Here is a 72,089-nt window from a genome sequence, read left to right as displayed (position 1 = left end):
CTAATCAAACTTACAAGCTTTTGCACAACAAAGGAAACCATAAACAAAACAAAAAGACAACCTATGGACTGGGAGGAAATATTTGCAAATGATGCAACTGACGGGGTTAATTTCCAAAATATACAAACAGCTCATACAACTCAATGACAACAACAAAAAACCCAATTGAAAAGTGGACGGAAGACCTAAATAGACATTTCTCCAAAGAAGACATACAGATGGCCAAAAGGCACATGAAAAGATGTTCATCATCCCTAATTATCAGAGAAATGCAAATCAAAAGTAAAATGAGATACCACCTCACACCGCTCAGAATGGTCATCATTTAAAAAGTCTGCAAGTAACAAATGCTGGAGGGAGTGTGGAGAAAGTGCAACCCTCCTACACAGTGGGTGAAAATTGGTGCAGCCACTGTGGAAAACAGTACAGAGGTTCCTCAGAAAACTAAATATAGATTTGCCATATGAGCCAGCAATCCCACTACTGGGCATATATCAGGATGAAACTAATTTGAAAAGATACATGTACCCCTGTATTCATAGCAGCACTATTTATAATAGCTAGGACATGGAAACAACCTAAATATCCATCGACAGATGAATAGATAAAGAAGATGTAGTATATATATACTACACAATGAATACTACTCAGCCATAAAGAAGAATGAAATAATGCCATTTGCTACAACATAGATGGACCTGGAGATTATCATACTAAGTGAAGTCAGAAAGAGGAAGACAAATACCATATGATATCACTTCTATATGGAATGTAAAATACACATGAACATATCTACAAAAAAGACACTGACTCGCAGATATAGAGAACAGACATGTGGTTGCTGTGGGGGAGGGATGGATTGGGAGTTTGGGATTAGCAGATGCAAACTATTATCTATCGAATGGATAAACAACAAGGTCCTACTGTATAGCACAGGGAACTATATTCATTACCGTGTAATAAACCATAATGGAAAAGAATATGTGTATATATATGTATAACTGATATGTGTATATATATGTGTGTGAATATATGTGTGAATATGTGTATATATATGTATAACACTTCGCTATACACCAGAAACTAATACAACATTGTAAATCAACTATACTTGAATTAAAAAAAAAAAAGTTTAGATAGGGAATTTGACGACATCCAAGGAAAGACTTCACTGAAACAGAAGGAGCAACTCATAAGATTCGCGACCCCCTGGGTGTAACTACTATACCCTACTGGCAGGCTCCTTCAAATGAGACCACTGAACTCAGCAACTTGAAGGCACTTTGCTGGAGGACCGACTCCACCCAGCTGAGAGCTGTTCCCGACTGAGGCTGCTGGAGCCTCTGTGGGAGCAGAAGGCAGCTTCGCACTCATGCTTGTCTCAAGACCCGTTGCTGGACCAGAGAGATTGCTGCCGGTGCTGACACATTTCTTTCTTAGACTTCTTGGTGTGCTTCGTTATCCCCTTCGAACGTTAACTATTTTGACTAATCTGTGATGTGTGCTAATTTTGTGCAATGAACCAAGTGACTTGTTGAATATTGGCTAGTTTCATGTATCTTCAATCCTGTGATTCTTACCTGGCCTTACTGCTGGGCCCTGTAACAAAACAGTGGGTCCAATCCCTAACACAGTGTTGCAAAAAAAAAAAATTAATGGACAACTGTAAGTGTTCTGAACATCTTGTGCCCGTGCCTTCTGAAACTCCGGAGGAGATTCAGTAACTTCTCCATAAATGTAAAATCTCTATAGGAACTTCCTGGGCGTGGCTTGGTAGCACAGCAGGCCAGGGCTTTATTATTACTCTCCAGAGGCCTGGGGCCTTTTTCCGAAGACCCTGTGTGTAAGACACTAGTGGAGGCAGACCCTAATTCTTGGGTGCTTCACTGGGACACCCAGGAAGAGGAGGCAGCCACTTGCTAAGAGGGCTTAAAAGAAGTCCTCCACACAATTTCCAATACCAACACATAAGGTTCAGGTAACAGGAGAAAACTCAAAGTCAAACTGAGATCTGAAATTATCTCTTAAATTGAAAACTTAAAAATCTGGTGCAGCAGAGGGGAGAGACGGGAGCTGGTTGACTATTGCGGGGTTTTGGAATGGGCTCTGGATTGTTGCTCTCAGCTGCTGAAAGGTACCAACTAGCCAGTATCTCTTAAAGACCTTAAAGATCCATCTGGGCTGTGTGCTCATTTCCTCTGAGATACCACAACCTAAGCCCTCTTGGCTTTACCCGAATGAGGGCAGAACCAAAAAACACGCCTCATGAGATACCCCTGCCACCAGGGAAAAAGCAGATAAGGTTATTAAGGCCTCTGGTGACGAGGAGGGGAGGACGAGAGAAGGCAAGAACCTCTGATATTCCCACCAGAGCCCTCGCTCTCCTCACCTGGGTATTTATTGCCTGGCACCATGCCCACCTTTCATCATGGTGATTACTGCTAAGCTCAGTGAATGGAAAACATTAGATGAAGCCTGTCTCCTGCTACACAAAATTGGCATGACCGAATGGGTTTACCATTTCTATGACTACAGTGACTCAAATGAACGCCTCTCTATTTCTAACCCTGAAGAGGGCCCATTTGACCCTGAGTCCAGAGGAATTTTACAAGGCACTCCCCCTAATTACAGAGTGGCACTATTCCATTTTATTAGGACTGATAAAACCATTCAAAAGGCACTGGAGGACATGAACCTGGTTTTTAGACATAGAGGAGAGATTTGCACCCAGACACCCAAATACTTCAGGCTTATGCCCCTCTGCCCCTACTGTCCTGGAGGGGCCTTCCTCAAGCAAACTTCCCTCAATTGAAAAGGCTCCCCATTTCCTCCCCAATAAATTCCCATCGTAATTTTACCCCTCAAGGGAATACACAGCAAACCTTTACTGGGTGTTATGAAACCTCAGAAATCATGGCCACTTGATCTCTGAACAACCAGTCTCTAAATTTCAGTTTATAAAACTAGCATTCTCCCCCTGCAGCCCCTTTCTACCACCCATCCTCTTGCCACAAAGCCCCCTCAGTCCTTAATGCTCCCTCTGTGTTCTTCCCTAACCTCCAGGACTTCCAGCCCTCTAAGTCCCTATCCTGGAAAATTGGTGGCTCCTGAGGGCTTTTTCCACCTCCTGGGGACAATCACTCTTACACCACTCTGGTGGACAATTGGGCCAATAACAATATACAGGGGTTTCTTTTGGCCCTGTTAGAACCAATATCACTGTCATTCCAGGCAGTCCCTCTAAATTCCCAGTGTGGGAGCCCTACTACTTACAGGGAATTGCTGGTAAAACCGTCAAATCCATTCGGGTGTTACTGTTGGGACCACTCACCTCAAATGGCTTCCTCTTATGGTGGCCCCCTTGGTTCTTTATTTATTGGCATGGATGCATTTACATGAATCTATGCCACATGGAGGAAGCCCAGTTTCCTGGCCTTCCTGCTGGGAGTGGCCAGCTGTCTGCCAATGGCGCTTCTTCCTCAGGTCAAGATGGTGAGCACCCCCAGTACTGAAGTCCTGTGCCCTGTTATTACAGAAATGGGAGTCATTAAGCCCCCAACCTCCCCTTTCAATAGCAGTGTTTATCTGGTACTTAAGCCAGCCACTAAGGAGTGGTGCCTCACCATGAACTAGCTAAACCTCAGTTCTCAGTTTTCCCAATTTCTAGTATAGAAAGACAGGGCAGATACAAGGGACCCAAGGAGTGTCCTTTGCCATCACTGACCTAGCTAATATATCTGTTCCCATCTCAAAGGAATCCCAGATCCAATTTGCTTTCACTTTTGAGGGATTAGTTAAACATTCATTGATGTGCCTCCCAATGGCATATTTAAACAGCCCTGCAGTCCCACAGACCTCTGCTCCTGGGATTTAGATAAATTACAATTGGACAATTGTATTTTTGAGGCATTATTTTGATGGTATTATGCTGAGGTGTCCCTCTGAGGGAATGATATGGGCAGAGTTGCACACACTTACACACCACCTACACCAGTGTGACTGGGCAAATGCCCCTCAGGAGATCTAATGCCCAGTGTTATCTTTACGTTTCTGAGCATCACCTGGGACTTTAAGGGCTGAGAAATCCCCCCAAATGCCAAATATCCATTGCTTACTTGGATATTTGAATATCCAAGTATTCAAATACTTGGATATCCAAGTATCCAAATACTTGGAGTGTAGTTGAATCACCCACTACGCTCAGACAGGCACAACAAATAATAGACCTTTTCAGGTTCTGGCGGCAACACATCCCTCATCTCTCCACTAGTTATTTGCCCTATCTATGCAACCATGTGTAAATTTGCCACCTTCTATTAGGATGAGGCCCAATACTGTGTTTTGGAAACTGCCCAACAGAAAGTCCAACAAGCCTTACCTTCAGTGCCACCTACTCCACATTCTGAGTATAGTCCGTGGCTATGCCTGACTATTCCTCCTGGAGCCTCTGCACCAAACCTAAGTCTACCTGGTTTCTTCTGGGTTTTTGGCATAAAAGTTAAAACCTACTATATCAGTGGCATCCTGATACATTGCCCTTGAGTTCCAACTCTTGGCATTCTACTGGACTCTTTTAGAAACCGAGGCCCTAAACGACCCACACCCAGGATTACTCCATACCCAAGTTTCTATAATGCCGTGGGTTAGAGATGCCTGCCAGCAGAAGCTCAGCACAGCCACTGAGGCATCCTTGGCAAAATGGAAATGGTATCTTCAAGAAGGTCTAAGCTTGACATCAAAAGCCTTTCCAAATTACAGAAGAATGTGACTTTCCCATGCTACAAGAGGTAACCCAAGGCTTTCTTGTCAACTGTTAATCAATATTCAAGTAGCTCAGCCAGAAGGAACCCTATCGAAGCTCATCAAGTGTTGGTACTCTGTATGGCTATAGCTATTCTTACTGCTTTGTGCAGTCCTGATAATTGAGTTACTGGTAGATCCCCTTGGGCCTACCCATCACACAAAGGCAATGTTGGAATAATACTGCTCCGGCCCACAGCTGCACCACAAGGTGGAAAAATGGGAAATGTTGGAGAGCTGTGTTGGAAGGGCCTAGGCTAGCATGACACCAAATCTAGGAGCAAAGGGATTGAATCCCTTCACAGGAAATGGGCCCTCTGGAGGTGATGTCTAAGTGATACTCACCCACCAATTCTTTATATCAAGTATTGTCACAAACTAATTGGCCCTGTGAGTGACCATACACAAAACTCATCTGGTTACAGGGACTGTGCTCCCATGACTTGTCCATCACCCTCATGGGTCAGTCCCAAGAATGCCTAAATAACATCTGGATCTTCCTTAGCCTGGGATGTGAATGTGCCCAGAATCTTTATGTGCCTTGGATGAGCTCTGCTGGGGTTGAAAGGGCAGCCACCTGTTGTTTCCTAAATGTGTCCCTGATGATGCCAGGGAGGTGTTAATAATTTGTTCCACTAGCAGGAGGCACCAAATATGAAGGTCAGACATCAGGAAAGCCTCCTGTAACAGGCTAGTCTATCCCCAGCCCATGACCAAGCCCAACCGGATAGCCACATGGGAGGGTCAAAGATTTGGAGAGGACATCACCTCAGATGACTTTGCCCCAGCCCAAGAGTTCATTGCTGGAGATGACTATGCCCCATACAGTAGAGAGGACACACCAGGGGCATATCACCATGTCAGAGACCTTGACACTTGCCCAGATTGCTGCACTCCTGAGCTCACTCTAGTCTCTGAAACACTGCAATTGAATCTAAGTGTTTGTATTGCCTTAATAGAATCAGGGGACCCACCGGAATATTATTTTCCTGAATTTGCCTGGTGTTTGCCTGCTGACCCTTCCTAATACCAAGATGCCTGTCAGACTGTGAGTACATCCTCTGTCAACTGCAGGGCAGCCTTGCCTCCTATCTTCCCTATTGTGGTGGCTGAAACTGTGCATTCAGAAGCAGACAGTTTTCCTGCCAGGAAAAACTACCCATTTAGACTCCTTGCCTTCACCTGCTCCCATTGACCTTCCAGTTTCTGTGCTTACATGGGAATTCCCAGTCATGATGTCTGTGGGCCACCACCACCCGCTACCGCTGACACGCTCATAACCTTGTCCACTACACTTCCTCCTATACTTTGCACAACACTGGCAAGATGCTTAGCAAACACCACCAATATTTATATCCAATAGGCTGAGAGGGCTGCCCATACTTTGAAGTCAGAAATTGCTAGGCCTGTCGTTTGTCCTCCAATCACTTGTACTGTACCTTAAATGCTTACTCTGCTGACATATTCAATTTCAGTCAACTCCACTTAAAAAATGATGTCCTTTCCCTGGCCACCCTTCAGTTACATGCCTCACCCATTTTCTACTCCAGTAGCTCCTCAAAGGATCATTTTGAGGTAGGCTTTAAGCCTTGGTGATTCTGTGCCCTGACACAAACAAATCTTGGTCAACATACCCCTTTAACCACACCACTGGGACTCATATAGCACAGATAGACATGAATGGGCACAAGTTCCTGGTTTTCTCACTGAAGGCTCCAATGAATATTTTACAGTAAGAACGGCCACCTTTTGATTCCACTGTAGGCCCACAGTGTAAGAATCTCACCTAGTATATTACTCTCTTCCCCAGCCCTCTGATCAACTTCCCCTGGGCTACATACTAAGTGCACCATTGTCTCCCTTGTCCTGCCTCTGGAGGTATAAACCTTGGGATGCAAAATCCCTCAGTTTCCTAATCTGTTTGCCTACCACCGACAAAAAGCCATTTTCATTTCTTTAGTCCTGGGTATGTCCGTTCTGCTGGAACTGACTGAACTAGGCACCAGTGCAGTGGCCCTGGCCACCCAAAATTGGGTAATTGGGGCCAAAATACAACTATTGGCCGTCTTTACAAATACAAAGCCTCCATTAAACCCTATACCTTGTGCAACGGTCCCATGAGTCTCTTGCTCCAGTGGTTTCAGATAACCTCCTGGCCCTAGATTATCTTCTGGCCAAGGAAAGAGCAGTTTGTGCCCTCCCAGGGACCACGTGCTGCATGTTCATCACTAGCTCAGGACAAGTTCAAACTTACTTACATCACATGGCCCAAGATGTTAAAATGTTTTGTAATATTACCAAAATCTTTGAACAGATTCCCTAGGCCTCCAAGATCACTGATGTATTTTCATGGCTGGACATTTCAAGTTTGGGACAATGGCTACTGACTGTATTTCAGACCATTTTTTGTGTAATTATAGGATTTGTTATCATAACTGAAATCAAATACATACTTTCTTGGTACCTACCCCTGAGTTTTAATACATCTGCTACCCAGGCTGTTAATGTCCTCACCATTAAATCTGATGCCTTGGCATCATAGGGTGGATTGTAGTGTAAGTGCCTGACATTAAGCTTTTGATTGCCCTGGCATCAATTTCAAAGGCATACATCTCAAATAAAGGTATTGCCAACTATGTGACACAGCTATTAGCAAAAGTACTAAAGAAGGAACCAGACTGCCCCACTCATAAAATTTCCCTTCTAGAAAGTTCTGGGAAACCTTAGAACTGACCCCTTGGGTCACTTCTTCTTTTCCATACCCTAATTCTCACACCTATGCTTTAAATTCACCCAAAAATTGTGAACCCATGAAACCATAGACACCCCACCCATCTAATCCTAATAAACAGAGAGCCCCAGCCCAGGTGTGCACTCTCTCCCTCTGACCCTCCCTCCCTCTCTCCCCACAACTTCACTGAGTGGCCCCATGTGTGCCATGTACTCTCAAGGACCTGTGAGTAATAACTCTTGTTCTTCAAAATTCCCTGATGGTTTCTTGTTGAGTTGTGGCCTATAATCATAATAAGGACCACAAGGGCTGGCCCAGTCATAACATTTTCCCTAGTGGTGATGGTGGGAAATGTCTGTGGGGTTCACTTTGAGTCAATACCGTAAATGCGCTTGCCCAGGCATTCCTGGCAGAGAACAAAGGTATCAGTAGGCTGAGTCGACACAACATATTACAACAGAGATTATTTTTTAATGTAAGGAAGTTTTTTAATGTAATAAAGACATATTACACATTGGAAACAGCCATGTGGATGACATCCTTCTCATCACAAAAAGATAACCCAGAATTCTATATCAAGGGAATTATATTGCAAAAATGAGTTTGAAATAAAATAACATTTTTAGAAAAATGACAACTGAGATATTTTGTTACAGCAGGTATGCCAGATAAAAAATGAGAAAGATACTTGTTCAGGCTGTAGTAATGCCATAACAGATGCATACCTGTATCCACAAGAAGAAATTGAAGAGCAGCAGAGAGGGTAAATTTATCATCATATGTACAAGACTGATCTTTCTTTTTCTTCTCCGTGTGTGTGTGTTTTATGTTTTGTTTTTGATAGGTAACTGCACTAAATGTGTCATGTAACATGGGTTCAATTGCTAAAGAAGTTACACAGGACACACAATGACTATACTTACAAATCTACAGTGTATTGAAGGAAAAGTATACAATGTAGTGACACATCTAAGTAATGATATGAATCACATTGAAACCTGTGTCATAGCAAGGGGTTTGTAGAGGTCAAATTTTGGCTCTAATTATCCTACCTCTGTAAATGCTGTGGCAGAATATACTTTGTCTTAGATCAGAAACCACCAACATTTGCAAAGACCCCTTGAAATCAGGGAGCCCCAAATGGAATGTTGGCTGAGATATATTCTTTTAATATTTTGCTAATCATTCAGGCATATTACTGCTACATATTGAGCCTCAACAGCAGAGACCTTCAGGGGTCTCACCAAAACCAAGTGCAATTATCTGTCCTACTGTTTTTTTTGTTTTGTTTTTTTGCGGTACGTGGGCCTCACTGTTGTGGCCTCTCCCGTTGCGGATCACAGGCTCCGGACGTGCAGGCTTAGCAGCCATGGCTCACGGGCCCAGCCGCTCCGCGGCATGTGGGATCTTCCCGGACCAGGGCACGAACCCGTGTCCCCTGCATCGGCAGGTGGACTCTCAACCACTGCGCCACCAGGGAAGCCCCATTAACACAGTTTTATAATGACATTCATGCATTTTTCTTTTAAATCCTGTAGAAAATAAAAAGTAAAGTTATAAACAAAATTATAATTTTTAAAAATTTTCTCATGGGTATACCTTTACTGGAGATTGTTATATGTTCATATGGTTTCAAATTACCCCCTAGTGTCCTTTCATTATAATCTGGAGGAGTGCTGTCAGCATTTTTTAGGGTAGTCTAGTGATCATGAATTCCCTCAGCTTTTGTTTAACAGGGAATATGTTAATATCTTACACATTTATAAAGACATTTTTTTCTAGATATAAAACTCTCAATTAGATATAAAATTCTCAGTTGATAAGATTTTTTCCCCTTTCAATACTTTCTATATTTTTTTTGACTACAAAATATCCACCACCCATTGGAGTCTCTAATCCAATTAAAAATGATCAGATTTGTAAAGATTCAAGAAAATGGGATCCATGCAGAGCAAAATAAACCAATTAAAATTGTTCCTAATCATATACTGGTGTTAGAATTAGGAGAAGGGTTTTTTTTTTTTTTTTTTTCTTTTTGCGGTATGCGGGCCTCTCACTGTTGTGGCCTCTCCCGCTGCGGAGCACAGGCTCCGGACACGCAGGCCCAGCGGCCATGGCTCACGGGCCCAGCCGCTCCGCGGCATATGGGATCCTCCCAGACCGGGGCACGAACCCGTATCCCCTGCATCGGCAGGCGGACTCTCAACCACTGCGCCACCAGGGAGGCCCAGGAGAAGGGTTTTAAAACAGTTATTGTCACTGTATTCTGTACATTCAAAAAGTTAAGCAGAGGCATGGGAGATAAAAGATTCAAACTGAACTTCTAGATGTAGATGAAAACTACAATGCTTGATATAAAAAATACAATTGATGGGATCAACAGCACATTATGAATTTCTAGGGAAAAGACATAAGAAAAAAAAACAGAGAAAAAAATTAACAATGAACAGCAAATGGTAGAAAAACTTCAAGTGACCTGGTAAGTATGCAGCTGGAGTTCCTGTAGGAGTGTGAGGGATATGGGAGAGAAAATTTAGAGAAATAATGCTTGAAAACTTTTCAAACTGTAAATCCATACATCCATGAAGTTTATGTCAAGCATAAGAAACATAAAGCTACACCAAAGTATATCATAATCAAATTGCTCAAAACCAGTGATAAATATAAAATATTAAAAGCAGCTGGAGGCTTCCCTGGTGGCTCAGTGGTTAAGAATCCGCCTGCCAATGCAGAGGACATGGGCTTGATCCCCAGTCTGGGAAGATCCCACATGCCGCAGAGCAACTAAGCCTGTGTGCCACAGCTACTGAGCCTGTGCTCTAGAGCCCGTGAGCCACAACTACTGAGCCCACAGTGCTGCAGCTACCGAAGCCCACACACCTAGAGCCTGTGATCTGCAGCAAAAGAAGCCACCATAACAAGAAGCCTGTGCACCGCAATGAAGAGTAGCCCCTCCTCGCCACAGCTAGAGAAAGCCCATGCACAGCACCAAAGACCCAATGCAGCCAAAAATAAATAAAATAAAATAAATTATTTTTTTTAAAAAGCAGCTGGAGAAAAAAATAATTTGTACAAGGAAGCTAAGATAAAGATGACAAATTTCTTGTCAGAAACAAAGCAAGAAAAAAAAAGGAAAGAGACTAAAAAAAAAAACTGTCAACTTGGCAGTTGGGGAGAACAGCAAAATCTTTCAAAATGATGAAAAAATAAAGTTTTAAAAAAATACCTCTTGGGGCTTCCCTGGTGGCACAGTGGTTGAGAATCTGCCTGCCAATGCAGGGGACACGGGCTCGAGCCCTGGTCTGGGAGGATCCCACATGCCGCAGAGCAACTAGGCCCGTGAGCCACAACTACTGAGCCTGCGCGTCTGGAGCCTGTGTTCCGCAACAAGAGAGGCCGCAATAGTGAGAGGCCCGTGCACCACAATGAAGAGTGGCCCCCGCTTGCCACAACTATAGAAAGCCCTCACACAGAAACGAAGACCCAACACAGCCATAAATAAATAAATAAATAGATAGAATTAAAAAAAAAAAAAAACCTCTTGATTTTATTTTTTAAAGAATTTATGGGGCTTCCCTGGTGGCGCAGTGGTTGAGAGTCCGCCTGCCAATACAGGGGACACGGGTTCGTGCCCCGGCCTGGGAAGATTCCACATGCCGCGGAACGGCTAGGCCCGTGAGCCATGGCCGCCGAGCCTATGCCTCTGGAGCCTGTGCTCCACAGCGGGAGAGGCCACAACAGTGAGAGGCCTGTGTACCACACACACACACACACACACAGAATTTATGGTTCATTTGTATTTGCTTTTTGAATTTAATCACAGCTACTCTCAGGGGCCCTTTTTCCTGAGAATTATTAGTTAGAAAGTAGGGTGAAACCAAATCACATATTAGACATCCCTCTGTAAAAAATAACAATTAAAATAATCATTTTATCTGAGTATTCTGACTAACTTCAGGGAAAGAACCTGACATAGGATTTAGTCACCTCCATATATCTGTACAACGACTCAAGACTGTAACAGTGTTGCACCCTCAGGGAGCTTTCAAGGAGAAGAAGGGTGTAACCTAAACTAGAATTATCAGGGCAGAACCTAAATTTCAAAATAGGTCCATATAACCCCATATTCTTTTTATCCTGATCATTATGCAGGAGGTGCGTGGAGGAAATTAATCCTTCCTGAAGAGAGCTGAATTCAGTGACCAAACTGCTTTACCAAGGTTAATTTTTTAAGACCTGCAGATCTTAGATTTGCATTCTCTGGAGAACTAGATTATTGGTGGACCCATATAATAAATTACATAGCTTCAAGGAGAAGCTAGAGTGAGACTCGTTAAAAAATTAGTGATTTAAAACATCAAGTTATTTAAAACATCAAGTGTACTTATGTATGCATTATGTGAGTCCCAGATGAAGAAGAGAGAAAAGAGCAGAGAGATTACTTGAAGGATGAGGGCCAAAAATCTCCCAAATTAGAGAAAAGGAGGTATGTACAAATTCAGGAAACTCAATCATCTACCAAGAGAATAAACCCAAAGAGGCCCACACTGAGATACATTAAAATTAAACTGTTGAAAGACAAAGACAAAGAGAGAATCTTGAAAGTAGTAGGAAAAAAGTGACTTGTCACGAACAAGGTATCCATCCTCATTAAGATTATCAACCAATTTCTCAGCAGAAATCTTAGAGGCCAGAAGGCATTGGATGCTATACAGAAATATATATTCTTGAGCTTGGTTCTGAGATGTATTTATGTTATTTGTAAATGGTTTGATCTTTTTCTGTTTTGCCATTAAGATTTGTTAAGTGAGATGAGAGCAAGGCTCTTCTTTGGACTATCTTGTCCTGAACAAAGGGCCAGCCATGACCAAGCACCTCAGCCTAAGGGAGCAGCACCAATTTGGTCAGGACTTTCTCCCAGGTTAGTGCCATACTCTCTTGCTCTCTTGCTGTGACTCCAACATATAGACTCATTCTGAACAGAAAACCAAGAGCAGAGTAAAGGGGTTTTTATTTCTTTTTCCCTACCGTCAACACAGCATCTAGAATAATAGGTGTCACACAGCAGGTTTTATGAATACACAGAAAAGATATTTCATATATAATATGTATAATATATGAGATGAGATGTATATATACTTTATCTCCATTAATAATCTTTACTTAAATTCAATTATGACTTATTTAATAAAGCTCCACCAGCCTTTTTGTGCTTATTACTTTTAATTCATTAAAGAGGTGTATTAGTTTGCTAAGTCTGCCATAACAAAATTGTACAGACTGAGGGCTCAAGCAACAGAAATATATTTTCTTACAGTTCGAGAGTCTAGAAGTTCATAATCAAGGTGTCCTTAATTTTGGTGTCTTCTGTGGAATCTCTCCTTGGCTTGCAGGTGGTTGTCTCCTTTTTTAAATTGAAATATATTTGACATATAACATTATGTAAATTTAAGTTGTAAAACATGTTGATTTGATAGGTTTATGTATTGTAGTATGATTGTTGTTGTAGGGACAATTAGCACCTTGATCATGTCACATGATTATCTTTTTTTTTTTTTTTTTTTGGTGATTGGAATAATTAAGATCTAGTCTCTTAGCAAGTTTGACGATTATAATGCAACAATATTGTTGTTTGTATTCACTATATTGTGCTTTAGATCTCTGGGACTTTTTTAGTGTTGGCTTCTTATTGTGTCTTCATATGGTCTTTCTTCTGTAGGTATGCATTCCTTGTGTCTCCTTGTGTATCCAAAGCTTCTTATAAGAACACCAGTTGGATTGGATTAGAGCTTACTTTAACAGCCTCATTTTAACTTAATTACTTCTCTGAATCTGAATATAGTTACATAGTAGAGTACTCAGCCTTAGGGCTTCAACATATTAATTTGGAAGATGGGCACAACTCAGCCCGTAATAGAGGACAAATTATGATAAAATTGAAAATGGGTAACTTGTCATTATGTGCATGAAAATCCAAGACCATTAATATTAAAATTAGTTAAAAAATAAATTAGAGAATGAAGGAGAAAATATTGTTAATATATCAAAACAAGCATCTCTCCTATATGCAAATAAATACTTGTTATACCATATGTGAGAGTGTTTTATTTACTGTAATAGGATTCAAATTGAAAGAACTTAATAAATGTTTACCTATATGTAAGTCTCTATGAAGAAAAGCATTAACCTGCATAAGAGATTTAAAGAAGAGAGAGGATATATAGTGGCCAGGATTATATTAGAGGCAGACAGGATAATGTCACTATTTCACTTTTGTAAAGATATCTTTTCTTGCAGGCGTGCAGGGTGCAGCCCAGCAATGTAGTTCTAAATAGTTTGACCTGATGATATGATTACATTTTAGTTAAGGGTCAAAATAAGCTGTAAATAAGTAGAAAAAAGGAAAGCTTGTATTTGAAAAATGTATTTGTGTGGTGTGCTGCACTGAATAAAGTTGAGGCTAATTAACATTGGTTATGTTTGTGAAGGAGATGGAGAGTGGGAACTTCCTCCAATTATCCCATCAAGCACTACTCTTTTGATAAAACTGATCTTGTGTTTTTGCATAATTTAAAACAAAATGTTGAAATATATTTATATACATTAAAAAACACAGGAAATACTCCATAAAATGTTGAAAGAATAATGATTTTTCAACAGCCTTGCACCGGTCAGAATTGGTGGTGTATAAAAAAATACTTGCAAAGTATATTGAGTATTTTCCTAGGCCTATGTCATGAGGAGGGCCATCTAGTTTGCATAAAACAAACATGGTTGGGCTATCAGTGCATAATACTGTCATATTTAGATTTAGCGTTAGAAGGTCAGGCATTGTTACATAGAAAATCATTGCCAAATGCAAGTTCATGTACCTGATGCATAGTAAGGCCAAACAGACCAAAACACTGATGTTTGGAGCAGGTAAAGATTTACTGCAGTGGTCAAGCAAGGAGAATGAATGGGTGGCTCATGCTCAAAAGACCTGAACTCCTAGATGATTTTGAGGGAAGAGTTTTATAGGCATATTTGGGGGCGGAGCCTGCAAGGTATCTACTTTGGTTGGTGATGAGGTGACTGGGTGCTCTTCAGGAATATTGTGCTCAACCTGAAGTTACCATCCTCCTGCAGAGAGGGGGCTTTAGATCCTGCAACAAAACTCAAAGATATTTTATGTATAATCCCTTGAGGAGGAACCAGGTCCCTGTTTTATAGCTGCACTATTGTTTCTCGACTGCTCCTCTTTGCTTCTGCATTCCCTCCCTTCCCTGGTTAGTAACTGTTTGAATCTGTCCTTTGGAACTCAGCGATGGTCTAGGAGCTGAAACCTTTTTCCTACAAAGATGCAAGCGACAGGGAAAGGCTTTTGTATCCAGAAGAGCCCTGTAGCGTCCTGCTTGGTTTCAAAATTGCAGTAAATGAAAAAAAAGTCTGTCCCATTATGACTAAACCAGTGAACTCACTTTTGAGAAAATACGCTATTTGTTTATCACAAAGGACGCCCCCTTGATGCCAAGTAGGTTAATTAATACAGAGACGGAAAATTCTATTCCATTAGGAAGATATTTTCTCGGGACTATCAGGATCTAGCAATCTGGAGAATCTGATATCAGTCATGACCTTTACATGCTTGCCTTGGTACACCCACATAGGCCAGGAACCACAGTGCGGAGAAACACCCAATCCGGGGTCTCGGAGAACCCAGGACCACGGAACAAGCATTTCCCCCGTATTTCTACTCTGCTGCAATAAATTGATTGCTCTGTTCAAGACACCCCAGGGCGCGGGGAGCGACGGGAAATGTAGTCTTTCTCCCTCCACAGCCCTCCTGGTTTCTGGGGCCTCCTCTGCGCCTGTGCAACATAGGCCCCGCCTCATCCCTTCCGCCCTCACAGGCCTCGTGGTGTGAAGTACCTGGAGCTTCGGCCCTCGCAGGTGCGGGATCTGTACTTGGGGGACGGGGACTTCGTGTGGCCTGGAGCTTTGCTGAGAGCGGAGTTCTTGTGGCGGGGGCGGAAGTGGTACGTCTCGGGCCGCCTTCTGGTCCAGGCGGGACCGCAGTGCCCGGGTCTGGCCTGGATCTCGGCCCTGGGAAGGTGGGTGGGGCGATCCCGGTTCGGGCCTTGTGGTCTCGGGAGCAGGTGGAGCTGAGACCCGTTAGGAGCGGGGACGGTGCGTGTGGGGCTGGAATGCCCGGCCCGGCCTGCATCTGACGGGGGGACGCCGGGGCGGACAGTGGGAGGAAAAGCGCGGTGGTCACGCTGGCCGTGAGCGGGCCAGAAAGCGCGGGCGGAGGGTGTGCTAGGCAGCCCTGCTCTGGAGCGGGAGAGACCCGGTCAGTTACAGCCGTGTCACAGGTACTGTGGGCGGGAGAAGTAACCTGGGGACGAGTCAGGTCTGCAAAGGAGGCTATGCATAATGCCTGCTTCATGGCGTTGTTCTGAGAATTCGATGTGCTGTCTTTTGGAAAAAGAGCAAAGTGCCAGGTACTAACCGCCGAAAAAGTGATAATAGATGTTATTTAGAAGACACTTTGTTCTTTTCCTTGGGTGGTTTACATAAGCCTCCCAATTACCTCGTAATAGCGGTATGAGCATCTGCATTAAACACACGTTAAGCAGAAAGCAGATCTGAGTCTCAGGGTGGTGAGGTGGTCCTGAGTTTGAGAGCGCCGGTGACTTCTCCAGGCTCACCCGGATTGTGACAGAGCCAGGAGTCGAACAGTCATTCATACCGTTCAGTCATCAGAAGAAACTTATCAAGAGTCCCTTTTGAGAAACTGCAGCCCACTTCAATAATGTTTTTAAAAATTGTCTTAAAGCTTGCCATCCTTTTTACTGGGCTTCCTGTGGATTTTCTAACTCCAGGGGTAAACAATATTGCTAGGCAAACAAAGTAAGGATGCAGGCTGTGTCTTTTCTTCTACTGTTAATTTTAATGAAACATGTCGTCCTTTGGTGTATTTTAGTCTGTTAGTTTTTTGTTTGTATTGTTTAAATTAGTAAAAAAATTATTTTTACCAACTGAGAAGTGGTAGGTTTAAGCCCCATGATCATTTCAAACTGGAAAATGGACAAGTGGTGCTTCCACAGGGTACTTCCCTTGCCTTTTCAAGGGCCAAAGTGAGTCCTTAGGGAGGCTGCCCCTCAGCTGGGCTGCTGATGTGATTGGGAGGTGAATGTAGAAACTATAAGGCAGGCCAGGTGTCCTGACCTTTTCCTCTTTCTGTCCCCGCCCCAGCTGAATCTTCACCATCCTCTACACTCTCCCAAGACCTACTGAAAATGAACATATCTGAGGTGAGCTCTTTATTCATCCCCCTGTTACTGGTATGATGGATTCAGCTCTTGATTTCAGATTGCTCTCAGATTGTGTTACACATCTTTTATCAGTGTAAGTTATTTCCCTTTTATAATCAGTTTTACTTGGGTCATGAATATACCCTGAATTACATCGAATACCTTTTTGTATCTATTGGAGTAAAGCTATAACTTATTTTTTTTAATCTCCAAATATTAGAGGTAGCAGATAGCTTAAATGGATTTTAGAATGTTAACTTACTCTTGAATTCTTGTATAGACCCTACTTGATAATGGGTGTGAGCCTTTATTTTTTTGGTTTTAAATTTGTAACCGACATCTTTTTGCTATTATCCTATTTGAACTTTTATTCTGTATTCACACACTACATTAGCCTATAATTTTGTTTTCTTATGTCCTTGACTAACTGTGGTATCTTGGTTGTATTAGTCTTTGGGGCTCTTTGTGCTCTTTTCTCCTTTCCTCTCCTTTCCCTTCCCCCTTCCTTCTTTTATCCTTTCTCTCTCTCTCCGTCTATTTCATATGAGAAAATCATCTGTTATAGACTTCCTGAAACTCACCTCTAAAACTGGACTTTGTGAGTACATCTGCTTTTTGTGTGTTGATGTAGATTACTGAGTCACTTTATTTAAACAGTCATGGATCTAGTCTGGTTTTCTATTTTTTTATTATTTTCAGAGAAAATTGTACATTTTTGTCTGTTTTTAAAATGTATTTTCATGACCTTGTTGATAGTTTTCTCTTATATTTGTTGTTACATCAATAATTTCTGTTTTCATATATTTAAACTTTCTACTTAACACAGGGAATGCTGATCAGAAAACAGCCAAATGTGTTAATGGGTTGGCCCTGTCATAAATCTAGAATTTCAGAGTCTGCTGTTGGGCTTGGAAATTTGTACTGGTAGTATATTTTAAATACTGAGTTGAGGGAGCATGCACTCAACCATTTTGCTGGTTCCAACTTCAGTACACCAGCTGTCAATTTCTTTTTTAGATAGGTGATATATTCATGTGACTCTAAAATCTAAACAGAAAGCATATTCATTGAGGTCTTGATCAGTTTGAATTAATTGTTTTTTGTGGTGCAAAGTATGAATCAAGGTTATTGTTATTATTTTTTGTCTAATGGAGTTTTTTAGTCTAACATGATTTGTGTCAGAATATACTTTCTCCATTGAATTGCCGAGACACCTAAATTAAAGGAATGTGTGTGTGCATTATGTGTGTATATATCATTTTTAGACTTTTTCTTTTGATCTCTGTGTTTCATTTTCATTAATATCACACACTTTCTTTGTCTTAAGCTCTATGGTATGTCTTGAAATAAAGTAATATCAGTCCTCCAACTTTGTTCTTTTTCAAAACTGTTTTCATATTCTAGGTTGTTTGCTTTCTATGTAAATACTAGAATTAACTTGTGATTCTAAAAATCCTGGTAAGCTTTTGATTATGATTTCATTGAATCTATAGATTTCTTTGTGGAGAACTGATAATCTCCATCATACTGAATCTCCTAATCTATGAATTCAATATTTAACTCTGTTTACTAGGTTGTTTAGAGAATTTTGAGCTGAGAAAAGACATGACCTGACTTATAATTTAATAATAACTCTGAGAGTGGGCTCTAGTGAGACAGTGGTGGAAATAAATGATGTAGCAGGACTTTCAGTAATCTTTTCAAGAAATGGTGATGTTAGCAGTTGTACTTTGAAGTGATCAAATTTTGGATGGAATTTAAAGGCAGAGCCAAAACTATGAAAATGCCTGCTTCCCGACGACATCACAGATAATGTGTGTACTGTCAGATATTTTTGATTTTTCATAATGTGAAAAAATTTCAGTTTTCATCTTACATTCCAAAGGTATTATCCATGTCACCTAATTTTGAATTCTTCAGATTGATGAGAAATGTGCTTTCACAGACATCAGTGTCATTCAAGGACGTGACTGTGGAGTTTTCCCTGGAGGAGTGGCAGTGTATGAGCTCTGCTCAGAGGACCCTGTACAGAGATGTGATGCTGGAGAACTACAGCCACCTTGTCTCATTGGGTGAGCCTACTTTATCATGTGACTGCCTACAGTGTATTTGATTTTCTGTTTCTTCTCCTGTTTTTTAAAAAATCATCTATATTGAGGTATAATTAACAGAAAATAAAATTCAACAAGTTTCTATGTATAATTCAGTGACTTTTGAAAAATGTGTACGGCTATACCACCAAAATCATACAGATATTTCCATCATGTGAAAATTTTCCTTATGGCCTTTCTCAGTCAGTCCTCTCTTCCCACCCATTTTATAATAATCACTGATCCTCTTTCTATTTCAATACTTTTGACTTTTTTGAAAATTCATATCAATGGAATCACACTTTATATACTGTCTGTATGGCTTCTTTCCCTTAGCATAATTCTTTGGAGATTCATGGATATTGTTGTGTGTGTCTGTATTTATTCTTTATAGTGATGAGTAATGTCTTGTTCGATGGCGTGTATTTTCAGTTGTTGATAAGACATGAGGTCCTCTTTGCTTTGGTGCTATCATAAGTAAAGGTGCTATGAATATTTAAGTCCAAGTCTGTGTGTGGCTATGTTTTCATACCTTTGTGTAAAGACCCTAGTTGTTGTTTCCTGGGTCTTATGGCAAGTACTTATACCTACAGGAATACTTGGTTTTATTGTACTTTACTTTATTAGGCTTCTCAGCTGTTACTTTGTTTTACAAATGGAAAGTTTGTGGCAGCCCCTTGGGTCCAACCATGTCTATTGCTGCCAGTTTTCAAACAGCATTTGCTCACTTTGTGTCTCTGTGTCATGTTTTCGTAATTCTCACAACGTTTCAAACTCTTTCATTATTATACTTGTTATGATGATCTGTTGTAATTGTTTTGGGGCACCATGAATTGCACCTGTATGAGATGGCAAACTTGATTGATAAATATGTGTGTGTTTTGACTGCTCCGCTGACTGGCCATTCCCCCATCTCTCTCTTTCTCTTCAGGCCTCCTATTTCCTGAGACATAATAATATTGAAATTAGGCCAATTAATAACCCTACAATGGCTTGTAAGTGTTCAAATGAAAGGAAGAGTTACATGCCACTTAACTTTAAATTAAAAAATAGACATTATTAGTAAGGAAGGCATGTTGAAAGCCGAGATATACTGAAAGCTAGGCTGATCGCACCAGTTAGCCAAGTTGTGAATGCAAAAGAAAAGTTCTTGAAGGAAAATTAAAGTGATAACTCGAGTGAACACATGAATGATAAGAAAGTGAAACAGCCTGATTACTGATATGGAGAATATTTTAGTGTCCTGGATAAAAGGTCAAACAACATTCCCTTAAGCCAAAGTGTAATCCAGGGCAAGGTCCTAACTCTCTTCAATTCTGTAAAGGCTGAGAGAGGCAAGCAACCTGCAGAAGAGTTTGAATCTATTATAGGTTGGTTCATGAGGGTTAAGGAAAGAAGCCATCTCTATAAGATGAACATGCAAGGGGGAGCAGCAAGTGCTGATGGAAAAGCTGCAGCAAGTTATCCAGAAGATCTAGTTAAGATGATTAATGAAGGTGGCTACATGACGCAACAGAGCTTTAGTGTAGATGAAATACTCTTCTATTGGAAAAGATGCCATCTAAGACTTTCATACGTAGAGAGGAGAAGTCAATGCCAGGCTTCAAAGCTTCAAGGACTCTCTTGTTGCGAGCTAATGCAGCTGGTGACTTTAATTTGAATCCAGGGCTCATTTACCATTCCAGAAATTCTAGGGGCCTTAGGAATTATGCTGAATTTACTTTGCCTGTGCTCTGGAAATGGAACAACAAAGCCTGGATGACAGCACATATGTTGACAATATGATTGACTGAGTATTTTAAGCCTATTGTTAGACCTACTGCTCAGAAAAAAGATTTCTTTCAAAACATGCTCATTGATTATGCACCTGGTCACTCAAGAGCTCTCTGTTGGAGATGTACGATGTGATTAGTATATTTATGCTTGCTAACACAACATCCATTCTGCAGCCCATGTGTTGAGTTGTTTTGGCTTTCAAGTCTTATTATTTAAAAAATATATTTTGTAAAGCTATGGCTGCCATAGATATTGATTCCTCTGTGGGTCTGGGCAAAGTCAATTGAGAACCTTCTGGAAAGGACTGACCATTCTAGATGCCATTAAGAACGTTTGTGATTCATGGGAGGAGTTTATAATATCAGCCTGAACAGGTGTTTGGAAGAAGTTGATTCCAGTCCTTATGGATGACTTTGAGGGGTTCCAAACTTGAGTGTAGGAAGTAACTGCAGATGTGGTGGAAGAAGCAGAAGAATTAGAATTAGAAGCAGATCCTGAAGATGTGACTGAACTGCTGCAATCCCATGGTAAAAATTTAATGGATGAGGAGTTGCTTCTTGAAGGAGCAAAGAAAGTGGTTTCTTGAGATGGAATCTACTGGTGAAGACACTCTGAAGATCCTTCAAATGACAACAAAGGATTTAGAACATTACACATTTAGTTAATAAAGTAGTGGCAGGGTTTGAGAGGATTGACTAGTTTTGAAAGAAGTTTTACTGTCTGTAAAATGCTGTCAATTTGCTTTACATATTACGGAGAAATAATTCATGAAAGGAAGAGTCTGTTGATGTGACAAACTTCATTGTTGTCTTGTTTTAAGAAACTGCCACGGCCACCCCAGCCTTCAGTAACCATCACCATTAATAGTCAGCAGCATCAACACTGAGGCAAGACCCTCCACCAGCAAGATTACCATGCACTGAAGGCTCAGTGATGGTTAGCATTTTTTAGCAATAAAGTGTTATTTTAAATTAAGATATGTACATTGTTTTTTAAGACATAATGCTGTTGCAAACTTATTAGTCTACTCTGTGTGTAAACACAGCTTTTCTATGTACTAGGAAACCAAACAATTTGTACGACTCACTTTATTGTGGTATTCACTGTATTGTTGTGATCTGCCACCACACCTGCAGTGTCTCTGACGTATGCCTGTATATGAAGAAGAAAACAATAACTGCCAAATGTTTTTAAAGTGCATGTGTTATTTATGTGGGCATTAGTAACTTATAGTAATTCTAGTTGCTCCAAATATTCACCATCATTTTGTGTTGTAAACCCGATGAGTTTTTATCCTTCTAGTGGGGGTCTGTTATATCTACTTGGGTTTCATTTATCATTTCTCTTTGGCGAATGATGATGAACAACTTTTGTATGCTATTTGTTCATTCACGTAGCTTTTAAAAAAGTAAGTTCAGATCCTTAGCCCATTTGTTTTGTTGAGTTTTTCAGCTTATAATTCAGTTGAAAGAGTTCTTTATACAATCTTAATAGAAGACTTTTATAAGATACACATGTTGAAAAATTTTTCTCCTAATCTGTGGTTGATCTTTTTAGTTGTGAAACAGTTGGGCAAAAGGTTTTTTTCATGTTGATGAAGTCCAATCTATCATTTCCTTTACTTTCCTATTCTATTCCCCCCACCCCCTATTTAATAATTTGCCTAAGAGATGTCATTCAGATTTTCTCCTCTGTTTTTTTCTAGAAATATCCTTGGTTTAGGTTTTACATTTAAGTCTTTGACTTTTTCCAGTTAATCTGTGTAAATGGTGTGAAATATAGATTGTGATTCATTTTTGCAGCTAAAGGTCTGCTTGGCTCACTGGTTATCCTTTTCTTATTCAGTTGCTTTGGCACCTTTTGAAATAAATTGTACATATATGCATAGGCTTCTCTCTGAATATCATTCTGGTTTATTGATCTAAATACCTATCTTAATAGGTATGCACTATTTGACTAGTGCACTAGTCATGCACTATTTTGATTAATCTGTGCAGTAAGTTTTCACATCAGAAGGAGTAAGTCCTCTTTAACTTTTTCTTTTGGCTATTACAGTTTCTTTTTCTTTCCCTATAAATTTTTTAAAAATTTATTTTTTCTAGTGGTGTTTTATAAGGATTGTGTTGAACGTTCAGAAGATTGGGGGGAAAATTTACATCTAATAATATTGAATTTTCTGATGTGTGAACAATGTCCTTCCTTTTCCTTAGCTTTTAATGTTCCTTTGCAGTGTGTTACAGTTTTCACTTATGTGTCTTCAGCCTTTTTTGTGAGATGTATCCTTAAATCTTTTGATGCTATCTGTAATGATACTTTTAAAAACTTCAATTTCCAGTTGTTTTTTGGATTTAAGTAGAAATATAATTCATGTTCATTGATGTTGTTTATCTCTGTTTTGCTAACTTCACTTGTTACTTCTACTAGATGTCTTGAAGATTCCTTAGACTATTTTATATATTAAATAATATGATTTGTAAATAAAGATATTTTTATGTTTTTCTAATCTGTATGCGTTTTAATTTCTTTTTTGAACAGGCCAGGATTTAATGTGAAGAATTTATTTATTATTTACAACTAAGTATGATGTTAGTCATAGGCCTTAAATAGTTGCTCATTGTCACCTATTTCTTTTCTTTCTATTCCTAGTGCTGTAAAATTAATATCATTTCTTCCTTAAAAGTTCATACTAGAATTCATTACAGAAGCAATCTGGACCTGGAATTTTCTTTGTCAGAATTTTTTTTTTAATAACAACTTGACTGAGGTAGAATTCGTGTACCAAAAGTTCACCTAATTTAATTGACGCAATTGAGTATTTTTTAATATGTTCACAGAGATATGGAACTATCACCACTATTTAATTTTAGTATATTTTCATCACCCCAAGAAGAAACCCTAATCTACTAATCTACTCTGTGTCCATAGAGATTTGCCTATTTTGGAGGTTTCATATAAGTAGAATCACAAAATATATAGCTTTTTCTGAGCGGCTTCTTCTACTTAGCATGATCTTTTTAAGGTTCATCAGTGTTATAATATGTATCCGTAATCAAATTCAGTTTCTGGTTAAGTAATATTTGATTTTATGGATATATCACATTTTGTTTTTCCATTGGTGGGCTTTGGGTTGTTTCCATTTTGACTATTAATGAATAATGCTGCTAGACCAGTTGTGTTTTTGTGTGCACACAGTTTTCCATTCTACCTTGTATATACTTAGCGTAGAATTACTGGGTGATATGGTAACTCTGTTTAACAATTTTAGGAACTGCCAAAATAATTTTTCAAAGCAGTGGCACTTCTTTTACCACCCCAAGAGCAATGAATGAGGCTTCCTGTTTTTCCACATGTACCTGAATAATTGTTACTGTTTTTTTTTTTTTTAGCCCTCCTAAAAAAGTGGAGTGTGAAGTGGGATTTCATTATAGTTATGAGTTGTATCTCTCTAATTTTGAGCATTTTTAATGTGTTAATTGCTTACTGGCTGTTTGTATATATTCCTTGGAGAAATGTCTGTTCACATCCCATTCTCCATTTATAAGTTGGGTTATTTGTCTTCATTGTTTGACTTTTAAGATTTTTTTAATATAATCTGGATATAAGTCTCTTTATCAGTTATATGTTTTGTAAATATTTTCTTCCATTCTGTGAGTTGTCTTTTCACTTTCTACATAGAGCTCTTTGAATCGCAAAAGTTTTTTATTTTGACAATATCCAGCTGGCCTATTTTCTCTTTTCCTCTTTTTTGTCAAATCTCAGAAAACTTTGCCTAACTCAAAGTCAAAAACATTTACTCCTATTTTTTTCTGTATATTTTATAATTTTTTTCTCTACATTTAGGTCTGTTATTCATTTTGAGTTAATTTTTATAGATGGTATGTGTTACAACTTCATTCTTTTGCGTGTGAGTAGTGGTGTTTTCCAACATCATTTGTTGAAAAGACTATATTTTTCTGATTGAACTGTAGCACCCTTGTTGAAATTCAGTTGTCCATAGATGTAAGGGTTTATTTCTGTCCTCTCACTTATATTCCATTGGTCTCTATTTTTATTTTTATAATGTTTATTCTCACACCAGTACTATCTTAATAGTATAGTATGTTATTGTGATTTATAATAAGAAAGAAGATTTGGTCTTCATCCCTGTTCCTGGCACAGAGTTCTAAATCCCTTGCGATTTCCTAAGTGTAAGAGAGATTGAGGTGTCTTTTGTTATTCTTAACAAGACCCTTTCAACCATGCCATAGTTCATGTTAATGAGGTAGCATTTGGAACCCCCCTGAGGATGTAGGCTTGTTGCCAGGAATACCAATCAAGTGATTTGAGGGTTGGGACATTCAGGCCCACCCCCTGACCTCCAGGGGTTGACTTAATTACTAATAACAGTTATTCCTACATAATGAAATCTCCATAAAAATTTCTGAACTCTAGGGTTCAGAGAGCTTTGTTGTTGCTGAACACTTGTAGGTGGTGGGAGGTTGATGCTCCTGGACAGGGCATGGAAGCTTTGCCCTATGCAGCTTTTTCATGTGGCTGCTTCTGAGTTGTATGCTTTGTAATAAACATGGCGATCTATTAATAGTAAGTAAACTGTTTTCCTGAGTTCTGTGAGCCATTCTAGCAAATTCAACTTGAGGAGAAGGATGTGGGAACCTCCCATTTATAGCTAGTTGGTCAGTAGCACAGGTAGTAACCCGGGCTTGTAATTGACATCTGAAGTGTGAGGAGAGGCAGTCTTGCGGGACTGAACCCCTAGCCTGTGAGATCTGATGCAAACTCCAAGTAGATATGTCAGAACTGAATTGAATGTAGGACACCTTGCTTGTATTGCAGAGTTGCCTGGTAGTGGGAAAAACCTCTACACATTCAGTGACCAGCAGTGAAGTAGTATTGAGAATACAGAAGTATTTTGTGGGTGGAGACAGTAATATAGATGAGAAACAGGAGTGTTTTCCATAACAGAGTAATTGAAATTGAATAGTGTGAGCCCTCCAAGTTTTTTTCTTTATCAAGGTTGTTTTAGCTATTCTGGGTAACTTGCATTTCCATAATTTTAGGATTGGTTTGTCAATATCTGTAAAAGAGTAGAGCTGAGATTTTGAGAGGGTTTGACTGAATCTGTAGCTCAACTCCTGGAGTATTGCCATCTTGACAACTATCATTCTTCTGACCCATGAACATGGAGATTATCTGTCTTTCCATTTATTTAGGCCTTTTAAAATTTATTGCAATGATATTTTGTGGCTTTAAATGGGCAAGATTTATACTTTCGTTAAAGCTATTCTAAGTATTCTGTTTGATGCTATTGTAAATGGAATTATTTTCTTTATTTCATATTTGGATTGCTTATTGCTAGTGCATAGAAATACAGCTGAGTTTTGCATATTTATCTTGTATTCTGAAACCTTGATGAACCTGGTTATTAGCTTTCAGAAGTTTATTTATTTATTTCTAGATACCTTAGGATTTTCTGTACTGATTTGGTTTACCTTGCCCTTCCTTTCTTTGCTGTTTTATGATAAAATTTAAGCTCATGAATTGAGACTTGGTTTTGCTTTATTATTTTTATTTATTTATTTTTAATGAATTTATTTTTGGCTGCGTTGGGTCTTCGTTGCTGCACGCAGCCTTTCTCTAGTTGCAGTAAGTGGGGCCTACTCTTTGTTGTGTTGTGTGGGCTTCTTGTTGCGGTGCGCGGGCTTCTCATTGCGGTGGCTTCTCGTTGCGGAGCACGGGCTCTAGGTGCGCAGGCTTCAGTAGTTGTGGCGTGTGGGCCCAGTAGTTGTGGCTCACAGGCTCTAGAGCGCAGGCTCAGTAGTTGTGGCACACGGGCTTAGTTGCTCTGCAGTGTGGGATCTGCCTGGACCAGGGCTTGAACCCGTGTCCCCTGCATTGACAGGAGAATTCTTAACCACTACGCCACCAGGGAAATCCCGGTTTTGCTTTTTTAATGTAAGCATAAGGCTCTCTATTTTCCTTTGAAAACTGCTTTAGCTGCATCACACAAGTTTTGTTGTTGTGTTTTTATTTTCATTTAATCCAAGATATTTTTAAAAATGTTCTGTGATTTCTTGTTTGATCTTATTGGTTTTGTAGAATTTGTTTACTTTCCAACTATTTGTTTCATAATTTCATATTGTTATAATTTTTATATCCTTTGTTTGTGTGTCACTCTGGATAATATTTCATGTATGGTTCAATCTTATTGAATGTACTGAAATTTGTCTTACGGCCTAGCATATGATCCTGGGAAATGTTCCATATGTGACTGAAAAGAGTACTTTTTCTTGATGGGTATTAGTTCCAGTGGGCTGATCGTATTGCTGAAGTCTTCTGTATCCTTTTAATATCTTACCTACTTGTTTTATTAAATATTGAGAAAGGAATTTGAGTATCTGAGTATAATTTGTGTGTTATCTTCTTTTTTAACAAGATTTGCTTCAGGCATTTTGAAGCTCTGTTTTTAAGTGGCAAAGCACTTAGGATTGTTACATCCTCCTGATGCATTTTCCCTTTTAACATTTTGCATTGTTTATTTTTATTCCTGGTAGTATTTCTTTTCCTGAATTTTGTTTGGTACTGTATAGTCAGTCAGACTATCATTTGCTTATTGTGTGCTTTGTGTGATATAAGTTTTTCTGTCCTTTTATTTCTAACCTGTGTCTTTACATTCACAGTCAGTTTCTAAGAGACAGAATGTTTGTTTTACTTTTTATTAGCACTGATAATTTTTGTGTTTTAGCAAAATGTTCATATCACTTATATTTAATGTTATCTTTGTGGTTGAATTTGAAACCTTGCTGTTTACCTTCTAGTTTTTTGTCTTTTTTCCCCCCTTTTTCCTGCCTTCTCTGTGATTAATTCGTTCCCCCCCACCCCCAACCTTTTTTTTTTCTTTGGCTGCACTGTGTGGCATGCAGGACCTCAGTTCCCTGACCAGGGATTGAACCCGGGCCCTCAGCAGTGAAAGCACAAGTCCTAAGCACTGGACCACCAGGGAATTCCCTTAACTACTTATTTTTAATGAATTTCCTTTAACCACTTTTGGCTTCTGAGATATACTTGTTTGTATTTTTAGTGGTTTCTAAATATACATCTCTAAAGTGTAAGTCTGCCTTCAAAAAATATCTTGTTACTTCAACTGTGTTATTACAGAATATTTTCCTTTCCTGTCTTTCATCCTTTGTGTTCTTGTTGTCATTTATTTTACTTCTGCGTATCTTGTAATCCACATAATACATTGTTTTCTTCTTATAAAATGTTATTTGCACTTTAATACATTTTTAAAATGAGAACAATGTGTTTTTAAAATGAGAACAATAACTTGTACAAAATGTTATTTGCACTTTAATATATTTTTTAAATGAGAACAATGTATTTATATATTGTCCATTTACATTTCTCTTTATGTCTTTTGTGTAGATTCATATTTACACTTGGTATAATTTTTTAAAATCCAGATGACTTAACTTTTCTTTTAGATCTGGTCAGCTGGCAATGGGTTTTAATTATTCATTTGTCTAAAAGAGTCATTATATTTTTGGATAATTACTAGCACTTTGAGTTTGCTCAGGATTCCACACACTGGTCTGGGGAGACAAGAGGAACCTAACTTGATTGGGACAGGTGAAAGTTAATACTTAATTTTGGGTCCTTTATTTAGCAGAGAAAGTTAGTAAGAATAATGTACTGAATTTGTAAGGTAAGCACGAACAGTTTGAAAATCTCATGTTTGGGCATACTGACTTTTTTTTTAAAGCTGCCATTTAGAATAAATCACAGGGGAACAGAAATGTTTGCTATTCTAATATTAAAGACTTTTGAATCATCTGGGAAAATTTGTTAGAAATGCAGATTCTCATATGTCACCCCAGAGCCACAACTTAAGAACCACTAGAGTAATAAAGTGCTCAGTTGGCCGGGTGCCCTTTGAAATTAATGAGGAATTCCTAGAGGCACTGAATATGGCAGTCTCTTAGGACCATATGGCCCTTTGACTTGGGAGTCCCAGTGACCTTTTCAGAGTGCCTTTGAGGTCAAAAGTCGCCATAACGACATTAAGGTATTAGCCTTTTGCACCATTCACAAGCAAACAATGCAGTTTCCAAATAACTATATAATTGGAACATAACAAAATGAATGCAAAAGCACATGAGAACCTACATGTCTTATTAAAGAGATCTATGTCAGTTTTTATATCTGATGTAAATATTGGTAATCCTTATAACAAAACCCTTTGGAGTCTTTTAGTGTTTTTCTCCTCTCCAGGGAGTATATTGTCCTGCCTTGAAGTTCAGTTTTGGACTTTTGTTTTAACTCTGTTTTCTCAACATGTTCATGTTTTTCTCTATCTTCTTTAACCTATGGAGTGTATTAGAATAGCAGCTTTGAGGTCCTTGGAAGCAAATTTAATCTCAGATGACATTTTTTCTTCTGTCCCATTGATTGACTTGTTTCCTGGTCATGAATCATGTTTTCCTTCTTTTCATACTTGGCCATTTTTTTTAAATTTAATTTTAATTTTATACTGGGGTATAGTTGATTTATAATGTTGTAGTAGTTTCAGGGTACAGCAGAATGATTTAGTTTTACATATTCATATAAGCATTCTTTTTCAGATTCTTTTTCCATATAGATTAGTATAGAATATTGAGTAGAGTTCCCTGTACTATAAAGTATATCCTTGTTTATTTTATATATAGTAGTGTGTATATGTTAATCCCAAACTCCTAACTAGTCCCTCCCCCGCCTTTCCCCTTTGGTAACCATAAATTTGTTTTCAAATTTATGAGTCTGTTTCTGTTTTGTAAATAAGTTCACTTACATCATTTTTTTAGATTCCACATGTAAGGATATCATGTTATATTTATCTTTCTCTGTCTGACTTCACTTAGTGTGATAATCTCTAGGTCCATCTGCAAATGGCATTATTTTATTCTTTTTGCTGCAAATGTTGCAAATGGCGTTATTTTGTTCTTTTTTATGGCTGAGTAATATTCCATTGTAGATATGCACCACATCTTAAATTTATTTTTATTTATTTTATTTTTTTGCGGTACGTGGGCCTCTCACTGTTGTGGCCTTTCCCGTTGCAGAGCACAGGCTCCGGACGCACATGCTCAGCAGCCATGGCTCACGGGCCCAGCCGCTCCGCGGCACGTGGGATCTTCCCGGACCGGGGCACGAACCCGTGTCCCCTGCATCGGCAGGCGGACTCTCAACCACTGCGCCACCAGGGAAGCCCTGCACCACATCTTTATCCATTCCTCTGTCAATGGACACTTAGGTTGCTTCCTTGTCTTGGCTACTGTAAATAGTGCTGCAGTGAACATTGGGATGCATGTATCTTTTTAAATTATGGTTTTCTCTGGTTATATGCCCAGGAGTGGGATTGCTGGGTCATATGGTAGTTGTATTTTTAGGTTTTCAAGAAACCTCCATACTGTTCTCCATAGTGCTTGTACCAAATTACATTACCACCGACAATGGAGGAGGTTTCCCTTTTCTCCATACCCTCTCCAGCATTTATTGTTCATAGACTTTTTGATGATGGCCAGTCTGACTGGTGTGAGGTGATACATCATTGTAGTTTTGATTTGCATTTCTCTAATTATTAGAGATGTTGAGCATCTTTTCCTGTGCTTTTTGGCCACCTGTATGTCTTCTTTGGAGAAATGTCTATTTACATCTTTTGCCCATTTATTGATTGTTTTGTTTTGTGGGGTTTTTTTGATATTGAGCTTCATGAACTGTTTGTATATTTTGAAGATTAATCCTTTGTCAGTTGCTTTCTTTGCAAATATTTTATCTCATTCTGTAGATTGTCTTTTTGTTTTGTTTATAGTTTCCTGTGCTGTGCAAAAGGTTTTAAGTTTAATTAGGTCTGTTTATTTGTTTTTATTTTTATTACTCTAGGAGGTGGATCTAAATAGATGTTGCTGCAATTTATGCCAGAGTGTCTGCCTGTGTTTTCCTCTAAGAGTTTTATAGTATCTGGCCTTACATTTAGGTCTTTAATCCATTTTGAGTTTATTTTTGTCTATGGTGTTAGAGAATGTTCTGGTGTCATTCTTTTTACATGTTGCTGTCCAGTTTTCCCAGCACCATTTATTGAAGAGGTTGTCTTTTGTCCATTGTATGTTCTGGCCTCCATTGTTGTAGATTAATTGACCATAGTTGTGTGGGTTTATTTCTGGGCTTTCTATCCTGGTCCATTGGTCTGTATTTCTGCTTTTGTGCCAGTACCATACTGTTTTGATGACTGTAGCTTTGTAGGATAGTCTGAAGTCAGGGAGTCTGATTCCTCCAGCTCCATTTTGCTTTCTCAAGATTGCTTTGGCTATTCAGGGTCTTTTTTGTCTCCATATAAATTTTCAATTTTTTTGTTCTAGTTCTGTGAAAAATGCCATTGATAATTTGATACGGATTACATTGGATCTGTAGATTGCCTTGGGTAGAATAGTCATTTTGATAATATTGTTTCTTCCAATCCAAGAGCATGGTATATATTCCCATCTGTTTGTGTCATCTTCAGTTTCTTTCATCAGCGTCTTATAGTTTTCAGAGTACAGGTCTTTTGCTTCCTTAGGTAGGTTTATTCCTAGGTATTTTATTCTTTTTGATGTGATGGTAAATGGGATTGTTTCCTTAACTCCTCTTTCTGATCTTTCATTGTTAGTGTATAGGAATGCAAGAGATTTCTGTGCATCAGTTTTGTATCCTGCAAACTTACCAAATTCACTAATTAGCTCTAGTAGTTTTCTTGTAGCATCTTTAGGATTTTCTATGTATAATAGTGTGTCATTTGTGAACAGTGACAGTTTTACTTCTTCTTTTCCAATTTGGATTCCTTTTGTTTCTTTTTCTTCTCTGATTGCGATGCCTAGGACTTCCAAAACTATAAAAGTGAATAAAAGTGGCAAGACTGGGGATCCTTGTCTTGTTCATGATCTTAGAGGAAATGCTTTCAACTTTTCATGGTTGAGAATGATGTTAGCTGTGGGCTTGTCATATATGGCCTTTATTATGTTGAGGTAGGTTTCCTCTATGCCCACATTTGGAGAATTTTTATAATAAATGGGTGCTGAATTTTGTTGAAAGCTTTTTCTGCTTCTGTTGAGATGATGCTACAGTTTTTATTCTTCTGTTTGTAAATGTGGTGTATCATACTGATTGATTTGTGCATATTGAAGAATTCTTGCATCTCTGGGATAAATCCCACTTGGTCATTGTGTATGATCCTTTTAATGTATTGTTGAATTTGGTTTTTTAGTATTCTGTTGAGTATTTTTGCATCTATGTTCATCAGTGATATTGGCCTGTCATTTTCTTTTTTGTGGTGTCTTTGTCTCGTTTTGGTATCAGGGTGATGGTGGCCTCATAGAACAAGTTTGGGAGTATTCCTTCCACTGCAATTTTTTGGAAGAGTTCCAGAAGGATAGGTGTTACCGCTTCTCTAAATGTTGATGGAATTCGCCTGTGAAGCCATCTGGTCCTGGACTTTTGTTTCTTGGAAATTTTTTAATCACAGTTTCAATTTCAGTACTTGTGATTGGTCTGTTTATATTTTCTATTTCTTCCTGGTTCAGTCTTGGGAGATTGTACCTTGCTAAGAATTTGTCCATTACTTCTAGGTTGTCCATTTTATTGGCATATAGTTGCTTGTAGTAGTCTCTTATAGATCCTTTGTGTTTCTATGGTGTGAGTTATAACTTCTCCTTTTTCTTTTCTAATTTTATTGATTTGAGCCCTCTCCCTTTTTTTCTTGATGAGTCTGGCTAAAGGTTTACCAATTTTTTATCTTTTCAAAGAACCAGCTTTTAGTTTCATTGACCTTTTCTATTGTTTTCTCCATCTCTATTTCATTTATTTCTGCTCTAATCTTTATTATTTCTTTTCTTATGCTACCTTTGGAATTTGTTTGTTCTTCTTTCTCTAGTTGCTTTTGGTGTAAGGTTAGGTTGTTAATATTTGAGATTTTTCTTCTTTCTTGTGGTAAGGTTGTATTTCTATGAACTTCCCCCTTAGAACTGCTTTTGCTGCCTCCCACGTTTCAGATCATCGTGTTTTCATTTGTGTCTAAGTATTTTTTTATTTCCTCTTTGATTTCTTCAGTGATCCATTGGTTGTTTAGTAATATATTGTTTATCCTCCATGTGTTTGTGTTTTTTACAGTTTTTTTCCTTGTAGTGGATTTCTAATCTCAGAGCAGTGTGGTTGGAGGAGATGCTTGCTATGATGTAAATCTTCTTAAATTTACAGAGGCTTGATTTGTGACCCAAGATATGATCTATCCTGGAGGTTGTTCTGTGTGCACTTGAGAAGAATGTGTATTCTGCTGCTGTCTGATGGAATGTCATATAAATATCAACTAAGTCATTTAAGACTTGTGTTTCCTTAGTGATTTTCTCTGTGGATGATCTGTCCTTTGTTGAAGGTGGGCTTTAATGATAGTGGCATTAAAATCTCCCACTATTATGTGTTATTGTTGATTTCTCCTTTTATGGCTGTTAGTACTTGCCTTATATATCAAGTTGCTCCTATGTTGGGGGCATATATATTTACAATTTTTATATCTTCTTCTTGGATTAATCCCTTGATCATTATTCAGTGTCCTTATTTTCTTTTTTGTAACAGTCTTTATTTTAAAGTCTATTTTGTCTGATAAAAGATTGGTACTCCAGCTTTCTTTTGATTTCCATTTGCTTGGAATATCTTTTTCCATTCCTTCACTTTCAGTCTGTATGTGTCCCTAGGTCTGAAGTGGGTTTTTTGTAGACAACATATATATGGGTCTTGTTTTTGTATCCATTCAGCCAGCCTATAAGTCTTTTGGGTGGAGCATATCTGTATGTATGTTCTTATTGCCATTTTGTTAATTGTCTTGAATTTGTATTTGCGGGGCTTTTTTCTTCCCTTCCTCTTTTCTCTTCTCTGGTGATTTGATGACTATCTTTAGACTTGTGTTTGCCTTGCTTTTTCTTTTTTTGTGTGTGTGTATCTTCTGTAGATTTTCGGTTTATGGTTACCATAAGGTTTTGATATAGAAGTCTGTATATAAACAAGATTGTTTTAAGCTGCTGGTCTTTTAATTTCAAATGCATTTTCAATATCCTACATTTGTACCATCCTCTCCTCACAGTTGCTGGCTTTGATATCATTTCTGTGTGGATGATTTCCTACCTTTACTCTGTTTGCCTTTACCAGTGAACTTTTCCATTAATAATTTTCTTGTTTCTAGTTGTGACTTTCTTTTCATCTGGAGAAGTTCCTTTAGCATTTGTTGTAAAGGTGGTTTGTTGGTGCTGAATTCTCTCAGGTTTTACTTGTCTGTAAAACTTTTGATTTCTCCATTGAATCTGAACGAGAGCCTTGCTGGGTAGAGGATTCTTGGTTGTAGATTCTTCCCTTTCACCACTTTCAGTATATCATACCACTCCCTTCTGGCCTGCAGAGTTTCTGCTGAAAAATCAGCTCATAAGTTTATGGGAATTTTGTTCTATGTTATTTGTTGCTTATCCTTGTTGCTGTTAATATTTTCTCATTGTATTTAATTTTGTCAATTTGATTAATGTGTGTCTCAGTGTGTTCCTCCTTGGGTTTATCCTGACTGGGCCTCTGCAGTTCCTGGACTTGGGTGACTGTTTCCTTTCCCATGTTAGGGAAATCTTCAGTTATTATCTCTTCAAATATTTTCTCAGGCCCTTTCTCTCTTCTTCTGCAACCCCTATAATGTGAATATTGGTGCATATAATGTTGTCCCAGAGGTCTCTTAGACTGTTCTCATTTCTTTGCATTCTTTTTTCTTTATCTGTTCTGCAGCAGTGATTCCAACAATCTGTCTTCCAGCTCACTTATTTGTTAGTCTGCCTCATTTTTCCTGCTATTGATTCCTTCTCATGTATTTATATTTCAGCTATTGTATCGTTCAACTCTCTTCTCAAAGCTTCTAGTGCGTTATTAAACATTTCTTCTATCTTCTTCATCTGTGCCTCATTCTTTTTCCAAGATCTTGGATCATCTTTACTATCATTACTCTGTATTCTTTTTCAGTTACATTGGCTATCTCTATTTCACTTAGCTGTTATTCTGTGGTTTTACCTTGTTCCTTCGTCTGGGCCATAATTCTCTGTCGTCTTATTTTATCTAACTTTCTGTGTTTGTGGTCTCTGTTCCTCAATTTGCAGAACTGTAGTTCCTTTTGCTTCTGGTGTCTGCTCCCTAGTTGGTGAGGTTGATCCAGAGACTTGTGTAGGCTTCCTGGTTGGAGAGACTGGTGCCTGCCCTCTGGTGGGTGGAGCTGGGTCTTGTCCCTCTGGTGGGCAGGACCTTGTCAGGGGGTTTGTTTAGAGGCAGCTGTGGGGTTAGGAAGACTTTAGGCAGCCTGTCTGCTGGTGGGTGAGGCTGTGTTCCCACCTTGTAGGTTGTTTGGCCCGAGGCATCCTTGCACTGGAGCCTGTAGGCTGTTGGTTGGGTCCAGCTGTCGGTGCCAAGATGACAATCTCCCGAAGAGCTCATGGTGATGATTATTTCTTGAGGCCTCCACCAGCAGTGTACTTGCCCCCACAGACAGTCACAGCCAACCCCCACTTCTCCAAGAAACCCTCCAAGACCCACAGCTATGTCTGGCGCAGGCTCCTATGGAGTCACTGCTTTGCCCTGGTTCCTAGTGCACAAGAAACCTTGTGTTTGCCCTCCAAGAATGGAATCTCTGTTTCCCCCAGTCCTTTGGAGCTCCTGCACTCAAGCCCCGCTAGTGTTCACAGCCAAATGCTCTGGCAGCGCCTTCTCCTGATGCCAGACCCACAGACTTGGGAGCCTGACGTGGGGCTCAGAATTCTCACTCCTGTGGGAGAATCTCTGCGATATAATTATTTTCCAGTTTGTAGGCCACCTACCCAGTGAGCATGGGATTTGATTATATCACAGAAGCTCCCCGCCCACCATCTCGTTTTGGCTTCTCCTTTGTCTTTGGGTGTAGAATATCTTGTTTGGTAGGTTCAAGTCTTTTCTGTCAATGGTTGATTACAGTTGCGATTTTGATGTTTTCATGAGAGGAGGTGAGCTCAAGTTCTTCTACTCTGCCATCTTGTCTCCTGCTCCCCGCCCCATACTTGGTCATTGTTGATAGTGTGCTACATATTGTGACTTTTGCATTGTTGGCTGCTAGATTTTGTGATATTTGTTTAAATTCTTTGGTGCATTTTTTGGGGGAGTAGTAAATTACTTGAGAATAATTTTAATCCTTTCAGTGTTTGCTTCTAATATAATTTAATTCAAGTAAATCATTTAAATTAACTCAGTATTTGCTTGTTATTTCAGGTCTAGAGCATTCTTTAAGACTAACTTGGTCACACTAGTAGCACAATAATACTCTTGGATGCAGAGCATCTAATACCTCACATAGTAGAAGATCTTTCCACTCTTTCCAAACATCCTGTCTGTGTGTATGCTTAGAAAGTTTTCCACCTATTGTGTTTGGGTTCTTTTTCCTCCATTGTTGGAAACTTTCTTATATGAATGTACAAATTTTACTCAAGGTGACCTTTCTGTTAGAGCTTCCTGCCTCTCTCTCAGCGTACCTCTTTCCTCTGAAATATTTTACTCCAGAAATTCTAATTGTTTTGGCTTTCCTGAACTCTGAACTTTGCGTTCTGTAGTTCAGCAGGCTGTGATTTGGTGTCTTCTTCCTGTACCATAACCTAGAAATTCTGTTTCTTTCCCTTCTCTCAGAGCTCATGTGTAATACCTAAAGGTCATTATTTCATTGATTTTGTATGGTTCCCAGTTGTTTGGCATGTACCATTATTCCTCTTACACCATCATGGTCATGATTGGAAGTTCCTGTGCAGAGCCTTATTTAAACCTCTGTACATGTAGACTCAGTGTTATGTATCCTTATGATTCAGGGCTTTAATGGGATCAATTCCTTTTTAGATTCAGAAAAAAATTATATTGTAGTTTCCTCTCCAAAGGAAAGGTCAAATGAGCACCATCACTTTGCTACTCCTATAACTATTCCTTCCTTCACATTCATGTGCATTAAAGCCAGTTCAGCTGACCTAAATGCCATATTATTTCCCATTTACAGGGTATTATTTTACAAAACCGGATGTAATCATCAAGTTGGAGCAAGATGATCCATTGTTATTAGAGGAAGAATTTCTAAACAAGAGCCATACAGGTGAGTTGAGTACTTTAGACACAACTCCAGGGGAAGTTAGATCCAAAACGGTCAGTTAGAGGTGGACATTGTGAAATAGTTTAAACACTTTTCTTTGTGAGAACTTATATCTTAAAGTGTGTAAAGAGTATACCAAATATGATATAAATGAGTGTAAGAAAAGGGATGGAATATTAGCACATTGATTTTCTCATCTTACAGATAGTAAGCTTCAAGATACAGTACAAACCCAAATACATAGATGATTATTCTAAATATAAATGATATAAACATTTCCAATTCAAACATGCAATTTAGCAGTCATTCACATGGGGAATTTCCTCTAGTTTTATGCATTGTTACCTTAGAAGTCAAGAGTCAGTAAATCATGTATTTGGTCCTGGTTTCTCTGTTGTTTCTGTGGCCTTTTTAATATCTCTACACTAGACCATTTCATATTGATTACAGCACCTTTATGACATGTTTTAATAATGAGCTGATCAAATTTCAAAACATACTCATGAGATTTTTTTTGACTTTATGCTAAACCTTGAATTTAACTTTGAAAAATTGAATTCAGCCTTGACTGAGATTAATGAATCCTGAATTTTTTTTTTTTATGTTTTCTTAATTTACCACTTTGAATTTCTGATTTTCCAAATTAATTTTAGGTATGTCTCAAATACAGTCTAATAGCATTTTCTTTTAATAGTTTACATTAGCCCATTCATATTGATTGGCAGTTACTTCTAAATGCTGTTTCTGTGTATAATGTTACAGAAGCTCTTCAGTAATAGCCCTGCTTTCTTTTCTTTTTAGAATAAGTGTGTTTTTCTCCTAATAACATAGTTAGGTTGTACTTTGGCTTAAGGTGTGACCATAAAAATTTATAATCTCATGCAATTGCCTAATGATCCATTTATTTAGACAATGTCTAGTAATCACCTGATGTGTAACCAGTTATGAAATTAAAATGCTTACTTTCTCTTCCTTCCCATATTTTAACACCCAATTTTAGTTTCTTTTATAATCTCTCTTAGTTTTTACCTCTTCAATATCATTGTGACTGTTACTTGATTTTTCAGCTGTAAGTTATGTATTTGGCTTCCTAGCTTTTCAAGATGTGAAAAACATCAGGATTACATCTCATTACTTTTGTTACATCTTACTTTTCTGATATTGAATATATTTTTTCTAAACGTCCAAATTCTTAAGGCCTCTAAAAGAGAGTTGTAAAACAGCACAGAAATGAGAGTAATTAATTCCTATAAATTTTATGAGTGATATGACATGTAATGATGCAGAAGCTTGAGAAAGACCTGATGTTTTTCTGATCCAGTCATATTCTGTTTCTTTATGAGAATTATAATTCCATGGGTGGTCACTCTGTACTATTTCTTATGGACAGAATAGTTGTATGTATATTTATGCTGAGTTTCATACTTTCATAACCATGAGGAGACAAACAGTGGGAAATGATATTTGTTATAAATATACCTCAGAAAGAATTTATTTCTGTAATACATAAGGAATTCAGATCTTAAGACAGATATCTCCTTAGTATGGCCTTCTATGACTGTCATATTTTAAATGTCACTCCTGTGTCAAACAGTCTTATTTCCTCCTTTTTTCTGTTTCATTTTTCTCCCAACCACTCAACACCTAATATACTATTGTGAAGTATGAATTTTTCCCTCTGTCTCTTTCCCCTGGAATATAAGCTCTCTGAGAGCAGATATTTAAAATATTTTATTTTCTGATTCAGTACCTGGGACAAAAACTTGGGACTCAAATGTATGTTAAATATTAAACTACTAAAATTGTTAGTAAAAAGCCAAGCATCCTATTTAGAAGAGTCAAAGTCCATAAAGAGGCATTTCTCAAAGGGGATGAATGGCATAGATGAAAAAAAATGCTTACTCTGGGAAGCACAAATTCAAATCAGATCACACTGTAGTATGATGTTCTTCCCACTCAATTTTCAAACATGGAGAAGTTTTATGATTCCAAGAGTAGGATGATATGCAAGGAATCATCAACAAGGCAGGAGCAGTATTAATTGGTATTTGGGAAAACAGATTAGCATTTTCTTTAAATTTTAACATACCTGTTCCCCATGACTCAGTAGTTTCACTCCCAGGTTTATCTTCTAGAGTTTCTTATACATTTTCACTGGGAGACAAAATAAGACACTCTTCATACAACATTTGTAAAAAGCCCAATTTTGGAAGGAACCTCAATACTAATTTACATGTGAACTTAAAGTTAAACCATGATATAATAATACAGTGGAATATTACACACTGCAGGACAACCATGGTCTATGAAGCTAAAATGAAAATTATGCATATGAAATCAAGCAGCAAAAGTCTATTGGTAGAAAAATGCCATATAAATAATGGTCAGAAACAAAAAACTGAATAGTATCTTGTTATTTGGAACAGAATGTTAAAACATACACACATACAAAAATTAAGATGTACTTAAAATGAATGTGTGTGGGTAAATTATTTGGTGTATTATAATGCACCAGAAGAGAATATTCCCTACTTTATTCCTGCCTCTTCTGGGACATTATATATAATTAATATTGTATAGTTAGTTACACTGGATTGACCATAAGGTTGGAGAGAGGTATTTCATACTTATTGATGCAGCAGTCAAATTTCTTTGACTAAGCCAGTGTAACTGAGAGTGGTCTGGGTAGCTCTGAAACATACTGCATTTAAAAAAATATGTATATATATATATATATATATATATATATATTTTTAAATTTATTTATTTACTTTGGCTGCATTGGGTCTTTGTTGCTGTGCGCAGGCTTTCTCTAGTTGCAGTGTGTGGGGGCTACACTTCATTGTGGTGCACAGGCTTCTCTTGTTTCGGAGCACAGGCTCTAGGCACATGGGCTTCAGTAGTTGTGGCTCATGGTCTCTAGAGTGCAGGCTCAGTAGTTGTGGCGCACAGGCTTAGTTGCTCTACAGCATGTGGGATCTTCCCAGACCAGGGCTCAAACCCCTGTCCCCTGCATTGGCAGGCAGATTCTTAACCACTGCAGCACCAGCGAAGTTTCATACTGCATTTTTAAGGACTACTAATTTATTTCATATCACAGAGGAGTGCAAAAATAATCAGAGAATGAGAGTTCTGTTTCAGATTTAGGAGCACAAAGCTTCATGAAATATATTTTATAGGCTCTAAGAAAGTATCAGTTGAAAGAGGAACCATTATTTTAGGGGTAGCTAAAAAACTGTCAACATGCCATTAATTTTAAGATGAATCCTGATTTAAGTGATAATAATTTGCTTAAAAATGTGTGTGCCTCAATATGCATGTGTGCTCTCCATCTATTCATTGTTAAGATGAATGGTATAGGCGGTACTTATTGTGAGAGTGTTAATTAGTGTTGGGGAGCTCTAAGAAGGTATTTTCTTAGTCAAGTTTAGAGAATAGTATTGCCTCAAAAGATATCTAGATTAATCTTTAATCCTTAAGTTGGGATATAGAGTTACTTAGAGAAAGGATTGTGAGTAGAAGATAAATGTTGAAACTGAAAAATATTATTGTAGTTAAGGAACCACTGCTAGGAGACAAATAGCCTGGCCAGGCTAGATTGGAAAATATGGAGTTGTGAAATGGTAGCTAGAATATCTAATGTGCCTGGAGTTGTTAAAAAAAAAAGTTGTTTTCCAGAATGATGCCACTTAACTCCTGTTTTCTGTTGTATTTAGAGTAGTGTGTTCAGTGCCACCTTAGGTTTTAGCATAGGGCTGGCATTTTACATCAAAGGTTAAAATAGCCTAGGTAAGATCAGTCACACATATGAAAGAAACTTTTATGTGAAATGAATAAAAAGGGTATTTCTAAATGGGCTTTTGGAAACAGGTTGAAACATGCTATTTATGGATATCAGTTAATAGAAACTAAGTATGTTGAGAAGTAGGTGGAATGCTTATATAGAGATTAGTCATGGTTAAGACTAGTTTCAGGAGAGTGAGTAATTATAGTGAAAGTGGAAACTTATGATTTGATGTTCAAGAGAGGTTTGTTGTTGAACAACCCTGGTATAGTAAACTAAGGCATTAGAGCCAGCATACAGAAGTGAATTCATTCTAGGTCAAATTATGGTTTTACCTCTCATCACTTTTCCACTTCTTGTACATTTGTATTTCTGTGAGTAACTCCAGGAGGATTTGAGCTTGAGCTATAGAATTGTTTCTATAATCAGGAGAAAATTAGTGCAATTATAAATTTATTTTAGTGTTGATGTGTTTAGAATAGAAAAGGGTGGACTCCAGCCAGAAGCTGGTAGACTTCCCACTGTAATCTCTAGTTGGAAGTATAAGGACCTGGACATTGTTATTCTTCCTCAGTCCAATCCCTTCTTTGATCTATCATTTGAAAACCCTTATTAACTGATTTTTCTTAAATTCTACCTACTGCTCATAATCAGTCATCCCAGTCTCTCATTTTCAGCTTTCCTGAGTGAACCACTTTTGAGAGTCCTATTATCTATTTACCATTCATTTCCTTATTTTTAAAATGCCAACTATATAGTAATAATCATCATAATTTTGTTGTCCTTTTTTCTCAGGGAGTATAGGAATAGTATAAACATTTGGAATGTTTATTTCAGGGAGGCTTGGTGCCTAGAAAGCAAATAGTTAAATACAATATAGCACATATATATAAAGGCTGCATCCTATAAGAAATGTGTTTAATGTTCATAAGACATTTTTATTTTCTTTATTTTATAAGACAGCAAACTTGATAACCTCTTAGAGCAAAGTCTGGCAAATCAAGGAAAATACTTGCAGGAAGACTTTTTTGCTCAACTTCAGAATAAAGACACAGTTGAGGAAACTTTCTGCCCGAAGTTACACTTCAGAGAACATCAGAGCACTCACTCAGAAATAAAGACCTTTGAAATTGGAGGCGACTTAAGCCCTGATGCAGCCCTTACCATTCCCCAGACATATGACTCAAAAGGGAGCTTCTGTCATGATACCATATTTTGGCAAACCTCGCCCGCTCAGACTACCTTTAGTGTACATCAAAGAACTCAAATAAGGGTGAAACCCTATGGATGTAAAGAATGTGGAAAATTCTTCTCTAGGAAGTATTACCTTATTGGACATCAGAGAACTCACAGTGGGGAGAGACCTTATGCATGTAACGAATGTGAGAAAACTTTTACCCACACGTCACACCTCAGAGATCATCAGAGAACTCATACAGGGGAGAAACCATATGTATGTAGTGAGTGTGGGAAAGCTTTTAGCCATAAGTCAACCATAAAAAGACATCAGAGAAGTCACACAGGTGAGAAACCCTATGAGTGTAATAAATGTGGAAAAGTTTTCTATACAAAGTTTCACCTCACTGAGCATCAGAATAGTCACACAGGGGCAAAACGTTATGAATGTAGTGAGTGTGGAAAATCTATCTGTAGGAAATCATACCTCGTTGTGCATCAGAGAATTCACACAGGGGAGAAACCCTATGAATGTAATCAGTGTGGAGTATTTTTCTATAGGAAGTCATACCTCACTGGACATCAGAGAACTCATAGTGGGGAGAGACCTTATGCATGTAATGAATGTGAGAAAACTTTTACCCACATGTCAAACCTCAGAGAACATCAGAGAACTCATACAGGGGAGAAACCTTATGAATGTAGTGACTGTGGGAAAGCTTTTAGCCATAAGTCAACCCTAAAAAGACATCAGAGAAATCACACAGGGGAGAAACCCTATGAGTGTAATAAATGTGGAAAATGTCTCTCTAGGAAGTCTCACCTCACTCGGCATCAAAATTCACACAAAACAGAAACCTTAGCAGTGTAGTAAGTGTGGAAAATCCTTCTGTGAAAATTCTCATCTACCTCTGCATCAGTGAATTCATGGAGGAGAAACCCAATGAATGGGTTGCATGTGAGAAAGTTTTTAGCTAGATGCCAGTCCTAAAGAGTTCAGAGAACTCATAATGGGGAGAAATCCTATTAGTAATGAACATGAGAAAGTTTTCCCCTATAAACTAAACCTCAGAGTACATCAGACAGTCCCCACGTGGGAGAAACCCGATCAACGTAGTAAACTTTAGAAAACTTAAAGCAGCAACCCAGGCCTAAGAACACATCAGAGAAGTCACACGGGGAAATCCCATTAACATGATGAATATGGGAAAGCTTTTAGCCAGAAGTCAGGTCTTAGGAAACATCAGACTGAGAAACTCTGTGAATGTAATGGATATGGGGAAACTTTGACTGGAAGTGCAGCATCAGAGAACTCAGGGGAAGATCAATGAATATAATAAACCTGGAAATTTTCTCTTCGAGAAGTCAACCATCAATCAACAAAACTCACAGAGAAATCCCTCATGTGTATTGCATATGGATAGTGTTTCAACCAGATTTCAGCCCTCATTGGACATTAGAGGACTCACACAAGAGGTAAATCCTTGAAATTAATCATTTATAAACAGTCCACCAGACTACTCAGCCGGTGTTCGAAATTTACACAGGAAAAAAATCCTGTGAAGGTAAGTGATGAGGAAAACTTTTCTACCCAAAGACCACCTTCAATTTAATTGTACTGGAATCCAACATGAGGGTAGTGGGAATTATGCACTTTTTATGTAAAAACTATCATTATGTAAATATGTTAGAGGATACATTTGGATAGTTAAAATACCTCATGTTCCTATTTTCTCTTACTGTTTTCTGGCCAGTGTATAAAAGATATACAATTGTTACTGAATTGCCTCTTCAGGAAAGAAGCCAAACAGTGTTTTCTGCAAGACTTTTATTGTCTCAGGGTCACCAGTGCATTTAGTGTGAACATTATATTCATTATGCAAAAGTCATATGCAGAGTCATTTGAAGAACAAGTCTGATTCAATTGAGTTGCTGTGAACAGTGATACTCACAATTTACCCTGTAAACAGAAAAAGAAGTTGTATTTCCATTCTCCTTTAGTTCAAAATATTTTAAAATTATCTGGGACTCTTTTGATCTACATGTTATTTAGAAGTGTGTTGTTCAGTCTGCAAATGTTTTGATATTTCTGGCTGTTTTTTAAATAATTCATTAATTTTTAATTCTTTAATTAATTCTTCAAAAGCTTCATTGTCTTTTGAATTGTGCATTGTGACCCACAATGTTGTCTATCTCAATCAAAGTGCCATCTGAGCTTAAAAATGTGTATTCTGCTGTTGTAGAATAAAGTATTCTATAAATGTTGATTAGATCCCATTGATTGATGGTGCTGCTCAGTTCAACTGTGTCCTTGTTTCGACTGATGAATCCATTAAGTACAAATGGAAGTTTGTTGAAATCTCAAACTATAATTGTTTTCAGTTCTTTTTTTTTTAATTTATTTATTGACTTTTGGTTGTGTTGGGTCTTTATTTCTGCACGTGAACTTTCTCTTGTTGCAGCAAGCGGGGGCTACTCAGCATTGCGGTGCTCGGGCTTCTCATTTCTGTGGCTTCTCTTGTTGCGAAGCAGGCTTAGTAGTTGTGGCGCATGGGCTTAGTCACTCTGCGGCATGTGGGATCTTCCTGGACCAGGGCTCAAACCCGTGTCCTCTGCATTGGCAGGCAGATTCTTAACCACTGTGCCACCAGGGAAGTCCCAGTTCTTGCCTCCTATTTTGATCTGTTTTTAGACACATACTCTTGAGGCTTGTTCTATCTTCTGCTGAGTCTACCCCTTTATCATTATGTAATGCTCCTCTTTATTCCTGATAATTTTCCTTTTGTTAATTCAGCTTTGTCCGAAAGTAATAAAGCTACTGTAGTTTACTTTTGTTTTTGTTGTTTTTTAATGGCTTATTAAATTTTATTTATTTATTTATTTGGCTTAGTTGCAGCACACCAGACCCTTTGGTGTGGTACATGTTCTCTTCATTGCGGCTCACAGTCTTCTCTTTAGTTGTGTCACAGAGGCTCCAGAGCATGCGGGCTCAGTAGTTGCGGTGTGCAGGCTTAGTTGCCCTGTGGCATGTGAGATCTTAGTTCCCCAACCAGGGATCGAACCCATGTTCCCTGCATTGGAAGGCGGGATTTTAACCACTGGACCACCAGAAAGTCCCTTCATCCCTTTACTTTTAATATATCTTTTTACATTCAAAGGGGTTTTGTATAGATAGCATATATTTGGGTCTTTTTTAAATCCACTCTGAGATTGTTTTTTCATTGGTATATTTAGATAATTCACATATATCTGCCCTGTTTTAAAATATTTATTCATTGTACTTTTTCATTCTTCTCTTTTTCTGCCTTGTGTAATTTTAACTGTGCATTTTATGTGATTGCATTTTCTTTTCTCTTGATATATCAGTTATCATTTTTAAAGCTTTAGTGGTTGCCCCAGAGTACACTATACACTTGAAGGTAATTCAGGTAGCTTTCAAATAATACTCTATATGCTGGAGGTTTGAACAGCATATTCCTAGATAGTTTTGTTTATATATGGCTTGGTATCCTCTGGCTTCCTGGATCTGTGGTGGGAGTCTGTCACTAATTTTGAAAAACTCAGCCATTATTATTTAAAATATTTCATTTGTTTTTGCCTTCTTCTTCTGGTATCCTCATTATCCGTATGTTGCTTCCTTTGTCATTGTCCACACATCCCTTGGATGTTCTGTCCGGGTTTTTTTTTCCTGTTTTTCCTCTTGCATTTCAATTTGCTGTTTCCATCTTGAAGTTCATTGATTGTTCCTCTACTGTGTCCAGGCTGCTTGGGAGCCCATCAAAGGTATTTTCATTTCTGCTGTAGTGTTCTTTTTTTTTAAAATAAATTTACTTTTTATTTATTTATTTTTGGCTGCATTGGGTCTTTGTTGCTGCGCACAGGCTTTCTCTAGTTGCAGTGAGCAGGGGCTACTCCTTGTTGCAGTGTGTGGGCTTCTCATCATGGTGGCTTCTCTTGTTGCAGAGCACGGGCTCTAGGCATGTGGGCTTCAGTAGTTGTGGCTCGTGGACTCTAGAGTGCAAGCTCAGTAGTTGTGGCACACGGGCTTAGTTGCTCCACAGCCTGTGGGATCTTCCCGGACCAGGGATTGAGCCTCTGTCCCTTGCTTTGGCAGGCAGATTCCCAACCACTGCGCCACCAATGAAATCCCTGCTGTAGTGTTTCTAATTACTAACTTTTCCTTTAAGATCTATCCTAGAGGTTTTTTTTTTTTTTAAAAAAAAAAATATATATATATATATATATATTATTTATTTATTTATTTTTGGCTGCATCGGGTCTCAGTTGCGGCACGTGGGATCTTTCATTTCGGCGCATGGGCTCTTTGTTGTGGTGTGCGGGCTTCTCTCTAGTTGTGGCATGTGGGTTTTCTCTTCTCTAGTTGTGGAGCATAGGCTCCAGGGCGCATGGGCTCTGTAGTTGTGGCTCGGGGGTTCCAGAACGCGTGGGCTTTGTAGTTTTCGGCATACGGGCTCTAGTTGAGGTGCATGAGCTCAGTAGTTGTGGCACACAGGCTTAGCTACCCTGCGGCATGTGGGATCTTAGTTCCCTGACCAAGGATCAAACCCTCATCCCCTGATTGGAAGGAGGATTCTATACCACTGGACCACCAGGGAAGTCCCTTTCCTACAGTTTTAATCTCTGTTCTCTTAATGTCCATTTGTATTTGTGTGTTGTTCTTTTTGTTTTACAATAGAGCCATTAGCCTATTAATCATATTTTAAAATTACGGTCTGATAATTCCAAAATCTGTCATATTTAAGTCTGGTTCTCTTGCTTGCTTTGTCTCTACATACTGTATTTTTTCTTGTCTTGTAACACATTGTAATTTTTTGCTGAAAGACAGACATAATTTATTGGGACTTCAGTGGGAGGGTTATGTTTATCTTGCTAGGACTTATGCTAGCCTGTTCACTGCACATTCACTATGCTAGCGTGTTCACTGCACACTGTTTGCTATACCTGTAGGTGTCTAAATCAATTTCCTCTAATATGCTTGTTTTTCTGTTCTTGATTGTCTTTGAGTTTCCCCTAGAATTTCCTCCTCAGAGTCTAAATCTTGCAGTTCTTTCAGCTGTAATCCTCTTTTATGCAAGAATCCCGTTGATGAGTTGATGGGTGTGGGGGGAGGGGAAGCATTCTATGATTCTATGATTACATATCAGTCTTTTCCTTGACCTTTGCTCCTGGGATGTATCCTTCTCAAGTGCTTCTCAGCTTTTTGTTTCCTGTAGGTGTGAGAAACAGAGAGGTTTGGAGTTGAGTGTTTTCCTTCCCCTACATGAGTTACATTAACTCAAAGTAATTCTCTTAAGAACAGGCACAGAACAGAATGCTCTGGATATATTAAAAATGGCTCCTTTTCCCCCTCCCTGCTGGAAACACGAGGGGATTTTTCTCTGACCGTCATCAGGAGAACTTGGTGGGGCTCCTTGAGGTAAAACTCATGAACGTGTGGCATTTCCCCTAAGAATAGGCTCATGGGAGTTTCTAAATCTCAAGCTAGTCCATACTCAAGCTCCAGCAGTTTGATTATATTTTACCTACCAGTTTCTGGCTCTAGCAGCTTCTTCCCTTGGCAAGCTTTGTTTCTCTGTATTGGCCTTTTTTGGGGCGATTGTTTTCCCAGTGACCTTGTTGCAGGAAGGGGGACCCCTTCCAGGGCCCGAGACTGGGCTCTTGTCTGACACTTGGAAATGAATCGTCCGAGGAGACACACGTGCTGACAAAGCAAGAGACTTTATTGGGAAGGGGCGCCTGGGCAGAGAGCAGCAGGGTAAGGGAACTCAGGAGGACTGCTCTGCCATGTGGCTCAGGTTTTATGGTGATAGGATTATTTTCCACGTTGTCTCTGGCCAAACATTCTGACTCAGGGCTCTTCCTGGTGACGTGTGCCTCGCTCAGCCCAGATGGATTCCATGAGAGGCGGATTCTGGGAGGTTGGTAGGACATAATGGACTGGAGTCTCCTCTCTCCTTTTGACCTTTCCCTAATTCTTCCCGTTGATGGTAGCTTGTCAGCTTCATGTTCCTTACCAGGATTTCCTGTCATAAAATAACTTATGCACATGGTTACTGTGGTGCCTGGCCAGGGTGGGCAGTTTTCATCACCGTTTCCCCTAACAACCTCAGTTGTCTGATAGATCCAAGAAGTGTAGTTGTTCACTTTATTTGTTAGATTTTCTTCATTGTTGTGAAGATGGGACTGACAGTTTCAAGGCTCTTCGCATGTTGGAGTGGGAACATGAACATGCAGTCTCCACGTTTTTGATAATGCTGCTAGGCTTGAATTATCCCTGCTCTGATGCACTTCCTCAAGGCAAACCTGAGGAGCTGTTCCAACTGCCTCTCCTTCCCAGGTAAAGTCTCTGCATCACTGCTCTGGAACTGGGTTCAGGCAGTATCTTGCTTCTCCTGGAATGACATGCATGCTCTGCAAACATGCTGGATAGGGGCTGTAATGGCTAGTCTTCTTGGATTGCCCTTCCCTGTGTGGATACTCCACCCTGTGAGCTACTGTGAGGTTTATCAGGACTCAGATAATTTTGACTTACTGTATCTGGAGTTGAGCTTCCGTCCCATGTGTACCGTCTGGTTGGGGATATTCACTGCTGTGTCTGCAAGAAAGAGCTTCTGCAACCCTGGGCAGGCAGAAAGGAGAAATTTCATGTCCTGCCCCTCCTGAGGTAAAAATGCAAACTTCTGAAATGGAGTGGAGCCCATTTGCTGGTTTGAATCTGCTCAGATTAGCATGCCCACAGCAAAGATCTGTGGGGTGGGAGAAGGGGAAAGTAGTGCATTCATATTTCAGACTCTGGCTGTTCTTAGTAAAATTTAGACTTTCTCAAATCTATGTTTTTCCCTTTACGATATGCACTACAGACAATATCCAGAAACTTTTAATAATACTTTTTTTTTTTTTTTTGCGTTACGTGGGCCTCTCACTTTTGTGGCCTCTCCCGTTGCGGAGCACAGGCTCCGGACGCGCCGGCTCAGCGGCCATGGCTCACGGGCCAAGCCGCTCCGCGGCATGTGGGATCTTCCCAGACCGGGGCACGAACCCGTGTCCCCTGCATCGGCAGGCGGACTCCCAACCACTGCGCCACCAGGGAAGCCCTAATAATACTTTAAAGACAGTTTTCTCCAGTTAAATCGGCTTTTTTGCTGTTGTTGTTGTTTGTCTGTTTGTTTTTTATATGAGTAGATGATCCACCACACCTCAGTGGTTAGCCTCAGAAAACCCTTTGGCCGCTTTAAAATTTTTCTTCTTATGTTTAGGTTTTGAAGTTTTTCTGTTGTGTACCGACATATTTTCTTCACATTTATGTTGCTTTGATTTTCAGATTCTTGGATACAAAAAGTAATTTTGTCACCAAATTTTGGAAATTTTCAATAATTATTTCTTCAAATAGTTTACTATTTTTCTCCATGTCTTAACCACACACATTCGATCACTAGTATTTTCTCACAGGTCATTGATACAGTGTTCACTTGTTTCTCAGCCTATTTCTCTCTCTGATTTTAGTTTAGATAATTTATATGGATCAAGAATGTGCCCCCATAACAAAAAGCAATTGCCTAGTTGTGCATGACTGAAAATACTGGCGTGACATATTTTGTTCGTTATTATACTTGTCTTTGGCTGAATTAGTACCAGTTGCGTACTAAGTACTCTGTCACTAGCAGCCCAGAAGTCTAAAGACATTGCATATTTTAAAAGATCATTGTGGCTGTTTTGCAGAAAATGGATTAAAGATGCTAACATTAGAGGCAAGTGGACCATTTGGAGGTGGCTGGAGTAAACCCAGGAGAGAAACTATGATGCCCACAGGCTTGATGTGTATTCCCAGGTTAATCCAGCTAATAGGCCTTAACTCTGTATCTTCTGGGGCAGATGTTTGTCTGCCCCCAAAAAATAAGCAGGGATTGGGTCCTGGACAGCCAATGAACTGAATCTGTTAAAACTTCCTATTCTATCTTCCATGTAAATTTGATGATAGTAACACCACCACCACCTAACACATGAAAAACACTTGCAATGGCACATTGCCACTCCTTTTATATAGATTAACGTCTTCACACTTCATAATAGCCCCATGAGGCTGTCAATATATTATACACATTTTTCAGATGAACATACAATGATTTAAGTGAGGTTAAGTGTCCTACCCAATATCCCATAGGAGACCTGAGACTTGAGCACATGGAGTCTGGAAACAAGTCCATGCCCTCAAATGTGTGGCATGTACCAACGCTGGATAAGTCCGAGCATACTATTTGGGACTCCATCATACAAATTACAAAGGCAGACAATATATGGATTATAGAATTAAGATTTGCACAGTCAGTTCTAGATAGGTATTTCACTGAAACACATTAGAAATACAAAAAAAACCCATGAAGTTTCCCTTTAGAAAGCTTTGGGTAAACTAGATGACTCTCCATTTGAATGACCCTGCTTCTCCCCTTCTACGCCCTAATTCCTGCTGTTATACTTTGAATTTGCCAAGAAAGGGCTTCCCTGGTGGCGCAGTGGTTGAGAGTCCGCCTGCTGATGCAGGGGACACGGGTTTGTGCCCCGGTCCGGGAAGATCCCACATGCCGCAGAGTGGCTGGGCCCGTGAGCCATGGCCGCTGAGCCTGTGCATCCGGAGCCTGTGCTCCGCAACAGGAGAGGCCACAACAGTGAGAGGCCCGCGTACCACAAAAAAAAAAAAAAAAAAAAAATTGCCAAGAAAGAGTGAACGCACAGAACCATAGACACACCCCCACCCCCGGACCCTAATAAAGACAGAACCCAAGGTCCATGCTCCATGCCTATATATCTAACTCACTGTGTGGCCCTCAGGTATGCCCTGTACCCTCCAGGACCTGTTGTTCTTCAGAGCTCGCGAATGATATCTTGCTCAGGTGCATCCTATGATTATGATAACCACAGGCTGGTCCAGCCACAACATTGGCTCTGGTAGGAGAAGTGTCTGTGGTTTCTCACCACCAGTAATACATCCTAGGTGAGTGCCTCAGGGATTCCTACTCAATAACCTCACTATCAATAGAATGAGACCAGTACATCCTGCTGGCGTAGCCAGCAGGATTGCATGATTGTACTTGCAGTTAACCAAGGGGAATTCCCTTTATCAGTGACTGGCTTAGTGACTGGCTAACCCGTCTGGGTAACACCCTTTGAGAAGGCAGCAACCACTTGCTGGAGGTCCATGACACTGATTTGTGTTTTTGCATATTCTTCTGCCATGTGTTGTCAGCAGTACCCATCCCCAAGTGTCACAACTGCCATAATAATTGAACAGTTTTCCCAGAGCTGCATGGTCAAGGCCATATGATCTAATAAAACGATTAGACCACTAATTATAAAGGTCTTAATTAACTTAATATAATCAACTGTCTTCCACACCTCACGCCAAGGAGAGCTAAGGAGGGTGGATCGAATCATAAGGCTATTATCACTGCCCAAGGTGGAGCTCTGGTCAAAGGCACAAGGAAAGGATATTCCCATAGGTAAGGTGGAGGGAAACTTACCCCTGCAACCAGTGAGGCAGTAGGTGGTGCCAGGACTATTGTGTCCTAACCTAGATGAGTGAAATATCCTTGCAACAGAAACTAACGGCACCAAGAAAGGGGGAATTCAACCAAGACTTGCTTTCTCTAAGTGGCTGCCTCACTGCCTGCTGTAACTCTTTGTACCCCAACCTAATGGGATACTGTGGGTGTCGGGCTGTGATTTCTTTTGTGTCATGATTCATCTTGTGTGAAATTACAGGACTTAAGTATATTAAGTAATTTTAAATGGAGTCGTAGTGGCAAATGTGAACCTACATATTGGTTGTTTTGAAATAATCGGTATATGACTGTGGATGTCTTAGCGTGATGAACTAAGAGTGTTACTTTAAGCACAAAGACAGACATGGATCAGTGGAACAGAAAAAAGAGCTTAGAAATAAACCCACACACATATGGTCAATTAATCTTCAGCAAAGGAGGCAAGAATATACAGTGGAGGAAAGAGTCTAGCAAATCGTGCTGCAGAAGCTGGCCAGCTGCATGTAAATCAGTGAAGTTAGAACACACTCTTACACCGTACACAAAAATAAACTCAAGATGGCTTAAAGACTTAACTATAAGACATGACACCATAAAACTCCTGGAACAGAGTATAGACAAAACATTCTCTGACCTAAATTGTGACACTGTTTTCCTAGGTCACTCTACCAAGGCAATAGAAATAAAAGTAAAAATAAACAAATGGGACCTAATCAAACTTACAAGCTTTTGCACAGCAAAGGAAACCATAAACAGAACAAAAAGACAACCTATGGACTGGGCGGAAATATTTGCAAATGATGCAAGTGACAGGGGCTTAATTTCCAAAATATACAAACAGCTCATACAACTCAATGACAAAAACACAAACAACCCAATCCAAAAATGGGCAGAAGACCTAAATAGAAATTTCTCCAAAGAAGACATACAGATGGCCAATAGCACACGAAAAGATGCTCATCATCCCTAATTATCAGAGAAATGCAAATCAAAAGTAAAATGAGGTACCACCTCACACTGGTCAGAATGGCCATCATTAAAAGTTTACAAATAACAAACGGAGTATGGAGAAAATGCAACCCTCCTACACTGTTGGTGGACATGTAAGTTAGTGTAGCCACTATGGAAGACAGTATGGAGTTTCCTCAAAAAGCTAAAAATAGAGTTGCTGTATCATCTAGCAATCCTACTCCTGGGCATATACCCAGACAAAACACTAATTCTACAAGATACATGCACCCCTGTGTTCATAGCAGCACTATTTAAAATAGCCAAGACGTGGAAACAACCTATATAAATGTCCAACTATAGATGAATAGATAAAGAAGATGTTGTATATATATACAACAAATACTACCCAGCCATAAAAAAAGAATGAAATAATGCCATTTGCAGCTACATGGATGGACCTGGAGATTATCATACTAAGTGAAGTAAGTCAAAAAGAGAAAGACAAATACCATATGATTATCACTTACATATGGAATGTAAAATATGACACAAATATGACATATACGAAAAAGAAGCAGACTCACAGATAAAGAGAGCAGACATGGTTGCCAAGGGTAGGGATGGATTGGGAGTTTGGGATTAGCAGATGCAAACTATTGTCTATAGAATGGATAAACAACAAGGTCCTACTGTATAGCACAGGGAACTATATTCATTATCCTATAATGAACCATAATGGAAAAGAATAAGTGTATATATGTACAACTGAATCACTCTGATGTACACCAGAAACTAACAACACTGTAAATCAACTATACTTGAATTTTAAAAAAAAGTGTAGATAAGGTATTCGATGACATCCAAGGAAATACTTCACCAGAACAGAAGGAACAACTAATGAGAGAGGAGTCCACCTGGGGTGTAACCGCGATACCCTACCAGCAGACTCCTTCAAATGAGACCACTGAACTCAGCAGCTTGAAGGCACTTTGCTGGAGGACCGACTCCACCCAGCTGAGAGCTGTTCCCGACTGAGGCTGCTGGAGCTTCTGTGGGAGCAGAAGGCAACTTCCCACTCATGCTTGTCTCAAGACCTGTTGCTGGACCAGAGAGATTGCTGCCGGTGCTGACACATTTCTTTCTTAGACTTCTCCTTGGTGTGCTACGTTAACTATTTTGACTAATCTGTGATGTGTGCTAATGGTGTGCAATAAACCAAGTGACTTGTTTCATGTATCCCCAATCACATGATTCTTACCTGGCCTTACTGCTGGGCCCTGTGACAAAACAGTGGGTCCAGTCCCTAACTCAGTGTTGCAAAAAAAAACTTAATGGACAACTGTAAGTGTTCTGAACATCTTGTGCCCGTGCCTTCTGAAACTCCGGAAGAGATTGAGTAACTCCTCCATAAATGTAAAATCTCTGTAGGAACTTCTGGGTGTGGCTTGGTAGCACAGCACGCCAGCAGGCCAGGGCTTTGTTATTACTCTCCAGAGGCCTCGGGGCTTTTTCCGAAGACCCTGTGTGTAAGACACTAGTGGAGGCAGACCCTAATTCTTGGGTGCTTCACTGGGACACCCAGGAAGAGGAGGCAGCCACTTGCTAAGAGGGCTTACAAGAAGTCCTCCACAAAATTTCCAATACCAACACATAAGGTTCAGGTAACAGAAGAAAACTCAAAGTCAAACTGAGATCTGAAATTATCTCTTAAATTGAAAACTTAAAAATCTGGTGCAGCAGAGGGGAGAGACGGGAGCTGATTGGCTATTGCGGGGTTTTGGAATGGGCTCTGGATTGTTACTCTCAGCTGCTGAAAGGTACCAACTAGCCAGTATGTCTTAAACACCTTGAAGATCCATCTGGGCTGTGTGCTCATTCCTCTGAGATACCACAACCTAAGCCCTCTTGGCTTTCCCCGAATGAGGGCAGAACCAAAAAACACGCCTCATGAGATACCCCTGCCACCAGGGAAAAAGCAGATAAGGTTATTAAGGCCTCTGGTGACGAGGAGGGGAGGACGAGAGAAGGCAAGAACCTCTGATATTCCCACCAGAGCCCTCGCTCTCCTCACCTGGGTATTTATTGCCTGGCACCATGCCCACCTTTCATCATGGTGATTACTGCTAAGCTCAGTGAATGGAAAACATTAGATGAAGCCCATCTCCTGCTTCACAAAATTGGCATGACCCAATGGGTTTACCATTCCTATGACTAGTGACTCAAATGAACGCCTCTCTATTTCTGACCCTGAAGAGGGCCCATTTGACCCTGAGTCCAGAGGAATTTTACAAGGCACTCCCCCTAATTACAGAGTGGCACTATTCCATTTTATTAGGACTGATAAAACCATTCAAAATGCACTGGAGGACATGAACCCGGTCGTTAGACATGGAGGAGAGATTTGCACCCAGACACCCAAATACTTGAGGCTTATTCCCCTCTGCCCCACTGCCCTAGAGAGACGGCCCTAAAGCAAATTTCCCTCAATTGAAAAGACCCCCCATTTCCTCCCCAATGAATTCCCATCCTAATTTTGCTCCTCAAGGGAATACACAGCAAACCTCTGCTGGGAGTCATGGCCACTTGATCTCTGAACAGCCAGTCTCAAAATTTCAGTCTATAGAACTAGCATTCTCACACTACAGCCCCTTTCTACCATCCATCCTCTTGCCACAAAACCCCCTCTAACCTCTTTGGCCCCAGCTCAGTCCTTAGTGCTCCCTCTGTGTTCTTCCCTAACCTCCAGGCCTTCCAGCCACCTAAGCCCCTATCCTGGGAGTTTGGTGGCTCCTGAGGGCTTTTCCCATCCGCTGGGGACAGTCACTCCTGTACCATTCTGATGGACAATTTGGACAATAAAAATATGCAGGGTTTTTTGGCCCTATTGGAAACAATGTCACTATTATTCCAGGCAGTCCCTCTAAATTCCCAGTGTGGGAGCCCACCTACTTACATGGAATTGCTGGTAAAACCATCAAATCCATTCGGATGTAACTATTGGGACCACTCACATCAAATGGCTTCCTCTTATGGTGGCCCCCTTGGTTCTTTATTTATTGGCATGGATGCACTTACGTGAATCTATGCCACATGGAGGAAGCCCAGTTTCCTGGCCTTCCTGCTGGGAGTGGCCAGCTGGCTGCCAATGACTCTTCTTCCTCAGGTCAAGATGGTGAGCACCACTAATACCGACTTAAACAGGGCACTGAAATCCTGTGCCCTGTTATTACAGAAATGGGAGTCATTAAGCCCCCAACCTCCCCTTTCAATAGCAGTGTTTTATCTGATACTTAAGCCAGCCACTAAGGAGTGGTGCCTCACCATGGACTAGCTAAGCCTCAGTTCTCAGGTTTTCCCAATTAAGACCCCAATTTCTAGTATTATAGAAAGATTGGGGAGATACAAGGGACCCAAGGAGTGTCCTTTGCCGTCACTGACCTAGCTAATATATCTGTTCCCATCTCAGAGGAATCCCAGATCCAATTTGCTTTCACTTTTGAAGGGGTTAAACACATTGATATTGCTCCCAATGGCATATTTAAACAATACTGGAATTGCACGGACCTCTGCTCCTGGGATTTAGATAAATTGTAATTGGAAAAATGCATTTTTTTTTTTTTTTTTTTTTGCGGTACGCGGACCTCTCACTGCTGTGGCCTCTCCCGTTGCGGAGCACAGGCTCCAGACACGCAGGCTCAGCGGCCATGGCTCATGGGCCCAGCCGCTCCGCGGCATGTGGGATCTTCCCGGACCGGGGCACGAACCCGTGTGCCCTGCATCGGCAGGCGGACTCTCAACCACTGCGCCACCAGGGAAGCCCGGAAAATTGCATTTTTGAAGCATTATTTTGATGGTAGTATGCTGAGGTGTCCCTCTGAGGAAATGATATGGGCAGAGTTACACACCCTTACACACCACCTACACCAATGTGGCTGGGAAAATGCCCCTCAGAACATCTAATGCCCAGTGTTATCTTTACGTTTCTGAGCATCACCTGGGACTTCAAGGGCTGAGAAATTCCCCCAACTGCCAGATATCCATTGCTCACTGTTGAATCACCCACTACGCTCAGACAGGCAAAACACATTCAGGCTTCAGGCCTTTTCAGGTTCTGGAGGCAACACATCCCTCATCTCTCACTGGTTATTTGCCCTATCTGTGCAACCACATGCAAATTTGCCACCTTCCATTAGGGTGAGGCCCCACAGTGTGCTTTGGAAGCTGCCCAACAGAAGGTCCAGCAAGCCTTACCTTCAGTGCCACCTACTCCACATTCTGACTATAGTCTGTGGCCACGCCTGACTATGCTTCCTGGAGTCTCTGCACCAAACCTGAGTCTACTGAGTTTCTTTTGGGTTTTTGGCATACAGGAAGGGCTAAACTTGACATCAAAAGCCTTTCCATATTACAGGAGAATGTAACTTTCCCGCACTGCAAGAGGTATCCCATGGCTTTCTTGTCAAAAGCAACTGCAGTCAGCTGTTAATCGATATTCAAGTAGCTCAGCCAGAAGGAACCCCATCGAAGCCCATCAAATGTTGGTGCTCTGTATGGCTATAGCAATTCTTACTGCATTATGCAGTCTGGATAATTGAGTCACTGGTAGATCCCCTGGGGCCTAACCATCACTCAGGGACAATATTAGAATAATAGTGCTCCTGTCCACAACTGCACCACAGGGTGGATAAACGGGGAATGTTGGAGAGCTGTGTTGGAAGGGTTTAGGCTAGCATGACACCAAATCTGAGCAGCAAAGGGATTGAATCCCTTCACAGGAAATGGGTTCTCTGGAGGTGATGTCTAAATGATACTCACCCACCAATTCTTTATATCAAATATTGTTACAAACTAATTGGCCCTGTGAGGGACCATACACAAAACCCATCTGGTTACAGGGACTGTGCTCCCATGATTTGTCCATCACCCTCATGGGTCAGTCCCAAGAATGCCTAAATAGTATCCAGAAGATCTTCTTTAGCCTGGGTTGTAAATGTGCTCAGAATCTTTATGTGCCTTGGATGCACTGCACATGGAATGAAAGGGCAGCCACCTGTTCCTTTGGGGAATGTATCCCTGATGACGCCAGGGAGGTGTTAATAACTTGTTCCAGTAGCTGGAGGCACCAAATATGAAAGTCAGTCTTCAGGAAAGCTTCCAAGCTGTATCAGGCTAGTCTATGCCAGCCCATGACCAATATCCCAACTGGATAGCTCTATTGGAGGATCACTTGCCCCCTGGGGGGCACCATTCTAGAGGACCTTACCCCTGAGTGAGGTGAACTCAGAATTGGAGAGGACATCATCTCAGATGATTTGCCCCAGCCTAAGAGGTCACTGCTGGAGATGACTATGCCCCATACAGTAGAGAGGACACACCAGGGGCGTATCACTGTGTCAGAGACCTTGACACTTGCCCAGATTGCTCTGTTCCCCAGTTGACTGTGATGTCTCTGAAATACTGCCACAGGGTCTAAGTGTTTGTGAGAAGAGTGGTTTAAATATATTGCCTTGGGCTTCCCTGGTGGCGCAGTAGTTGAGAGTCTGCCTGCCAATGCAGGGGACACGGGTTCGTGTCCCGGTCCGGGAAGACCCCACATGCTGTGGAGCGGCTGGGCCCGTGAGCCATGGCCGCTGAGCCTGCGCATCCGGAGCCTGTGCTCTGCAACGGGAGAGGCCACAACAGTGAGAGGCCCACGTACCACAAAAAAAAAAATATATATATATATATATATATATATATATATATATATATATTAGTTAGATGGAATTTAATGCTAAAACATTGGTAGAGATAAAAGAAAGCAAAATGAAGTGGAATTACGGTAAACATCTGATATATACCTCTGTGCTGAAAGGTAAACATAAACTAAAGATCCTATATTAAAAATTAAAGAATTTAAAACCACAGGATACATATTCACTGCCAGCTTTTAAGTACTGGCACACCTGTTGGATGATAGATACAGTAAACATAGTATATCAAGAGAATTCTGAAATTACACAGAGGGTAGTTTCATGACCCTAAAAGAGTAAATTTTTATGAAGGAAAATCTTTATGGACTTTTTTGAGCACCAGAAAAGAAAATCAGGTTATAAAACTTTTCTCTAATAATAGACAGTTGATAATGCTCTGAATCCCATTCAATAATGTGAAATTTACTGTTTTACTTGTTTATGAAGCCAAACATCCAGTGCTTCTGGGAAGTGCAAATATGACATACAATTTTAGACATGTAGGTTGGTTGCTGTGAGTGTTATCTAAAAGTCATTTACAAAATAGGTGTCCTCTTAATTATGTTTATTATTGAGAAAACTAAAAAATAAAGGCTAGCTAATAAATGTATGAACAAATGAATAAATAAGATCCCTCATACTTTTGTACTACATAGCAATGAATATATATTATCTTTTTGTAAGTATATATAATATATTATGTATTTTCTTTCCATTTTCTATTTTATTAAACACTTTGGACAAGATCATTTTAAATGCTTCATATTGTCAAGAATGTGAATAAACATGCACTTTACTGCCTTTGGGAGAAAATTCAGTATGAGGCAACTTTTCCAGTGGCGTAGCACTTTTACTTTTAGGAACATATTCTAAGGAAACAACCATACATATGTGCAAATATTAGGTATTATTTATAATAGTGAAATCTGGTAACTGATCTCAGTGTCCAGCAATTGCAGACTGATTTACGGAGTGTTGGACAGGTAATCAAGGTCAATAGTCTGATCCCTCAGGATCATAACAGGGAACAGAGTAGCTGAATCAGTTGGTGAAAGACAGGAGTGCAGGAAAGCATTTCAGAGTTTTGTCAAAGGAAGTCAGAACAAATTAAATCGAGAAAGGAAAGTGTAAGTTAAGCCAATGGACTTCAAGGGAGATGCCTTTGGGAGTTAGTGACAGAATCAGGGTCATGAGAGGGAGGAGGAACCTCCACTGGACAGAGCTGCATGGGTGAGGAAAGAAAAATGCATAAAAATGATATTGAAGAACAAGTTGGCTCCACATGGAAAATGATAAGGGCAATGGGCAAGGATCTACTAAGCTATTTTTCTCTGTAAAGGGTATTATGTGGGACCCAATTAATGAGCACTAGCCCTGTTTGCTGAGAAAATGGGCTTAAAATAGCTCGTTTATTCCCCAGGGTGGTGGTCCAGGTTGCTGATGCTGCTACCATCATCAACCACCAGAGATGTCGTGCCAGCTGGGCAAGAAAGATCACTTTGCTGAGTGCTGGCAGGACTGATTCAATAGGTATAGGGGCTGTGGGCTCCTGTGGCTGCCTTTAGCATCTGGATGATGTAACCTGGAAGTTTGGGTGAGTCCACACCAATGGGAGAAAGAAAATAATAAGGAGTCAGCAGATAAGCTCTTCTTTTCCATACTGTCCTGAGAAGTTCTCGTATTGTTGGCATCTCTAAAACTATCCTGTGTGATTGAGCAATTGGCTGAACTTGCTGCCAAATGTTGGTCTGTTGAGTAATACTTCCCTTCCTATTTGCTCTCCCTTCTTCCCTGCTTTGTTTTTCTCCCATCTCCTGCTTCTCTAAGATTGCACTCCCCACCCTGTGCAATGTTGGCATATAGGTTGATTTTCAGGGAACCAGAAATATCACAGTATATAAAGATAGGTCTTTAGCACACAGAACAGCATAAAAATAAAAAGTAAAAGCACATAAATTATATGACGAGATTATGAGACACAAATACTTAACAAAAACTAAGGAGAATAATAAGACAATGGGGAATAAAGCTCCAAATACTAGATTATTGTGAAGAAAACTACTAAAGGTAATTAAAGGGAAAACAATTGAGTGTTGAAGTAGAAACAATTTTGAGTTAGATAAGATGAAATTTCTCTTACGGCGGGTGATTTTAAAGACTCAGTGAGCTAGTCACCAGGTAATTATTGAGCTCCTGCAGGCTTTGCAGGAATGTTAGGGAGTATGGACACTTCTTTGGATATTTTCAATCTTTATTTTTTGTCCGTGGCACGTGACTGGAAGTATCTTAGTTTCCCGACTAGAGATTGAACCCTTGCCCCTGCAGTAGAAGTGTGCAGTCTTAACCACTGGCCTGCCAGGGAAGTCTGGGTATTTTCAAGTTGGAAAAAATAAAACCTCACAAAAACACCAGAAAGAATAATCCTTAAAAGAACAAAACAGGTACAGAGTTTCATAGACTCCTAGTCTCTCTCATTCCGTGACTGCGTTTTGATAAAATATAAGAGTTTGCCCACTTTCACACAGAACAAAAGAGAAAATGCCAGAAGTTTCTGGTGAGTACCAAAGCTCATGGCCAAGGCCGGAGAGACACTGATGAGGGAAATGAGACTTGAAAATGAGAAAAAGAAGAATCACAGGTGACAGATGTACCAAGAGAAGAATAGAATGGCTTAAACTTAGGACAAATGATCAGGAAAAATGGAGAGAAATAAGACATCTGCAAAGACCAAAAATGAAACCAAGTTCATAATGAGCAAATCAAGGGAGGAGGAAACGTCATAACACACAAAGACAGGCATTCACTGTCTTCACAGTACCATTTCTGAACCATTAGAGAAGAAAGTATTCATGTGGCTATAGAGCATGGAGCTGTACTTCTGATGGTTTGCTGTTAGTTGTTCCTGGAGAACTGAGACTACCCTTATGGTCCTCTCTTGCTCTCCAGGTAGGAAAGCTCTCACTACCTGCATACCCTCAGGTCCTTGAAGTGTTGGCGGAAAAAACTTTATGCTCGACGTTTGAACATCCAACAAAGAAAATTAATCTTCCCATAAAACTATCAGGAGAGTCAAATTGATTTTAGGATTTTTTCTTTTTGCCTTTTTAAAATTGAAGTCTAGTTGACTTACAATGCTATGTTAATTACTGCTATACAGCAAAGTGATTCAGATATATATATATATACACACACACACATTGTTTTTTAAAAATAGTCCTTTCCCTTATGGTTTATCATAGGATATTGAACATAGTTCTCTGTGCCTTACAGTAGGACTTTGCTGCTTATCCATTCCATATATAAAAGCCTACATCTGATAACCCCAACCTCCCGCTCCATCCCTCCCCCAACCTCCTCCCCCTGGGCACCCACCAGTCTGGATTTTTCTTTTTTTTTTATTTTTTTATTTTTTTATTTTTTGCTTTATAACAAATTTAATCAGTAATACATATACATATGTTTCCATATCCCCTCCCTTTTGCGTCTCCCTCCCACCCACCCTATCCCACCACTCCAGGCGGTCACAAAGCACCGAGCTGATCTCCCTGTGCTATGCAGCTGCTTCCCACTAGCTATCTACCTTATGTTTGGTAGTGTATACATGTCCATGCCGCTCTTTCACTTTGTCACAGCTTACCCTTCCCCCTCCCCATATCCTCAAGTCCATTCTCTAGTAGGTCTGTGTCTTTATTCCTGTCTTACCCCTATGTTCTTCATGACATTTTTTTTTCTTAAATTCCATATATATGTGTTAGCATACAGTATTTGTCTTTCTCTTTCTGACTTACTTCACTCTGTATGACAGACTCTAGGTCTATCCAGCTCATTACAAATAGCTCAATTTCATTTCTTTTTATGGCTGAGTAATATTCCATTGTATATATGTGCCACATCTTCTTTATCCATTCATCTGATGATGGACACTTAGGTTGTTTCCATCTCCGGGCTATTGTAAATAGGGCTGCTATGAACATTTTGGTACATGTCTCTTTTTGAATTATGGTTTTCTCAGGGTATATGCCTAGTAGTGGGATTGCTGGGTCATATGGTAGTTCTATTTGTAGTTTTTTAAGGAACCTCCATATCGTTCTCCTCCATACCGTTCTCCATAGCGGCTGTACCAATTCACATTCCCACCAGCAGTGCAAGAGTGTTCCCTTTTTTCCACACCCTCTCCAGCATTTATTGTTTCTAGATTTTTTGATGATGGCCATTCTGACTGGTGTGAGATGATATCTCATTGTAGTTTTGATTTGCATTTCTCTAATGAGTAAAGATGTTGAGCATCCTTTCATGTGTTTGTTGGCAGTCTGTATATCTTCTGTGGAGAAATGTCTATTTAGGTCTTCTGCCCATTTTTGGATTGGGTTGTTTGTTTTTTTGTTATTGAGCTGCATGAGCTGCTTATAAATTTTGGAGATTAATCCTTTGTCAGTTGCTTCATTTGCAAATATTTTCTCCCATTCTGAGGGTTGTCTTTTGGTCTTGTTTATGGTTTCCTTTGCTGTGCAAAAGCTTTTAAGTTTCATTAGGTCCCATGTGTTTATTTTTGTCTTTATTTCCATTTCTCTAGGAGGTGGGTCAAAAAGGATCTTGCTGTGATTTATGTCATAGAGTGTTCTGCCTATGTTTTCCTCTAAGAGTTTGATAGTGTCTGGCCTTACATTTAGGTTTTTAATCCATTTTGAGCTTATTTTTGTGTATGGTGTTAGGGAGTGATCTAATCTCATACTTTTACATGTCCCTATCCAGTTTTCCCAGCACCACTTATTGAAGAGACTGTCCTTTCTCCACTGTACATTCCTGCCTCCTTTATCAAAGATAAGGTGACCATATGTCCGTGTGTTTAACTCTGGGCTTTCTATCCTGTTCCATTGATCTATCTTTCTGTTTTTGTGCCAGTACCATACTGTCTTGATTACTGTAGCTTTGTAGTATAGTCTGAAGTCAGGGAGCCTGATTCCTCCAGCTCCATTTTTCGTTCTCAAGATTGCTTTGGCTATTCGGGGTCTTTTTTGTTTCCATACAAATTGTGAAATTTTTTGTTCTAGTTCTGTGAAAAATGCCAGTGGTAGTTTGATAGGGATTGCATTGAATCTGTAGATTACTTTGGGTAGTAGAGTCATTTTCACAATGTTGATTCTTCCAGTCCAAGAACATGGTACGTCTCTCCATCTATTTGTATCATCTTTAATTTCTTTCATCTGTGTCTTATAATTTTCTGCATACAGGTCTTTTGTCTCCTTAGGTAGGTTTGTTCCTAGATATTTTATTCTTTTTGTTGCAATGGTAAATGGGAGTGTTTCCTTGATTTCACTTTCAGATTTTTCATCATTAGTATATAGGAATGCCAGAGATTTCTGTGCATTAATTTTGTATCCTGCTACTTTACCAAATTCATTGATTAGCTCTAGTAGTTTTCTGGTAGCATCTTTAGGATTCTCTATGTATAGTATCATGTCATCTGCAAACAGTGACAGCTTTACTTCTTCTTTTCCAATTTGGATTCCTTTTATTTCCTTTTCTTCTCTGATTGCTGTGGCTAAAACTTCCAAAACTAGGTTGAATAAGAGTGGTGAGAGTGGGCAGCCTTGTCTTGTTCCTGATCTTAGTGGAAATGGTTTCCGTTTTTCACCATTGAGGACGATGCTGGCTGTGGATTTGTCATATATGGCCTTTATTATGTTGAGGAAAGTTCCCTCTATGCCTACTTTGTGCAGGGTGTTTATCATTAATGGGTGTTGAATTTTGTCGAAAGCTTTCTCTGCATCTATTGAGATGATCATATGGTTTTTCTCCTTCAATTTGTTAATATGGTGTATCACGTTGATTGATTTGCATATATTGAAGAATCCTTGCATTCCTGAAATAAACCCCTCTTGATCATGGTGTATGATCCTTTTAATGTGCTGTTGGATTCTGTTTGCTAGTATTTTGTTGAGGATGTTTGCATCTATGTTCATCAGTGATATTGGCCTGTAGTTTTCTTTCTTTGTGACATCCTTGTCTGGTTTTGGTATCAAGGTGATGGTGGCCTCGTAGAATGAGTTTGGGAGTGTTCCTCCCTCTGCTATATTTTGGAAGAGTTTCAGAAGGATAGGTGTTAGCTCTTCTCTAAATGCTTGATAGAATTCGCCTGTGAAGCCATCTGGTCCTGGGCTTTTGTTTGTTGGAAGATTTTTTATCACAGTCTCAATTTCAGTGCTTGTGATTGGTCTGTTCATATTTTGTATTTCTTCCTGGTTCAGTCTCGGCAGGTTGTGCATTTCTAAGAATTTGTCCATTTCTTCCAGGTTGTCCATTTTATTGGCATAGAGTTGCTTATAGTAATCTCTCATGATCTTTTGTATTTCTGCAGTGTCAGTTGTTACTTCTCCTTTTTCATTTCTAATTCTATTGATTTGAGTCTTCTCCCTTCTTTTCTTGATGAGTCTGGCTAATGGTTTATCAATTTTGTTTATCTTCTCAAAGAACCAGCTTTTAGTTTTATTGATCTTTGCTATCGTTTCCTTCATTTCTTTTTCATTTATTTCTGATCTGATTTTTATGATTTCTTTCCTTCTGCTAACTTTGGGATGTTTTTGTTCTTCTTTCTCTAATTGCTTTAGGTGCAAGGTTAGGTTGTTTATTCGAGATGTTTCCTGTTTCTTAAGGTGGGATTGTATTGCTATAAACTTCCCTCTTAGAACTGCTTTTGCTGCATCCCATAGGTTTTGGGTCGTCGTGTCTCCATTGTCATTTGTTTCTAGGTATTTTTTAATTTCCTCTTTGATTTCTTCAGTGATCACTTCGTTATTAAGTAGTGTATTGTTTAGCCTCCATGTGTTTGTATTTTTTACAGCTCTTTTCCTGTAATTGATATCTAGTCTCATAGCATTGTGGTCGGAAAAGATACTTGATACAATTTCAATTTTCTTAAATTTACCAAGGCTTGATTTGTGACCCAAGATATGATCTATCCTGGAGAATGTTCCATGAGCACTTGAGAAAAATGTGTATTCTGTTGTTTTTGGATGGAATGTCCTATAAATATCAATTAAGTCCATCTTGTTTAATGTATCATTTAAAGCTTGTGTTTCCTTATTTATTTTCATTTTGGATGATCTGTCCATTGGTGAAAGTGGGGTGTTAAAGTCCCCTACTATGATTGTGTTACTGTCGATTTCTCCTTTTATGGCTGTTAGTATTTGCCTTATGTATTGAGGTGCTCCTATGTTGGGTGCATAAATATTTACAATTGTTATATCTTCTTCTTGGATCGATCCCTTGATCATTAGGTAGTGTCCTTCTTTGTCTCTTCTAGTAGTCTTTATTTTAAAATCTATTTTGTCTGATATGAGAATTGCTACTCCAGCTTTCTTTTGATTTCCATTTGCATGGAATATCTTTTTCCATCCCCTTACTTTCAGTCTGTATGTGTCTCTAGGTCTGAAGTGGGTCTCTTGTAGACAGCATATATATGGGTCTTGTTTTTGTATCCATTCAGCCAATCTGTATCTTTTGGTGGGAGCATTTAGTCCATTTACATTTAAGGTAATTATTGATATGTATGTTCCTATTCCCATTTTCTTAATTGTTTTGGGTTCGTTATTGTAGGTCTTTTACTTCTGTTGTGTTTCTTGCCTAGAGAAGTTCCTTTAGCATTTGTTGTAAAGCTGGTTTGGTGGTGCTGAACTCTCTCAGCTTTTGCTTGTCTGTAAACGTTTTAATTTCTCCATCAAATCTGAATGAGATCCTTGCTGGGTAGAGTAATCTTGGTTGCAGGTTTTTCTCCTTCATCACTTTAATTATGTCCTGCCACTCCCTTCTGGCTTGTAGAGTTTCTGCTGAGAGATCAGCTGTTATCCTGATGGGGATTCCCTTGTGTGTTATTTGTTGTTTTTGCCTTGCTGCTTTTAATATGATTTCTTTGTGTTTAATTTTTGACAGTTTGATTAATATGTGTCTTGGTGTATTTCTCCTTGGATTTATTCTGTATGGGACTCTCTGTGCCTCCTGGACTTGATTAACTATTTCCTTTCCCATATTAGGGAAGTTTTCAACTATAATCTCTTCAAATATTTTCTCAGTCCCTTTCTTTTTCTCTTCTTCTTCTGGAACCCCTATAATTCGAATGTTGGTGCGTTTAATGTTGTCCCAGAGGTCTCTGAGACTGTCCTCTGTTCTTTTCATTCTTTTTTCTTTATTTTGCTCTGCATCAGTTATTTCCACTATTTTATCTTCCACCTCACTTATCTGTTCTTCTGCCTCATTTATTCTGCTATTGATCCCATCTAGAGTATTTTTTATTTCATGTATTGTGTTTTTAATCGATGCTTGATTCATCTTTAGTTCTTCTAGGTCCTTGTTAACTGTTTCTTGCATTTTGTCTATTCTCTTTCCAAGATTTTGGATCTTGGAAATAGAATCTTGGATCATCTTTACCATCATTATTCTGAATTCTTTTTCAGGTAGACTGCCTATTACCTCTTCATTTGTTAGATCTGGTGGGTTTTTATCTTGCTCCTTCTCCTGCTGTGTGTTTTTCTGTCTTCTCATTTTGCTTATGTTACTGTGTTTGGGGTCTCCTTTTTGCAGCCTGCCGGTTCGTAGTTCCCGTTGTTTTTGGTGTCTGTCCCCAGTGGCTGAGGTTGGTTTAGTGGGTTGTGTAGGCTTCCTGGTGGAGGGGACTAGTGCCTGTGTTCTGGTGGATGAGGCTGGATCTTGTCTTTCTGGTGGGCAGGTCCACGTCTGGTGGTGTGTTTTGGGGTGTCTGCGGACTTTTTATGATTTTAGGCCACCTCTCTGCTAATGGGTGGCGTTGTGTTCCTGTCTTGCTAGTTGTTTGGCATAGGGTGTCCAGCACTGTAGCTTGCTGGTCGTTGAGTGAAGCTGGGTGCTGGTGTTGAGATGGAGATCTCTGGAAGATTTTTGCCGTTTGATATTATGTGGAGCTGGGAGGTCTCTTGTGGACCAGTGTCCTGAAGTTGGCTCTCCCACCTCAGAGGCACAGCACTGACTCCTGGCTCCTCAATTTGGGATGATTTGTTGTCTATTCATGTATTCCACAGATGCAGGGTACATCAAGTTGATTGTGGAGCTTTAATCCGCTGCTTCTGAGGCTGCTGGGAGAGGTTTCCCTTTCTCTGTTCTCACAGCTCCTGGGTCTCAGCTTTGGATTTGGCCCCGCCTCTGCGTGTAGGTCGCCGGAGGGCGTCTGTTCTTCGCTCAGACAGGACAGGGTTAAAGGAGCAGCCTCTTCGGGGACTCTGGCTCACTCAGGCCGGGCGGGAGGGAGGGGCACGGAGTGCGGGGGAGCCTGCAGCGGCAGAGGTCGGCGTGACGTTGCACCAGCCCGAGGCGCGCCGTGCGTTCTCCCAGGGAAGCCGCCCCTGGATCCCGGGACCCCGGCAGTGGCGGGCTGCACAGGCTCCCGGAAGGGCGGTGTGGGCAGTGACCTGCGCTCGCACACAGGTTTCTTGGCGGCGGCAGCAGCAGCCCCAGCGTCCCACGCCCGTCACTGGGCTCCGCGCTTTCAGTCGCGACTCGCGCCCGTCTGTGGAGCCCCTTTAAGCAGCGCTCTTAATCCCCTCTCCTCGCGCACCAGGAAACCAAGAGGGAAGAAAAAGTCTCTTGCCTCTTCGGCAGCTCCAGAGTTTTCCCGGACTCCCTGCCGGGTAGCTGTGGCACATTAGCCCCCTTCACGCTGAGTTCTCGCCGCCAGCCCCAGTCCTCTCTCTGCGCTCTGACCGAAGCCCGAGCCTCAGCTTCCAGTGCTGCGCGCCCTGGCGGGCGAGCAGACAAGCCTCTCAGGCTGGTGAGTGCCGCTCGGCACCGATCCTCTGTGTGGGGATCTCTCCGCTTTGCCCTACCCAGGTATGTGGGGAGTTTCTTGCCTTTTGGGAGGTCTGGGGTCTTCTGCCAGCGTTCAGTAGGTGTTCTGTAGGAGTTGTTCCACGTGTAGCTGTATTTCTGGTGTATCTGTGGGGAGGAAGGTGATCTCCGCGTCTTACTCTTCCGCCATCTTACCCGGAAGTCTCCTGGATTTTTCTTAAAAAGTAATCATCCACTGTGTATTTCTAAATAGTATGATGTGTTTATGAATATGAGTAAATCAAGCTGAGGAGAAAAGTGAAGGACCTAGAGGATAGTCATGGAGACCAGGATTAGTCTTAGGCATGCTGAGAAAATAAGGAACGCTTAACTGTCTCTTCCTACTGTGTCCCTCTCTTCTCCTTGGTGAGTGCTATAGGCTGAATGTTTGTGTTCCTTCCTCCCCAAATTCATATGTTGAAACCTAATCCCCAATGTGATGATATTTGGACGTAAGTGCTTTCAGAGATGATTTAATCTTGAGGATGGAGCCCTCATGAATGGGATTACCAGCACACCTTGGCGATATTGTGGGTTTGGTTCCAGACCACTGCAATAAAGAGAATATCACAACAAAGCAAGTCACACATTTTTTTTTGCTTTCCCAGTGCATGTAAAAGTTATGTTTACACTATACTGTAGTCTATTAAGTGTGCATTATGTCTAAAAAATGTACATACCTTAATTTAAAATACTTATTGCTAAAAAACGCTAACCAGCATCTGAACTTTCAGCCAGTCACAATCTTTCTGCTGGTGGAGGGGTTTGCATGCATGGATGGCTGCTGACTGATCAGGGTGGTGGTTGCTGAAGGTTGGTATGGCTGTGACAATTTCCTGAAATTAAGACAACAGTGAAGTTTGCTACGTCGATTAACTCTTCCTTTCATCAACATTTTCTCTGTAGCATGTAATGCTGTTTGATTGTATTTCACCCACAGTAGGACTTCTTTCAAAATTGGAGTCAGTCCTCCGAAACCTTGCCACTGTTTTATCAACTAAGTTTATGTAATATCCTAAATCCTTTCTTGCCATTTCAACAATCTTTGCAGTGTCTTTACAGGAGTAGATTCCATCTCAATAAACCATTTTCTTTGCTCATTTAAGAAACAACTCCTCATCTATTAAATTTTTTTCAAGGGATTGCAGCAATTCAGTCACATTTTCAGGCTCCAGTTCTAATTCTGGTTCTCTTTCTATGTCCACCACATCTGCAGTTACTTCTTTCAATGAAGTCTTGAACCCCTCAAATCATCCATGAGGGTTGGAATCAACTTATTCCAAAATCCAGTGTATGTTGATACTTTGGCCTCTTCTTATGAATCATGGATGCTTTTAATGGCATCTGGAATGGTGAATCCTTTCCAGAAGGTTTTCAATTGATTTTACTCAGATCCATCAGAGGAATCACTATCTATGGAAGCCATAGCCTTACAAAATGCCTTTCTTAAATAATAAGACTTGAAAGTCAAAATTACTCCTTGACCCATGGCTGCAGAATGGATGTTGTGTTAGCAAGCATGAAAACATCATTAATTTCACTATACATCTCCATCAGAATTTTTGGGTGATCAGGTGCATTGTCAATAAGCATTTATATTTTGAAAGGATTTTGTTTTTCTGAGAAGTAGGTCTCCACAGTGGACTTATATTCAGTAAGCCATATTTTTCTACAGATGTGTTGTCATCCAGGCTTTGTTGGTCCATTTAAAGAGCTCAGGCAGAGTCAATTTTGTGTAATTCTTAAGGGCCCTAGGATTTTTGGAATGGTAAATGAGCATTGGCTTCAACTTAAAGTCACCAGCTGTATTAACCCCTAACAAGAGAGTCAGTCTGTCCTTTGATGCTTTGAAACCAGGAATTGACTTCTCCTCTATATCTATGAAAGTCCTAGATGGCATCTTCTTGCTTGCAATAGAAGAGCATTTCATCTACATTAAAACTCTGTTGTGTAGTGGAGCCACCTTCATTAATCATCTTAGCTAGATCTTCTGGATAACTTGCTATAGCTTCCACATCAGCACTTGCTGCTTCTTCTTGCACTTTTATGTTATAAAGAAGGCTTCTTTCCTTAAACTTTATTTACCAACTTCTGCTAGGCTTAATTTTTTTCTGCAGTTTCCTTACCTTTTTCACCCTTCCTAGAAGTGATGAGAGTTAGGGCCATCGTCTGGATTAGGCTTTGGCTTAAGGGAATGTTGTGGCTGGCCTGATCTTGTATCCAGACCACTAAAACTTTCTCCATATCAGTAATAAAGCTGTTTTGCTTTTTTATCATTCGTGTGTTCACTGGAGTAGCACTTTTAATTTCCTTCAAGAACTTTTCCTTTGCATTCACAACTTGACTATTTGGCTCAAGAGGCCTAGATTTTGGCCTATCTCAGCTTTTGACACATCTTCCTCACTAGGCTTAATCATTTCTAGATTTTCATTTAAAGTGAGAGATGTGTGAATCTTCCTTTCACTTGAACACTTAACAGCCATTGTAAGATTATTAACTGACCTAAATTTAATATTATTGTGTCTCAGGGAATAGGGAGGCCCGAGGAGAGGAAGAGAGATGGGGGAAGGACCAGTAAGTGGAGCAGTCAGAACACACACAATATTCATCAGTTATGTTTGCTGTCTTATATTGGCATGGTTTGTGGCGCCTCCTCCCGTCACAATAGTAGCATCAAAGATCACTGATCACAGATCACCATAACACATATAAAAATAATAAAGTTTGAAATATTGTGAGAGTTACCAAAATGTGACACACACAGACACAAAGTGAGCAAATGCTGTTTGCAAAAGGGCATTGATAGACTTGTTGGATGCAGGGTGCCACAAACCTTCAATTTGTAAAAAATGCAACATTTGTGAAGCACAACAAAAGAAGGTATACCTGTAATGCTCTTATAAGGGACTAAAGAGAGCTCCCTGACTCCTGCTATGTGAGGACAACCAGAGGAAGGCCTTCTGTGAACCCGCAAGTGGGATCTTGCTAGGCTCCAAATCTGTCTGCACCTTCATCTTACACTTCCTACCTTTCACAACTATGAAAAACAAATTTCTGTTGTTTATAAGCCATCACAGTCATGGTATTTTGTTATAGAAGCCCAAATGGACTCAGAAAGTGAGATCTGTCTTCCAATCCTTTTATTGCCCCATGTGCTGAGTGCCTTCCCTTTTCTACCATCTACTCTCTTGGCATCAGTCTGCCTTCAGGTGCTTATTTCATAAGAGGTTGCTTTGAAGTCACCCTATGATGTTTGGTACCTTCTTTCCTCCTTTGTGGAGACTAGCCCTGACCAATGCCATTTGATTAAGGTTTTCCTTAATCAAAAAGAAATTTCTGAAAAAAATTACCTCCACATTTACATTTATACACTACTGATTGACCCTATTAAAATCAATTTCTTAAACTAAGAAATCCTTTGAATGTAGAATATCTATTGAATCATTTTGGTGGATTAACTTATACCTACTTGACTCGCTCCTCTTGAATCTCTGAGAGATTCTTGACACTTTTTACACTACCATTTTGTATATATTCAGGAACTGCAAAGCAATTTAACTTGAGCCCAAGAGAAGAAATAACCAAGAATTGAGGCCATTTTAGAGTTGTAATTCTTGACCTTTTATTATGTTATGAATCTTTTTGAGAATCAGATGAAAATTATGGAATATATCGCATACAAATGAAACTTACTCATCCACACACACTCACCTACAACTGCATGCAAATTCCTCAGGTTTTCCAACCCCTTGAACCTGATTCACAAGCTTGTGTTGGAATCCCTAAGAGGGATCACATGTCTTGGGAGGCAGAACCCAGAACAAAATGAAGTAGTGATGTCTGTGTGACTACTCGATTTTTCTTTTATGCTCTTGAGATTATATTCGTTTTTTCCAATGGAAAAACGGGAGCATATACACCCATACCAGAGTATATTTATGTTACTTCTGAATGCAGAATAGCCTGATGAAATAACATCTGAAATGGTTTATTTCCTGAGGTAACCATCTGAGTAATTAAAGAAAATTACAACAACACAAATTGAGAATTACAGACCTAAATTCAAAAATTAGTGTAGGTGGAAATTGGGGCACCTTAAACTGATAGCTTCAATGGGGAGGGTGAGTAAAGCTATGGCACTGATGTGATAATTGTTGGATAAGC

The 72,089-nt window shown here is 39.8% G+C and overlaps 1 protein-coding gene across 1 annotated transcript; it reads left to right on the top strand.

Annotated features, from left to right (window-relative positions):
• Positions 1-15,551: 15,551 nt before the first annotated feature.
• Positions 15,552-44,098, top strand: LOC308619061 (uncharacterized protein). The gene is made up of 5 exons (XM_081237570.1): positions 15,552-15,624; positions 16,769-16,827; positions 18,773-18,899; positions 36,784-36,876; positions 41,617-44,098. The coding sequence occupies exons 2-5, from the start codon at positions 16,813-16,815 to the stop codon at positions 42,702-42,704; spliced, it is 1,323 nt and encodes a 440-aa protein (XP_081093696.1). The 5' UTR covers positions 15,552-15,624; positions 16,769-16,812; the 3' UTR covers positions 42,705-44,098.
• The last annotated feature ends 27,991 nt before the right edge of the window (positions 44,099-72,089 follow it).

This window comes from Mesoplodon bidens (genome assembly GCF_964165515.1).
Source record: "Mesoplodon bidens genome assembly, chromosome: 6".
Classification (NCBI taxonomy): Eukaryota; Metazoa; Chordata; class Mammalia; order Artiodactyla; family Ziphiidae; genus Mesoplodon; species Mesoplodon bidens.
Note: the sequence above shows the minus strand (reverse complement) of the source record. Positions and strands in the feature narration are given on the sequence as shown.

Coding starts and splice junctions, on each gene's coding strand:
- LOC308619061 (XM_081237570.1), top strand. Junction 18,900..36,783: donor CAGCCACCTTGTCTCATTGG/GTGAGCCTACTT, acceptor TCCCATTTACAG/GGTATTATTTTACAAAACCG. Junction 36,877..41,616: donor TCTAAACAAGAGCCATACAG/GTGAGTTGAGTA, acceptor TTATTTTATAAG/ACAGCAAACTTGATAACCTC.